Source organism: Carcharodon carcharias, chromosome 2 (assembly GCF_017639515.1).
Source record: "Carcharodon carcharias isolate sCarCar2 chromosome 2, sCarCar2.pri, whole genome shotgun sequence".
NCBI lineage: Eukaryota > Metazoa > Chordata > Chondrichthyes > Lamniformes > Lamnidae > Carcharodon > Carcharodon carcharias.
The window spans coordinates 8,184,063-8,256,151 of record NC_054468.1 but is presented as its reverse complement, the minus strand read 5'-3'; the positions used below and the strand labels follow the sequence as shown (position 1 = coordinate 8,256,151).

Sequence of the window (72,089 nt, the reverse complement as noted above, 5' to 3'; positions counted from 1 at the left end):
ATTGCACAGCCTGGGAATGGGGTCTGTAATCCTGGGATCGGGACCCCCACCCGCCAATTTTAGAGGGTTCCCGAGTCAACCCAACTCAGTGAAAATCCAGCCTCAATTCCTTCACTTGTGCAGAATAAGTTATATTCCACAGACAGCCAGTAAGCTGTTATGCATGGACGCGCTGTTGCCAGGTCTTCAGTCCTTGTTATAATGGAGCCTGGGTCTTAGTGAAATGTCCTCCCATGGGCTGCAGTGGGCCTGAAAGTTATTCTAATTAAAACCAACATTAACTGAGGTTACAGCAATTTGTAGTTTGCATTTATACAGTACCTTTAATAGAGGAAAATGCACCAAGATGCTTCACAGGAGCAAAATCAGACAATATTTTACACTGAATCACATAAAGAGACATTGGGACAAGTGACCAAAAGGTTGACCAGAAAGTGGGTTTTAAGGTGCATCTTAAAGGAAGAGTAAGTTAAGTGTGGAGCTCTGGGATAGTTTGTACAAATCGCATTGTGGTTCCTTTGTGTGAATCTGTAAACAGCTACTTGCTGTGCTGACTTGCCTTTTTCAGTTTGAAGGTGATGGTGATAAATATTTTTCTTCCTTATAACATTTGGCTCTGTAATTGGCCTATCATTTCCACCCTGCCTTGTGTGGGGTACAGTTCCATGTGTCCCATCTACCCTCTGTTACCTCCAGCATTCTTCACCTGTGTCCATGGAAGTGAGTGTCGGCAGCTTAGTCGGTAATGGGGAGAGGAAGGTGAGAGACACACTGCTTGAATGATCTCTTACTGTGCTGAAGTTTCCATTTTTTTACATTTGTCTTTGAGCTCTCTCCAGTCCTTTCCCATTAGGTCTCTATAAAGACTTCCAGCAACAACCATGGGGCAGCAGTGATGTGAGAATGACTGGCCTTGTAGCTTGATTGTGTGGCATTGTTACCCAGTGAAGAATTGAGTGAGAGCCTTGCATTGCAATGATAAGACAATGATGAAGACACTGGAGGAACAGCACCTCATCTTCCGACTAGGCACTTTACAGCCTTCCGGACTGAATATTGAGTTCAACAATTTTAGATCATGAACTCTCTCCTCCATCCCCACCCCCTTTCTGTTTTTCCCCCTCCTTTTTGCTTTTTCCAATAATTTACATAGATTTTTCTTTTCCCACCTACTTCCAATATTTTTAAGTGTATTTCCATCCATCGTTTTATCTCTACCTTTTAGCCTATTTTGATCCCTTCCCCCCACCCCACCACACCCCCCACTAGGGCTATCTGTACCTTGCTTGTCCTGCTTTCTACCCTTAATTAGCACATTCCTTTAGATAATATCACCACCTTCAACACCTTTCTGTCCTTTTGTCTGTGACATCTTTTGGTTATCTCCACCTATCACTGGCCCTCTATCCAGCTCTTCTTGTCCCACCCCTACCCTCCCCCTTAAACCAGATTATATTTCACCTCTCTTCTATTTTTACTTAGTTCTGTTGAAGGGTCATGCGGATTCGAAATGCTAACTGTGTTCCTCTCTGCAGATGCTGCAGGACCTGCTGAGTTTTTCCAGGTATTTTTGTTTTTGTGATGAAGAGACCCTGTCTGATTGGAAGCAGCTTTTGGGAAAAATACCTTTTCTTCCCATTTGTTAGTGGGGAAGGAGTTAGCAATTAGTGTTTTTTTTTAATATGATCATGTCATGTCCCCATATCTGATTTTACACAATTGTGTATTTTCTTTTGTAAACAAAACCAATAGAAGTCTCAAATTGGCTCAGTTGTAACAAGTGGTGTGCCACAGGGATCAGTGCTGGGGCCTCAACTCTTTACAATTTATATAAATGACTTGGATGAAGGGACAGATAGTGTGGTTGCTGAATTTGTTGATGACAAAGATAGGTAGGAAAGTAAGTTGGTGAGGAGGGGAATGGTCAGGTTGTCTAATGAGGAAATGCTGGGCAGTTTAGGCTTGTATCCATTGGAGATTAGAAGAGTAAGAGGTGACTTGATCAAATCCTTCAAGATCTTGCGGGGTCCTGACAGGGTGGATATTGCGAGGATGTTTTCTCTTGTGGGATAGTTTTCTCTAGGGGTGATGGTTTAAAAATAAGGGGTCGCTCATTTAAGACAGAGATGAGGAGAATTTTTTTCTCTAAGAGGGTCATGAGTCTTTGGAACTCTTCCTCAAAATGTAGTGGAAGCAACGTCTTTGAATACTTTTAAAGCAAAGCTTGGGAGATTCTTGATTAACAAAGGGGTGAAAGGTTATCGGAGGTAGGCGAGAGGTTAGAATCAGAACAGCCATAATCTTATTGAATGGTAGAGTAGGCTTGAAGGGCCGAGTGGCCTACTCCTGCTCCTAGTTCATATGGTCATATGTTCGTATGTACTCTCATCTCAGATTCAGAAACTTGTGGGTTCAAGCTCCACTCATGTACTTGGACACAATATCCAGGCTGACATTGCTAGTTCCAGTACTGAGGGAGTGCCACACTTGTGGAGGTGCTGTTTTTCAGATAAGGGATTAAACATTTGCACACTTCACCACTGGCACACAGTGGCTGCAATGTGTACTACCTATAGGATGCACTAGAGTAGCTTGCCAAGGCTCCTTCAACAGCTCCTTCCAAACCCATGATCCCGACTCCCTAGAGGAACAAGTACAGCAGACTCATGGGAACACCATCACCTGCGAACTCTCCTCCAATTCACGTGTCCTCCTGGCTTGGAAATATATTGATTGTTCCTTAACTGTTGCTTGGACAAAATCTTGGAACTCCCTCCCTAACAGCAGCTCTGGGTGTACCTACACCACACGGACTGCAGCAGTTCAAGAAGGCAGCTCACCACCACCTTCTCAAGGGGCACTTAAAGATGGGCAATAAATGCCAGCCATGCCAGTAATGCCCACATCCGATGAATGAATATAAAAAATAGAATGAGGCTCTGTCTGCCCTCTGAAGTAGACTCAAAAGTTCCCATGGCCACTACTTGATGAAGACGAATCCCGGAATCAACATTATAAAATCAGATCACCAGGCAATTACCTCACTGCTGTTTGTGGCTCATTGGCCTGATTGAAATGGCTCCCACACTAGCCAATAAAATAACACGGACTGCACTTCTAAATAATTTATTGAGCATGCAGCAGTTTGGGACACCCTGATATACAATAATTTGCAATATATTAAAAAATATGGTAAAGAGGTTCCAGTAAACACCCATGATGAAAATGGAGTGATCTGGAAATTGAATCTTTATTGCTTTGAGACTCCTGGGGCAGGATTTTGAGGTCGTTGGGCTGGCACTGAGCAGTTCAGCGCTGCCGGGGAGGGGGTGCGGGAGGAGTGCGCCTGCGTAGGGGGAGCACACACTGAAATCTCTCTGAAGGCACAGAGCTGACTCAGGGAGCTGAGCAATTCTAAGTTCAAAAATAAAGATTTTTAAAATCTGAAAAAAATGTCCCGACATAGGACTCACACACACTAACATAAACAGAATAAAAATTGTCAAATTTAAAAAAAAAATAATGGCGGAAGCTCATCCCGCCCGTGGATGAGGTTTCCTAAAAAAATCCAAAGGCCGCCTGGCCGATTCACCTGCCCGCCAACCGTAAGGTTGGACAGGCAGCATAAACCAGCTTTCAGTTAACTGATTAATGGCCTCAATAGGCCTCTTTGTGCGCGCTGCTGATTCCCGCGTGCGCCCGCTGACTGAAATATCAGGCAAGTATGCGATGATGTCGAGATGCTCGCCTGACATCATCATGCACTATTTTACATCCAATTGGGTCAGGCGTGCGCCCGACTGCAGGATGTAAACTTCTGCCCATGTGCTACAGCTTAGAGCTTTGCACCAGAAACAGCTTTCCTTTCTCTCTGTTCTGCACCTGTTCAATATTTAAGCCGCACCTAAAGCCTTCCTGTTCAAGTCACTCTTGTAGGAAAAATGACATCTAAATTGTGCAAGGAAACATCCCACAAACAGTGATGAGATGAATGGTCAGATAGTCTGGCGTTGTGTTGTTGAGGGATAAATATTGGCCATGACAAAGGCTAGAAGTCCTTGGCTTTCCTATTGCATTAGTGCCATAGGATCTTTCCTATCTTGCTGAACAGGTAGACAGGGCCTCAGTTTAATGTTTCCTCCTAAAGGTGGCAATCCTGACAGTGTAACGCTCCCTCAATTTTGTACTGGGAATGTCAGCCTAGGTGATGGGCTCAAGTTTCTGGAGGGAACTTGAACTCACAAGCTTCTGACATGACAGATGAATATTTTATCCTCAGAGCCAAGGTTGTTTAAAAGCAAGCTCTTTGCATTTGTTTGAACACTGGACTCTGCAGGCAGTGGTGGGATGCTGATTGGCATTGGCTACTTTTAGGAATTTGGTGTGTACCAATCTGTAGGAGGCAGTGGGGGAAGGACAAGGGCTTCCCCCAGAGGAGTTATGGAGAAATATATTAAGGCAGTAAGTTGCTGTGATCTGGAATGTGCTGCCTGAAAGAGGTGGTGGAAGGTGGATTCACAAATAACTTCCAAAACGGAGCTGGAGAAATACTTGAAAGTGGAAACTTTGCAGGGGTCCAAGTAAAAGTCAGGGAGAGTGGCTCTATTTGGATGGCTTTTTCAGGGAGCCAGCATATATGCAAGATGGGCTGAATGGTCTGCTTTGTTGCTGCATCATTTTATGATGCTAAGTGAAGAACACATTCTTGTCATTTTGTAAGTTAAAGAGTGTCTGTCTTAATAAATGAAGGCGCTTGGCATTTCTAAAGTCTCCAATGAAAATCGTATAGCCCAATGACCCCAATCTGTTTCAGTCTCCATCTTTCTGAGCTTGGACCATTCACTGGATAAATTAGTTTTAGCATGTGTTATACTCCAAAGTTCTGCATTGTATATTTCTGCTTTACTTTACAATTTAATTGAAATTGCATCTGTCAATTTGGAATGAACGGATGACTTTTTTTGTAGTTCTCCACTGGTACTTCAGATCAATGTATTCATTCCCTGGGCATCATCAACAGCTACATAATAGCCTTGAGTGGATTGAATAATGGCATTCATTTCACAGCTTGAGAACACCCCTGGGAATCAGTAATGAAAGAGGCAGCAGATGCAGAATGCAGTTGTAATTACATTTCCTTCTTTATAAGTGATCGCATAAGCACCTTGAGCTGTGAAAATGAACTAATTAGTGTTGCTGTTTTAACAAGCTGAAAGTAAAGGATGATGGGGAATAGTGCAAGTGCATGGCCATCAGTGTTATTATTTGCAGTTAGTTGGGGAACATTTGAAGATCTCACTGGAACCACAAGAGCATGGGGCGGTAATCTGATTAGTGAAATTGGGGCCTTCATGCCCATCTTTTGCTGGTAATACTTTTATCTATATGAATGCTGTGTTGGAATTTTAAAGGATAGAAAGTAAGGTAATGAAAGGCTTAACTGAACCCTTATCCATGACTTAGTTACCTCTAGACTTCACGATTCCAGGCTGGTATCCCACTTTAAACCCTTTGTACACTTGACATCATCCAAAACTCTGCAGCTTGTGACTTTACTTCCATCAAGTCCCACTCACCCATCATCCCTTTACTCATTGACCTACAATGGCTCCCGGTTGAGCAGCACCTCAATTTTAAAACTCTCATCCTTGTTATCAAATCCCTCCATAGCCTTGTCCCACACTTTGGCCTGAATTTTACCTTTGGTGGGTGTGTGCGATTGGCAGGCCCAGGAGAGGGTCGAGAAATGGGCCTCCAACCGCGATCGAGCCCCTGACCGCGATTTTGCACTAGCTGGCCAATTAATGGCCAACCGACATGAAACACACGCTGAAAAGCTCAGCACTGCTGGGGTGGGGGTGGGAAGATTGTGGGTGACGATGTCACCGCGGGTGGGGGTGAGCGCTGTGAGAGAGCTGCCTCAGGGAGCTGCAGACCTTCAAATGATGAAATAACGGTTTTAAAAGCTGCAAAAAATGTCCATGCATCGCAGTCAATCACCTGAAAATATAACTGATAAAAATGCTGTCCACATATATTTATTTATATTCTATTTCATGACAGAAATTTCATCCCGCCCTTGGGAGAGGTTTGATGAAAAATGCAAAGTCCGCTTGGCCGATGCGTCCGTCCGCCAGCCTTAAGGTTGGATGGGCCATGAGAAACCGAAGACAATTGCGCCATTAATGGGCTTAGTCGCCCTCTTAATTGTTGGTGGGCATGCTTCCAACTTTTGCGTTCGCCGAGCGAAATATCGCACAAGTGTGCGGTGATGTCAGTGTACTCGCCCGACGTCTTCTGGCGTGATTTTGTGCCCGTTGGGGTCAGGCCTGTACCCGCCTGCGGGGCGTAAAATTATCTCTATAACCTCTTCCAACCCCTCCAACATATCCAGGTTCCTCTAATTCTGGCTTCTTAAGCACCTCAGTTTTAATTGCTCTGCCTTTGGCTTTCAATTGCATGGGTAACTCTAGAGTTCCCTCTGTAAATCTCTCCATGTCTCTACATCTTTTCTCTTGAGTTTCTGACCCTGAGAGGACAGTGCTGCCCACTGATCCGCAGCATATTAATATGGAGTAAAATAAGGGCATTCACAGCATTGGAGTCATCCCTTCGACAGCACAATGTACAGTGAACATTGATGTGCACTTCTTTGATTCATTTTTTGCTTTGCAGGATCTCAAATTTCTTAGGGATCCACAGCGCTGGTTTTATTGAACTCAGGAGTTTCCAAGATTACAAGCTCCCAACATTCAACCATGCTCAATTAGTTTCTGTGGATGACATCTCCCCCCTCCCCTCCGCTGAAAAGCCCCCATGTTTGTTAGGTAAGCCCATTTCAAAAGAGTTAACTAATAACCAGTGCCTGGGTCATGTCATGTCACCCTGTAAGCTCATCCTCTCTTCATAACTCAAAATATTAAGTCCTGTGATCATTGTCTTATGGATGCTGGGAATTTTGCGCCATTGTCTCTTTCAGGCTGAAAAGATAAAAATGATACTGAAACCTCTGAACAATGCCCCACCACATACTTACACAGAGTTAACTGACCAAACAGATTTTTTTTTATTATATAATCATAGATCCGGTGAGCAGGTTTTATGTGGAAGGATGATTTGCATATTTTACTTTTTTAATATGTCACGTGGGATGTGATATCTTCAGATGCACTCTATTGACACCAAGTAAATCGTTACCTTGATTCTTACTCATTAATCTTAGTTTTGCATAATGCAAACTTTATGGAGCACTTTTCTAGACAATTACATTTCTACTTTAAAGAAGAATTGATCATCTTTCAGCTTTTAGCCAGTTGTAACTAAGTACTGTTTAGTAAACTAGTAAAGGATCTCTCTTCAATCAAATTATCACTACAAGGTCTTATCCGTTTGTACTCATTCATCTGTACTCGACATGGTCAATCTTGTGTTTTCATTTATTTACAATACATTTGTTGCTAACAGTGATCCCACAGATCATAACTTTCCCACCTCCCCACCCTTCTCTCATCCAAAGAAGTGGATATGTGGAACAATCTCCTTGGAAATGCAATATTTCAAAACTTGATTGGGAACAAGATCAAAGATCACATTGACTAGTGGTTCTTTTGTGATGTTGGACGCAGGGAGTCAATTGGTATGAGGTTAGAGGACAGTGCTTAATTGTACCTTGGAATGTAAATATAATTCAAGTCATGCACTCTGGCTTAATTTATTTATTCTTATTTAAATTCCTGTGTCCATACATATAATGAAAACTACATATATGCGGTAGGCTATATGTGGACTATATTTTTTTTGTTCACAGGAGACCATTCAGCCCATCATGCTTCTACTGGGTCTTTAGTTAGTCCCAGTCCCCTGCTCTTTCCCTAGAGCCTTGCTTTTTTTTCTATTCAAGTATTTATCCAATTCTCTTTTGAAAATTACTATTGGATCTGCTTCACCATCCATCAGGCAGAGCATTCTAATCATCATAACTCACTGTTCATAAATAATTAGCCTCATTTCACCTTCATTTCTTTTGCCAATTATCTTAAATCTGTGTCATCTGATTACTGATCTTCCTGCTGGTGGAAGCAGTGATTTTTATTTTAAACTCCTTATAGTTTTGAATGCCCCACTTATATCTTCCCTTAACCTGCTCATTTAGAGGATAATAAACCCACCTTCTCTAGTCTCTCCAGATTACTGATGTCTCTCATCCCTGCTAACATTTCCTGGCCCTCTCCAAGGCCTTAACATCCTTCCTAAAGTTTGGAGACTAGAATTGAACACAATATTATAGACAATGATTTTTAATCCAATTTTGTTATATATTTGTGTGAAAATGCACCAGATATGTAAAAATATGACATACCTTTCTGCTAATCAGTAAAGAGGTCTATTAAAAAGTCCCAAACCTGGTCAACGATTGATGTTGTCTCCATGGGCATGTTTCACCCTTAAAGTTCTGGGGAACATGGGCTTACCACCACCTTCTCAAGGGCAATGAAGGATGTGAAATAAATTCTGGCCTATCCAGCAGCACTCACATCCCATGAAAGAATAAAATAAAATATATTGCAGCCGTAGTCTATTCTGGGCCAGTAGGCAAATTAGGCAATTGCCTAGACATCAAAATTTGGGGATTTGAGGTGGAGGTCAGGGGGTGGAGGTCAGGGGGTGGGGTGGTGCAGCAAAAAAACTCAATGCTCTATTCCTGAAACTACATAAGTAAACAAGCAGGCTTCAGCAGTGGGAATGAACGACCTACATCTACTTATATATATCCATTTATACTGACATACATTTAGACTTCCATTGCTGTCTTTCCCAAAATTTCATACTATTCCGTATTCTGTTTATGCTATGGTTTTACAAATTTGTACATGTACATGACTATTCCAAAACTGTGAACCAATAAAATAACATCAAAGAACATAATCTAATCTAGCCCACTCTATCATAATGATAATTGATTGTGTAAATTGCACATAAAGTCTCATCTAGTAACTGTTGCAGGAACAAACAGTATTACATCATGTGAGCCATATTACACATTATAATGTGTATTTCTTCTAGCACATAGCCTGTGAAAAGTGTACAACAATGAGAATATACAATTAGTGTCATAATATTCTTTTTCATGTAAAATAAATCTGTAATTATAAATGCAGGATTTTTATTTATGCTAATGTACAACGTTCATTTTTGCAAGTTAGTTGTGTGGGATGGGGTGGTGGCGGATGGGGTCACGGTGGGTGGGCGCGGTGGTGGGGGAGTCATAAAGCTGAATGTTCGCCAAGAGTGCCTAAGACTCTTGACTGGCCCTGAGTATATTCTCCTCTTTATGCTGTCACTTCACTGAAACAAGATACACGAACTTTCAAATCTGGGGGAGATTAGTCTTAATCTAAACACGACAAAGTTATTGGTTTCAGGGTTTCTGTTCCTATCATCCAACAGGGTGGCAGCAGAAACATGGGCCAAATTGTTGACTTCACTCTCTCTTAAAGTGGATAACTCTCCATTTTCAACCAGCTGAAAATCTGACACATTCTATAAAGAATGGGTTATCCCCTCCACCAGGTCATCACTCAAGATCACCTCCCCTTTGATTTCAATCGATTTCTTTATCATATAGCAAAAACTGAGGAACTATTTTTATGTTTGGTGCATTTTCACACAATAATCTCTGGATTTTACCTGAGCCACATGCAAATTAGCATAGGGCAAGTAAGATTAGAGAGACAAATGTGTGGCTCTAAGACCAGTGAGGGAGAAGTGGGTTCTGGTTTGTGGGGCACTGGCTTCAGTACTGGGGAAAGTGGGGGCTGTACCTTTGGGACAGTTTACACCTGAATCGTGCTGGAACGAGTGACTTGGCAAATCGCATAACTAGGGAAGTAGAGAGAGCTTTAAACTAAACAAGAGGGCTGAGGGGTCAAGCTTGGATAGAGGTAGCAATTCAAGGTGTAGAATTGAGACAGGACTGCAAAATAGCAATATGAGAAATGAGGGTCAGAGGATGGCAGGAAAGGGCAGGGAGAAAAAAACCTAAGAATACATCAGTCAAGACCAGGTGCAGAATTTTGCCCTTGGCAGGGTTGATCAGCGGGAGTGAGTGGTACAGTCAGGAAGCCGAACATGCCCGCTATCGGCACTGCATCACAATTTTACGCGGGTAGGCCAATTAAGGCCCTCCTGTGTGATCCGTGAGTGGCAGCGCTCAGCGCTACCTGTGCAGGCAGGGGGAGGAGTGCGAGCGGGTCTAGTACGAACTTCACGCATGTGCGTGAAAGAGTGCTTCAATCTCCCTGAGGCACGGAGCTGCCTCAGGGAGATGAAATGTTGTTTTAAAGAACTAATGCACAAAATAAAAATGTCATAAAATATATCCCCTCATGTGACTCAGTCACGTGAACAGGGACATGTTTTTAATTCAAGCCTTAAATTTTTATTTCATTTTTATTTGCTTTAGGAAACCTCATCCCGCCCATGGATGAGGTTTCCTAAAAATGCAAAGGCCGCTTGGCCTTTTTGCCTGCCAGTCAACTGTTATGTTGAATGGGTAGTGAAAAATTCAGGATAATTGTTAACTTAATGGCCTTAATAGGCCTTTTAATTGTCGGTGGGTGTGCTGCCTGCTCCGGTGTGTGCCCACCGATCTAACTATTGTGAGAGTATGTTTTAAGGTTGGGGCGCTCCTCCAACGTCAACACACTTTATTTCACGCATGGGCATGACGGGCACATGCCCGCAAGCTAAGGGTAAAATTCTGCCCTAGATGTTACAAAGGTAACAGAAAGACAAAACTGAAGGCTTTGCATCTGAATGCGTGTGCCCTTGATAACAATGTAAATGAATTGATGGCCCCACAATTAAGTAAATAAATATGATCTGATAGCAATTACAGAGATGTGGCTGCAGGATGACAAGGATTGGGTCCTGAATATTGAGAGGGGTACATGACATTCATGAAGAATAGGAAGCTAGGTAAAGGTCGAGAGATAGCACTGTTAATGAAAGAGGACATTGGTGCAATCATTAGAGATGATCTGGGTTCAGGAGGTCAGGATGTAGAATCAATTTGGGTGGAGATGAGGAAGAGTAGGGGAGAAAAAGTCATTAGTGGGAGTGACCTACAGGCTCCCTAACAGTAGTCACAGTGTAAGACAAAGTATTCAAGAGAAAATATTGTGTACTTATGATAAAGAGATGGCAATAATCATGGGTGATTTTAATCTACATATAAATCAGAAAAATCGGATTGGGTGAGGAGTTAATAGAATGCTTTTGAGATAGATTATTAGAGCAGCACCTTCTGGAACCAACCAGGGAGCAGGTTATATTATATTTGGTATTGTGGAATGTGACAGGATTAATTAATGACCTCAGATTAAAACCACCCGAGGTCCCGATGGACTACATCCTAGGGTCTTAAAAGAGGTGGCTAATGAGGTAGTCGATGCACTGGTATTAATTTTACAAAATTCTCTAGACTCTGGAAAGGTTCCATCAGATTGGAAAGTAGCAAATATAACCCCTTTATTCAAGAAGGGAGGGAGGCAGAAAACAGGAAACTATAGGCCAGTTAGCTTGACATCTGTCATGGGGAAGTTGTTAGAATCGATCATTAAGGAGGTTATAGCTGGGCACTTAGAAAAACTGAAGGTAACCAGGAAGACCCAATAGGGTTTTGTGAAAGGGAAATCATGTTTAACCAATTTATTGGAGGTTTTTTTGAAGGAGTAACGTGTGCTGTGGATAAAGATGAGCCAGTAGACGTGCTGTACTTGGATTTCCAGAAGGTATTTGATAAGGTGCCACATCAAAGATTATTATGGAAAATAAAGGCTCATGGTGTGGGGGTAACATATTAGCCTGGATAGAAGATTGGCTGGCTGACAGAAAGCAGAGAGTATGCATAAATAGGTCTTTTTCTGATTGGCAGGATGTGATGAGTGGAGTCCACAGGGGACTGTGTTGGGGCGTCAACTTTTTACAATTTACATCAATGAGTTAGATGGGGGGAGCGATGGCATGGTAGCTAAATTTGCAGATGACACAAAGGTAGGTAGGGAAAGTCCATTGTGAAGAGGACATGAGGAGGTTGCAGATGAATATAGATTGATTAAGTGGGTGAAGATCTGGAACATGGAGTTTAATGTGGAAAGATGTGAAGTTGTTCACTTTGGCAGGAAGAACAAAAAAGCAGAGTATTACTTAAATGTTAGAATCAGTCATACAGGAGGTTATAGCTGGGCATTTAGGAAAACTGAAGGTAACCGGGAAGAGTCAACAGGGTTTTGTGAATGGGAAATCATGTTTAACCAATTTATTGGAGGTTTTTTTAAAGGACTAAGATGTGCTGTGGATAAAGGGGAGCCTGTAGATGTGCTGTACTTGGATTTCCAGAAGGCATTTGATAAGGTGCCATAATGCTGAGGTGCGGAGGGATCTAGGTGTTCTAGTACGAGTCACAAAAAGTTAATATGCAGGTACAGCAAGTAGTTAAGAAGGCTAATGGAATGCTATTCTTTATTACAAGAGGAGTTGAACATAAAAATAAGGATGTCATGCTTCAGTTGTACAGGTAATTGGTAAGACTTCATGTGTGCAGTTTTGGGCTCCTTATTTAAGGAAGGATGTAAATGCATTGGAGGCAGTTCAGAGGAGGTTTACTCAGTTGATACCTGGAATGAGTGGATTCTCTTATGAGGAAAGGTTGGACAGACTGGGCTTGTTTCCACCGGAGTTCAGAAGAGTGAGGGGTGATTTGATTGAGGTATACAAGATCCTGAACGGCCTTGACAAGGTGGATGTGGGAAGGATGTTTCCTCCTGTGGGTGAGTCTAGAATTAGGGGGCACTGTTTTAAAATTAGGAGTCGCCCTTTTAGGACAGAGATGAGGAGAATTTTTTTCTCTCAGGGGGTTGTGCGCCTTTGGAATTCTCTGCCTCAGAAGGTAATGGGGATGGAGTCACTGAATATTTTTAAGGCAGAGGTAGATAGATTCTTGTAAGGCAAGGGAATCAAAGGTTATCGGGGTTAGATAAGAATTCGAAACACAGGCAGATCAGCCATGATCTTATTAAACGGTGAAGCAGGCTCGAGGGGCCAAATGGCCCACTCCTGCTCCTATTTCTTGTGTTTTTTATGCTTATGTTCCTTATTAAATATATACAACAAAACACGGGGCAGAATTCTATGTCCCATAGGAGGGCCCACGCCCGACCTGATCAGGTGTAAAATAGCGCATGATGACGTTGGGTGAGTATCCTGACATCACCGCACACTCGCGAGATATTTGTCGGTGCGCATGCGCGATACTGACAATCAAGAGGCCCATTAAGACCATTAATCAACTAATTAAATGTTATTTTCCGCTGCAGACGAATCGGCCAGTCGGCCTTTGCATTTTTGAGGAAACCTCATCGGGTTTCTGACATTAATTTAACAGTTTTGACATAGTTTTTGTCATATTTCTGTTCGTGTGAGAGAGTCCTATGTCGGGACTTTTTTTTTCCCAATTTTTCTTTAATTTTGATTTTAAAATCCTTCAGCTGCCTGAGGCAGCTCTGTGCTGCTACCCCACGCAGGCGCTCGCCCTCCTCCTGCACCCCCCCAACTCCCGCAGCGCCGAGATTCTCAGCGCGCCTTTCAAACTGGCTGCCCGTTAACTGGCCAACCAGAGTGAGATCACGTTCGGGGGGGGAGGGTGGTGGGGGGTGGGGGGGCCATTTCCCGGCCACTCCTGGGCTTGCCCACTGCACCCAAAATTCCTGCCTATGAACTTTGAAAGAAAGAAAATCTTATAGCCTTAATGGGAAAAGGTGTGTGATATCAAAAGATTGGTAGGAAGCCATGTAATAGACCCACCCCATCTACCCCATTCTCACCATATCTCTCAATTTATCCAATTCCCTTGACCCAATTTACATCGTTCAGTTCAACATCCACCCCATGTAACTTTTTCAAAAAAACTCAATTTCCCCTTGGATGAATAAGTTCTACTTGGCTACCCTTCTTACTCCTAACATTCTAGAATATATCTACCAATCTTTTAAATTTGTCCCTCTCGCAGTTTGGGTTTGAGGCTTCCGGCCACTGCTTCCTCTCCTCGTGGGCCCATCGATCCTCATTGTTGCCTTGCTCAGTTTTGATGCTCCACGGTAATTAAAAATCCTGTGTAAATTAGCTGGCACAGAACAAGGCCTGTGGCCCACAGGGAACTAACACTACATAAAGATCAGCAGAATATTTGCAGATTTTTAATTTAGCTTTGAAGATTAGTCTCAATTTTGATGGAGATCAAGAGACTACATAACCATATTTGAGTCACTAACCTGCTCTCTGCCTGTACTCTGCTTGTAAATTCAACTTAAATCAGGAACCAATCAATAACTATTTACCTTTGCTCTGCCTCAAACCCATAACCCGGAACATCTAAGCAGATCCAGACTGGCTGTTGCTTCTGCAGATTTGATGCACATAATATTGGACCTTAATTTTGTCATTTTTTTTCTCTCACTGAGGCAAGAGTTGATGAGTTTCATAACTTAACATGAACATGATTCATGAGAAGATCAACAATAAAAATCACAAAAGAGAGTTTATTTTTCTGACCAACATGAAGTACAACTTCAATCTTCATTTGCCTTCAAGCCAGCAGAGAGTCGATCTTAAGGTGAACATTTGTCATGAGTCTTACTAGCCCCTTGATGCAAGATCTGTTGGGGCTTCTCCAGGTTACATACTTGTTCCTTAGACGTGTGCACTCTTGGCATGTGTTGGGTTTGTTACGGAGGAGGAGCCTTGTGAAGCATAGTAATACCGGTTTTCCTGGTGCTGCGATGAAGGACCAGCGCAGCAGATGATTACTGCACCCCCGAACAGGCACAGTATGGTGCCTATCCAACCCAGGAAAAGCGAGTAACCAAAATTGAAGAGGCGTGCATCCTGGTGAACTCCCACCGGGAACCAGATTGTGGCAACTGCAGCACAGAGCGCTGTAAGATACAAACACAAGGAAGAGCTTGCACTTAGATAGCATCTTTCACCGCTTCTTTCAGATGGCCATTCATAAATCCATCTCCTGCTTTCCATGTCCAACAGGGGCCTTATATAAAAATAGCAAAGCAATTTGCATTTCAATAGCACATTTCATGACCGCAGGATGTTCCAAAATCCCTTGCGGCCAATTAATTCTGATCTTGAAGTTTAGCCCCTGATGTAATGAAGGAAAGATGGCAGCCAATTTTTGCACAGCAAGATCCCACCCACAGCAATGAGATAATGACAGGATAATCTGTTTTAGTGATGTTGGTTGGGAGGTAAATGTTGTCAGGGCACCAAGGAGAACTTCCCTGCTCTTCTACAAAATAATGCCACAGGATCTAATACATCCACCTGAGAGAGCAAAGTAGGGATTGGCTTAAAATCTCATCTGAAAAATAGCGCCTCTACAGTGTAGCTTACACTGTACTGCACTGGATTATCTGTCTACATTTTGTGCTCAAGTCTCTGGCCAGGGCTGGGATTGACTGACTTAGAGACAAGAGTGTTGCCACTGAGTCACAGCTGACACCAGGTCACCTGAATTTCATGGTCGCCTGGGGGGGGTTTAGGTGGGAGAGGAGCATGAAAAAGCATTAGTCGGCTTCCTGCTGGGTTTCTGCCCGCCCCAACCTTTCAGTGCTTTTACACTTGGGTAGGCAAGGCCCACCCTGGCCCCAGTTGAGTCCCTTTAAGTGGCCGATTGTTGGCCATTTAAGAGCCGTTTCCCACCCAGCCTCAGTTTTTAAGTTGGCGGGAGGAATTCCCAGGTATGAGGGAAGTCTGAAAATGATCGGGTTTAGTCCTCGGGCTAGAAGCGGTGGGGTGGAGGGAGTTCCTCCATCGGAAGCACCCACCGCTGGACCTCCTCCCCCCCCACCCCCCCACGACCTCTCCCTCAATATCACACTCCCGCATTATGCACCACCCCCACCCAGGCCTTCCCTACCCTTCCAGCCCTGAGAACACCTTTCCATGCACTCCTGGAACTTAGGCCATGTGGACTTCATGACCTTCCTCCTCTGTCCACTGCTGCTTCTGTCACTGCAGGGACCAGAGAGCTGTCACTTAATCCATTGGGATTTCCACCCAAGTGAGTGGCAGAAGTCCCATCAGCTGCCAATTATTTTTTTATTCTTTCATGGGATATGGGCATCGCTGGCCAGGCCAACATTTATTACACATCCCTAGTTGCTCTTGTTCAGAGGGCATTTAAGAGTCAACCACATTGCTGTGGGTTTGGAGTCACATGTAGGCCAGACCAGGTAAGGATGGCAGGCTTCAAGGGCATAAATGAACAACAATCAGCAATGGTTTCATGATCATCATTAGACTTCTAATTCCAGATTTTTATTGGATTCAAATTCCACCATCTGTCATAGCAGGATTCAAACCTGGCCCCCAGAGCAATACCCTGGGTCTCTGGACTACTAGTCCAGCAACAATACCACTACACCATCGCCTCCTCATTGGTGCTCCCCAAGTTAATGCTCATTCGAGTGTGAAATGGCTGTGGGGCTGGCCGTGTTGGCGGGGATGGGTTCCCTGCCAACCCTTCAGCTGGCAGGATGAGAAACCCCACCATCTGAAATAACCTGGCCAGTGTTAGTCAAATGGGGACCGATTAAAGGGAACACCCATCTCATGCCAAAGTCTAAAGCGCCTCTAACCCAGGGCTTCCCAGCTGTCAGTCACGGCGCTTGGTGGGGTCATGAGGTGAGATTTCGGGGTCACAAAATTAGAGTCAGAAGTGGCAGCCATGGAGCCCCAACTGATTCCTGACAGCGGTGAGGGCAATTGTTAAATCCCTGTGTTATGTTGCTGGTGGGCGTGGCCTAATGGACTACTCTCTGAGGCTCAATCACTGCTACAAAAAAAACCTGTACAAAGGTAGGAATGTTCTTTTGGTAAAATGCGTGCCTTCTCATCAACGCTGAACTTTTGCTCCCCCACCCTCATGGTCACTAAAGCCCAACCCCTCCCCGCACTCAACACCCAAAGCCTACTCCCCCCATCCACCCCTCCCTCCATCCCCCCGCTCAAAAGCTCTCACCTCTCACACTGGAGTCTCACAAAGTCTGAGGCATTCAAATGGGGTCACACCCAGGAGAGTATTTGGGAAGCATTGCTCCCTAACCACTGGCAGACAAGGTACCAGCATCTCTCACCAGAGGGAAGATACATGTAAGAAACTGCTTGTTAGGGTATGGGATTAGGATACTTCTCCCTGAATCAAGGCCAATCCTGATTTCTGCCCCAGGTCTTTCTGAGCGAGGCTGTGAATGACAGTTTTATGTCCTGGGCTGCCGGCTACATGGAATTGGACTGAGAGTGCTCCTCATTGATTTCATGAGGGAGCTACAGAGAATTGGGCCTTCACCCTCTCATTCTGCTCTGGGTTCAAATCCAGATTTCAGAGAAGACATTGGGCCTGGCTATTAACTCACACTGAAACTCAACCTCTTTCTCACTGAGATGTTGGGGTGACTGAGAGTGGTGATATTGGGGGGGTGGGGTGACGGGTCTTTGCTGGTAGGTGACACTCAACTTTAGTGAACCAGCTATCCATTTTACAACCATCTTCTTTTCCAATCAAAATTCCAACAGACCATAACTGCGAGTTTAGCCACAAAGAGCAACTGAACCCTTCTGTTCCCTTTCTCCCTTGGATAAGACATGGCTTTGTCCATTAACCAGACACGATTGGGGTGTGAAAGGGTTAGCACCATCACTGTCTACGAGTGATGGTTACCAACCATGAGGATACAAACCAACTGCACTGACCGTCTGGTGACCCGTTACTTACCTAACAATATGTGGAGAATGGCGCCCAGCAAGGATCGCCTGTGCTTGGAAGAATGGTTTTCGGTTCCGAGGCGCATGCAGGGTAATGCTGTGAGTATGAGGAGAGTTGCCGGCAATCCCAGGATGGAGGCTGTGATCATCAAGGCTCGGCTGGTCTGCAGGTAGGCTGCGAGAGGGAAAAGGAGCCATTATTTAACTGCCCGTTTCAGAAGTAGTGGAGATCATTGATTCCAGAATAACACAGATGACTATTTTAGGCTGCTGATGATTTGAAGAGAGGTTGACGAAGCTGAATTTATTCTTAATGGCAAATAAGAATGTAATGGATAGAATTATGGAATCATAAAATTTTACTGTACCAAAGGTGGTCATTCAGCCTGATCCAACTCTCTGAAAAGCTGCAGGAAAATGTGACGTTAAAAAAGTATATGGGATTTCTGGCTTTATAAATAGAGACATAGAGTACAAAAAGGGATGTTATAATACATCTTTATAAATCACTGGTTATGGCTCAGCTGGAGTATTGTGTCCCATTCTGAGCTCCACACTTTCAGATGGATGTCAAGGCCTTGGAGAGGGTGCAGAAGAGATTTACTAGAATGGTTCCAGAGAAGAGGGCCTAGAGGGACTGGAGAAGCTAGGATTGTTCTCCTCAGAGCAGAGAAGGTTAAGAAAAAAATTAACAGAAATGTTCAAAATTATGAAGGCTCTTAAGAGAGAAAGTAGGCAGAAATTGTTTCCACTGTTAGGAGGAACGGTACCCAAAAATCATGGGTGATTGGCAAAATATTCATGAGGGCAGTGAGGAGAATTTTTTTATGCAGCGAGTTGTTAAGGTCTGGAATGCAATGATTGAAAGGGCAATGGAAGCAGATACAATAGTAATTTCTGAAGGAAATTGGTTTTATTCTTGAAAAGAGAAATTTGCTGAGCTATCGGGAAAGAACAGGGGAGCAGGACTAATTGGATAGCACTTTCAAAGAGCCAGCACAGACATGATGTTTGAATGGTCTCCTTCTGTGCTACATCATTCCATGATTTTAATTTGCCATTAATCCAATTCCCATGAGCTTTCCAGGCCTTTAATCTTATAGATTTTTCTTTTTCAATTATTTATTTGCTTTCCTGTTAAAATCTAGGTTCTGCTTCCACCTCTGTTTGTTGTTGGGCATTCAGAGAGTAGTTAAGGGCCCACCATATTGATGTGGACCTGGCGACACATATATTCCTAATTGAGATAAGGATGACGGGCGTTCTTCCCTAAAGGGACATTGTTGAGCAAGTTGGGTTCTCACAACAGCTTCTTGCTTGGCCCTGAAATGTTTTTCAAAAGGGTCAGAAAGAGAGGGAAGTAGAGAATCAGAAGGGTTTAAAGAGGGAGCAAAGGGCCTTGGGTGGCTGAATGTGCAGCCAACAATGGTCGGGTGAAGGAGGCAAAGCAGGCCAGATTCAAAGTTTTGGCAAATTCAGGGGTGGTTGGTGGAGGGGAAGGGTGGGGGATGGTGAGGTGGGTTGGGGGGTGGGTGGTGGCTGTGTGGTGCAATGGTGCTGTGTGTTGCTCCTGATGTTAGATGTCACCCCCGCTGCCCTTTCTCCCCGCAGTTTCCAGTGCAGTAAGCGTCTGTGCATTTTGGATAAATAACATGTCCTGGGTTTCCATGCTCAAGCAATAGCTTTTACTGGAAAACTAGCAGAGACCTGCAAAATCTTTGCAGTGAAATTAGTATCATTGTTATAATTGTACTTCTTTAAATCCCCAACCCATGCCACTCCATCCTTCGAATGACATCCCTCTCATGCCATACCCGTCCCATTCCTTCAGTCCTCCCATACCATCACCATCATACCCATCCTCCCCAGGGAGTGGCAGAGGCAGGGGCATTGAATATTCTTAAGGCAGAGATAGATAGATTCTTGACTAACAAGGGAATCAAAGGGTATCGGGGGTAGGCAGGATAATGGCTTTGAGGCCAAGATCAGGTCAGCAATGATCTTATTCAAAGGCTGAGGAGGCTCAAAGGGACTTCTCCTGCTCCTAATTTGGGTTTTCGTATGTTCTTTGCTCTGTGTTTTTCACTGGAAAATGAAAGTGTTGGTTGAGAAAGAGATTGGATTTGAGTGTGTTATCTCTTCATGCAAAAATAGCCTAATCTTACATGGCCTGACAATCCCAGCTCAGACAAGAATAATCGTTACTAGGCTATGGTAGTCAGTGGGGTTGCAAGGGAGCTTAACCACTGGTTGTGGCTCTGGACCCCAGAAAATATCAGTACCTTCACTGTAAAAGACGAGCAAAGTACAGGGAAAGAGATGAAATGCATCCCTCAAACTACTAAGCATTTGTACAGCTGGGTTCTTCCAGCCAGCGTGACCATTGTTCAACTTGGTGGAGGTAGGTTCAATTGAGGCATTCAAGAGGGAATTAGATGATTATTTGAAAAGAAACAATGTGCAGGGTTATAAGGAGAAGGCAGGAGAATGTCATTAGGTGATTGCTCATTTGGAAAGCTGGTGCAGACATGATGGGCCGAATGGCTTCCTTCTGCACTGTAACAATTCCGCTGTCCTGTGAGCTAAAACCCAGTGCTTCACCCGCCAGGGACTGACTGCTGTTTAACTCTTTTTGACGTAAGTGTTTGAGGATTGTCAGTCTTGTCCTGTGTGTACAGAAGAAAGACATTCGAGGCCAGGAAAGGAAATCCCAGGATTGTCTGATTCATTCAGTTCCAGCACACTTCCTGTTAGATCATTGGGCAGAAACAGGATGTGACTATGGAAGTTTCAGGGTTTAAAACGTTGCTTGTGATTGTGTGGTAAATATATCATAGACTTGTCATTTATATTGAGGGGGAGGTCGTGGGAGGAGCTTTAAAGCTGAATTGGAAAGACGCTGAGGTATTGAAAGAGCTTTGGATCAATGGGTTTGTGCTTTAGAGTGGGCCAGACATGCCTTTTCATAATATCAGATAGGTTAATAAGACCATTAAAGAAACTAACCAAGTACTTGGGTTTATCTCGAGAAGATAGAATTGAAAATAGGGAGATTATGCTAAACTTGTATTGAACCTTGGTTAGACCACACTGAGAGTACTGAGTGCAGCTCTGGTCTCCATATTATAAAAAGGATATAGAGGCACTGAAGAAGGTGCAAACGAGATTTGCAACAATGATCCCACAACTGTGAGGTTATACCTATCATGAAAGGGTGAACAGGGTCTCTTTTCTCTTAAAAAGAGAACGCTGAGGGGTGACCTAAACAAGATCTTCAAAATTCTGATAAGAGTACAGAGTGAGAGAGAGAGAGAGAGAGAGTGTTTCTCCACAATGGAGAAGAACAAAACTTGAGGCCATCAATATAAAGATAGTCACAAAGGAATCAAATAGGGAATTCAAAAGAAAAGTCTTTACCAAGAGTGTGGTGAGAATGTCAAACTTTGTGACCATTAAGTGAATCATAGAATCGTACATATGACACAGAAGGAGGCCATTTGGCTTGTAGTGTCCCTGCTAACTCTCTGTAAGAGCTACTCTATGAGTCACACTACACTGCCTTTACCTGTAGCCTTGCAAAAATGTTCTTATTTGTTATAATCCAATTCCCTTTTTGAAAGCCATGTTATAATCTTCCTGCACCGCACTGCATTCTAGTTCCTACCCACTCACTGTGTAAAACAGTTTCTCCTCATGCTGTTGTTGATTCTTTTGCCAACACCTTTGATCTGTGCACTCTGGTTCTTGATCCATCTGTCAATGGAACAGTTTCTCCCTGTCTACTCTATCTAAACCGATCATGATTTTAAACACTTCTGTCAAGCTCCTCTCAACCTTCACTTCTCCAGTGAGAACAATTTCTGATTAATCTTTTCTGCAGCACGTGGAGTATTGGTGTTGAATAATGCAGGCTACAGAGGAAACAAAATAAGCATATGAAGGAGAAAGGACTAGCAACTAATGCTCATACAATGGGATGAGGATAGATGGAAGGAGGCTGGAATGGAACAAACACAGGAATGGAATCAAAAACAAAAATAGCTGGAAAAGCTCAGTAGGTCTGACAGCATCTGCGGAGAGGAACACAGATAACGTTTCAAGTCCACACGACTCTTCATCAGAACTAAGGAAATATAGAAATGTGGTGAAATATAATTACATAGTGGGCCACCCACTGTCCTTTCACACTCTGGGACAGTGGGTCACACGCTGTCCTTTCACACTCTGGGACAGTGGGTCACACGCTGTCCTTTCACACACTGGGACAGTGGGTCACACGCTGTCCTTTCACACTCTGGGACAGTGGGTCACACGCTGTCCTTTCACACACTGGGACAGTGGGTCACACGCTGTCCTTTCACACACTGGGACAGTGGGTCACACGCTGTCCTTTCACACACTGGGACAGTGGGCCACCCACTGTCCTTTCACACTCTGGGACAGTGGGTATCATGCTGTCCTTTCACACACTGGGACAGTGGGTCACACGCTGTCCTTTCACACTCTGGGACAGTGGGTATCACGCTGTCCTTTCACACTCTGGGACAGTGGGTATCACGCTGTCCTTTCACACTCTGGGACAGTGGGTATCACGCTGTCCTTTCACACTCTGGGACAGTGGGTATCACGCTGTCCTTTCACACTCTGGGACAGTGGGTATCACGCTGTCCTTTCACACTCTGGGACAGTGGGTATCACGCTGTCCTTTCACACTCTGGGACAGTGGGTATCACGCTGTCCTTTCACACTCTGGGACAGTGGGTATCACGCTGTCCTTTCACACTCTGGGAAAGTGGGTATCACGCAGTCCTTTCATTCTCTGGGACAGTGGATCACATGCTGGGGGAGGGGGGGAGGCGGGGGAGGGGGAGGAGGAGGAGGAGGGTGAGGGGGGAGGGGAGGGGAGGGAATGGGAGGGGTGAGGGGAGGGGGTGGGGGAGGGTAGGGAGTGGGGGGAGGGGAGGGGGATGGAGGGGGAGGAGGAGGAGGGGAGGGAAGAGGGAGGGTGAGGGGGAGGGGGAGGGAGGGGGAGGAGGAGGAGAGGGAAGGGGAGGGGGAGGGTGGCATGGGGAGGGGGAGGTTGAGGGGAGGGGGCGGGAGATGGGGCAGGAGGCGGATGGAGGGGGAGGGGGAGAGGGCAGGAGGGGGTGAGGGCGGGAGGGGTAGAGAACAGTTGGGGGCTCGGGGCTGGAATGGACAAAGCAAAGGAAGGTTGGAACACAAGGGCTGGGTTTTACAGCCCCATCCCCCAACCCCCAACCCAATTCTATGTGTGGGAGGAAAAGATTAGTGTCAAAATAATTAAAGAAAATAATTGAGGCAGGCCCTCAACAAAACACTGAGCTTAAACATGGGCAGGTAGGGGGGGGGGTGCATGGGGGTTGGGGTGGGACATGTGGGTAGGATTGGCCTTTTTTTTTCAGCTTTGTTTCACTCTGTTCTCAGTAGGAGGGACATCATGGTCAAGTTTGAAAATATTCAACATCAGCAACGAGAATTCTGCTGGGCAGGTTATGGAGAGAGCAGGAAGCAAAATAAATTTGTTTCTTACCTTTCATTATCATCTTAGGATATTCCAATGCACTTTAAAGGCAATGGAATGCTTTTGTTATAATGAAGGGAGAGAGGGGCAGAGAGAGAGAGAATCCAAAAGAAAAAGACAGAGAATGGAATTAGAGAAGCGCAAAAGATGAAAATAGTAACAGGCAGAGGAAGACAGAAAGAGAGGCAGAGAGAGAGGAAAAGGGACAGAGAGAAAACAAAGATAGAATGACAGGGTTAGAAAGAATGAAAAGGAGAGGGAGAGGAAGTGAGAAAAATAGAGATAGAGAAAGAGCAGGCTAGAGAAACAAGCTACTGTAGTAAAGAGGGACAAAGGATGGGACAGAGAGATAGCAAGAGGGAAGGAGGGAGAAAAAGAGAGGGATATAGAGACCAGGAGAGAGAAAAAGAAAGAGTCAGAGGATCAAATAAACAAGAAAGAGAGAGACAGTGAAATGAAGAGAAAGGCAGCCAGATGGACAGATGGGGAACATGTTTTAGCCACACAGAGTGATTATAAAACCAATGACATTACTAAAGGAAACCTGATCTTCACATTGTTCCTGCCTGGATTGGACTGACAGCTGATACAATGGTCATGTTTAAAGGGACATTGTGTTTGCCAAATTATTTATCTTGTTGGAGGGGGAGGATTGGCGAGCATTTTCACCTGTCATGCCAATAACATAACGTCACAATAGCATAATTGTTTACTTGCAAAGAAACAAGCAACAAATGAAAAGATTTGCTGAATATGCTTTTGTTTTGCCAAGGTATTGTCCCTTTAAGCGGCTTCTGCTGGCCTCATTTCCTCCGTTTGTACGTTACACAAACCAGCTGTTACCAGACTTTCATGGATTAAACAGCAGCAGCTGCAAAAACATTGAATTGAGCTGCAATCCTCACTCACATGGTGCCATCGTTACCTTGAACCATAGACACAACCCTTGGAATAATAACTGGCAACTGCAACGAATCAAAAGGGTCGTGAGTCATTATTTTATTTTGACAGAATTGTGGTTGGGGAGGTTTGTTGAAAGCAGCGATAGGGCATTCCGCATGTGGCTTGTGAAAAGCATTGTTTTTAGTTGCAAAATAATAGAAGTCAGAGAGCGACAGGTACTTAGTGAATCATGGTCCAGTGAGTCAGAAAGACGTGGGTTCAATTCCTACTCAAATGATTTGAGCCCATAATCCAGCCTGACACTCCCAGTTCAGTACTGAGGGAATGCTGCACTGTCAGAGGTCTTTCAGATGTGATGTTAAACCAAGGCCCTGTTCGCCGCACCCCTGCCCCTCCCCTGACCCTGACCCACCCCGGCCCTCTAGATCTAAAGGATCCCATGTTACTATTTCAACAAAACACACCAGGCCCCCAAAGCATTAGCCTGGGGTTTAGGATTATGAGTCTGTGACATTACCACTAGGCCCCTTTGGGAGGAATTTTATGTTCCCCTGATGATGGGTTTGTATTTGGCAGAAGGTGGGGTGGGGGCGGGGGGGTTGACTAAAATTTATTGGATGGCCTTCCCACAGGGCTCCTGTCTACCCCAACCTCTCCGCAATTATGTTGAGGCCTAGGCTGGCCTGCCCACCCTTACTCCAGATTTTTAAAATTGAATTCAGATTGCACCATCTGCTATGGTGGGATTCAAACCCAGGTCCCCGGATGTTACCCTAGGTCACTAGTTCAGTAAAAATACCATGACACTGCTGCCTCCCTGCAAGACTCTACCCCCATCACCACCCACCCTGCCCCCTAGAATGTCCAGCCCCTGCACGTCCTCCGTCCCTCCCTGGTGTCTCCGCCAACACCCCCACCCCTCTCTGCCCACCCCCTTGGGCCCCACCTCCTCTCCCTGCCCTGAGGCCCTCAAAACTTACCTGGTCCTGGAATCTCAGGACTTAGGCTCTGGGGACAGTCATGTCCACTGCAGCGTCTGGCACTGCAGGGACCAGAGAACCACTGCAGCTCTCTAAGGCATGTCTTCCTTCTGAGTGGGGGGGTGGAATGCTCACCTCCAACCAATTAATGCTTGTTGGAGGATTAAATGACTGCAGAGCAGGCAGTATCAACAAGGATGTGTTCTCTGCCAGCTCCTAGGATAGCAGGCAGGGAAATGCCACCATCCTACAAACCCTGGTCTATACTTCACAAGGTGGAATTAAAAAAAAACATAAAAGAGAAGCAAAGAGAGAGTATGGAAAGAGACTGGCAGCTAATGAAATAGGAATCCGAAAGTCCTCTATAGGCAAATAAATAGTAAAAGGGTAACTAAAGGAGGAGTGGGAAAATTAGGGACCAAAAATAAGATTTACACCTGGAGGCAAAGGGCATGGTTGAGGTATTAAATGAATATTTTGCATCTATGTTTACCAAAGAACAAGTTGCTGCACAGGTTATGGTGAATGAAGAGGTAATTCAGACACTTGAAGGCTTAAAATTGATAAGGAGGAGGTATTGGATAGTCTGTCTGTGCTTCAGAGTGGATAAGGAATCAGGACCTGTCGGGATGCATCCAAGGATAGTGAGGGAAGCAAGAGTGGAAATTGCAGAGGCACTGCCATAATTTTCCAGACTTCCTTAGAGTTGGGTGGGGCCAGAGGACTGGAGAATTGCAAGTGTTACATTCTTGTTCAGAAAAGGGTGTAAAGATAAGCCCAGCAATTACAGGCCAGTCAGCACCTTGCTGATGGATAATTCATGACAAAATGAATACAGGTACACTCCCTCAAAACTGACAGCCACGGGACCGATGCCAAGTTGGGTTTTGGATCTTGCTGGATTTTAGGTTGGGTGTGCTTTGGGCAGTGTGCACTTCAGGCCAGTTTGAGTTGGGTGGAATCAAGGGTCACTTGGAGCATGGAAATAGACTAGTGCACAAGGAGCAAAACAGATAACAGGTCTGGTGCCTGCAGCACCTAGCTGAATTGTCCAGGTAAGTTAACTGAGTGAATTTTTAAAATGATGTATGGTGCTGTTATGATCCAAGCTGAGGTTACCTCTGGATAAGTCAGATCCCAGAGCGGAACCCAGCTTGATAGATCCTAACTTTTATTTTTTGTTTGTTTAGATACATGGAGAGTAGTTACTGAACAAAGGCATAGGAGTCAGCTGATGAACTTTTAACAAAAGAATAAAACATTTATTCAACAAGAAAAGATGAACTATATTACAATACTCCTTCACCCACAACTATACCTTTACAAATGTATACAGATTTGTAAGGATAACACAAGTTACAAAAGCTATCCTATACTCTAAGGTTCACAATAAGTACACAGTCCATGTAAACCTATGGCACCCAGTGGTCAGACACACCACACTCTGAAACCAAGTGACAGATGACACATCAAACAGACGCTATTGGTCTCTCCTCAACTCCCCCCCCCACCCCCCCCCCCCAGATGCTTGTCACACTGTGAGCCAACCAGTCTCACTAAATTCTGTCCTTCATACGAGGGATTCCAATCTGCAACCTCCAGGACCTCACCTTGGAATCCTCTCCCAAATTAATGCTTTCTCTCAGACACCTTCCACAAGGGTTCACCTCCAGGGTTTCAAACTCTCCCTCTCCCCTGGGTCACCACATGCACTCAAGCTGTCTTTCATGCACTCTCTCTCACCAACTCAGCCTTAACAGGACACCACTGCTTCACATGTCCATAGCAAAGAGTTACAGACCTTCAGTTGTCTCTTTGAACCTTCTTGCTTCTTGCAAGCTGTTCTCACTCTAAACCTGCAGCTAGGAGCCTTTATCTCTGCCCCTCACTCTTAACCTCACTTAACAGGAACTTTTCCCAGGTTCCTGTCCTTCAACTAGAAAGTCTTCTTTGGACTTTTTCTTCTTCCACTCCCCTGGAGTTTTGGGGTTTTTTTTTAGCTTGGGTCTTGCTATCTGTCCCCTCTTAGGCTGCTTCTGCTCAATAGCTACCTTCAAACCAACTGAACTCAAACAGCTTCTAAAACAACCTGCTGTCTCTCTTCTGTGTGTGTGTCTGGGAAGAACATGTCTATCTGTGCTCCCCTCCCTTCTCCATTGCTAGGCAACAGCACTATTCTTCCTACTCTTGTGTGTTTACTTTCACTTTATAAGGGTCGTAAACGTCTCATTAGAAATGCAAGCAGCCTTTTAAAGTGAAACAAAAACTCCATTTGACCTTTCTTAATACAGATACAGAAATACAAATCAAACTTAAACTTTAAAGCTAAAACTCATTCCTAACACCCACAAATACAAATATAACTTACTTAAACTATCTCTATTTCCTAACAGGTGCATTCTAAAAATGTCTGGTTTTCAGAAAACTCCGGTTTTTAGACAGTCAGTTTTGAGAGTGTGTACCGGTAGGCACTTGGACATATGTGGGTTAATTAATGAAAGCTAGCACAGATTTGCTAAGGGCAAATTGTGTTTAACTAACTTGCTGGAATGTTTTGATATGGCAACAGAGAAGGTTGATGAGGGTACGCTGTTGATTGTGTACATGGACTTCCAAAAGGCGTATGATAAAGTGCTGCACCACAGACTTGTGGGTAAAATTATAGCTCATGGAATAAAAGAGACAGTAGCAACATGATATGAAATTGGCTGAGTGACAGGAAATGGGAGTAATGGTTAATGGGTGTTTTTTGAACTGGAGAAGGACCTGTAGATAGACAGGAACATCTAAAAGATGGGAGAGAGAAGGACTCGGAGACAGACAGCAGCACCTAAAAGAGCTATCGAGTCCAGTCCAGTCCATGGCTCCAGAGCGGATTGACCACGTTCTGAGTAAAATTAAAGTGTGATGTCACAGGAGAACAAGTTATGACTGATCATGTTGTGACCTCAACCTCACTATCCTGCCTATGCCTGATCACCTGTGGTTCCCTTGTTAGTCAAGAATCGATTGACCTTTGCCTTAAAAATATTCAATGACTCTGCCCTCACCACTCTCTGGGGAAGAGAGCTCCACAGACTCATGACTCTCTGACAGAAAAAAAATTCCCCTCATCTCTGTCTTGAATGGGGGATCCCTTATTTTTTAACTGCATCTCCTAGTTCTAGTTTCCCTAGCAAAGGGAGACATCCTTTCAGCAACCACCCTGTGAAGCCCCTTCTTATGCTTTTCAATAAGCTCACTTCTCATTCTTCTGTATTCTGATAGATACGGTCTCAGCCTGTCCAACCTTTCCTCATGGAATAACACCCCCACACCTCCACCCTCACCCCTGGAATCAACCGAGTGAACTATTCATCTTGACTGGGGAGTTTTAATTCAGGTAAGTGGAGCATTAATTGAAATAATAAGTATATAACCACAGGCAGGACCAGAGGTATTAACATTTAATCAGTACAAGAATTAACAGGTGCTGTGTGGTGACTTTAGAATGTGGGACCATGGACCCCTGTGTTATCCAAGGCAAACATGTCTGTGGCAAGTGTTTGTGGCTGGAGGAACTTCGACTCAGAGTTATTGAGCTGGAGGTTGAGCTGCGGACACTGCGACATATCAGGGAGCAGGGAAGTTACCTGGACACTTTGTTCCAGGAGATAGTCCCACTACTTAGGATAGGGTTGTCTGATTTGGCCCATGGTCAGGAACATGAGGGTCTGACTGCTAATGAGGCAAGTATGGGGATCGAGAAAGTAGAAGTGGAGGAGCTTCAGCCCCTGCAATGGTCCAACAGGTTTGAGGTTTTTTCAGCCTGCATGGACAAAAGTAGGGGCTGCAGGGTGGATGAACAAACTGACCATGGCACCATGGCACATGAAGCCATTCAAGAGGGTCGAGTTAATATGGATGTAGTGGTAGTCAGGATAGTATAGTCAGGGGGATAGACACAGTTTTCCGAAGTCTAGAGCAAGCGTACAGACAGCCCAATGCCAGGGTACAGGACTTCTGCCCTGGGCTGGAAAGGAACTTGCAGTGGGAGGAGGAAGGTTCAGCTGTTGTGGTTCATGTAAGTACTGATGAAATATATAGTACTAGGAAAGAGGTTCTGCTTATAGAGCATGAGCAGTTAGAGGTTAAATTAAAAAGCAGAAGTCAAAGATATTGCCTGGATCATGAGCAAATCGGAATAAGTTAAATAAGATTAGAGAGTTAAACATGTGGCTCAATGGTTGGTGTGGGAGAAATGGGTTTTGATTCATGGAGCACTGACACTAGAACTTGGGAAAGTGGGAGCTATAATGTTGGGATGGTTTTCGCCTGAAACATGCTGGGATCAGTATTCTGGTGAGTCATATAACTAGGGCGGTAGAGGGGGCTTTAAACTAAATAATAGAGGCAAGGGATCATGTTAGCGAAAATGTGACAAAATAGAGAGGACAAGGGAAGAGAGCTAGATAGCAATAAGCAAAATAATCAGAAGGGAAACAGCATATAAACTTAAGAGTGTGCCAGCGGATAAGGCTAGGGGCTGCAAAAATAATAAAAATACAGAAGGTACTCTACCTAAATGCACACAACATTTGCAGCAAGGTAGTTGAACTGATGGCACAAATAGAAGTAAACAAGTATGATCTAATTGCCGTTATGGAGGCAAGGCTGTAGGTGACCTGGGCTGGAAACTGAATGTTTAAGAGTATTTGACATTTAGGAAAGATAGGCAAAAAGGAAAAGGAGGTGAAGTAGTGCTGTTAATAAAGATTGAGATCATTGCATTAGTGAGAGAGGATCATAGCTTGGAAGGACAAGATGTAGAATCAGTTTGGGTGGAGCTAAGAAACAGCAAGGAGCAGCAAACATTGGCAGGAGCTGTTTATCGGCCACCATACAGTAGTGGTAATGTATGGTATGAGTCAGGAAATTATAGGTGCATGTAACAAAGGTGATACAGTAATCATGGAGGACTTCAATCTACATATAGATTGGGTAAGCCTAATTAACATTAATGCTGTGGAGTATGAGTTCCTGGAAAGCATACGAGATGGTTTTCTAGAATAGTATGTTGAGGAACCAACTAGAGAATGGGTTATTTTAGATCTAGGATTGTGCAAGGAAAACATTGGCTAATTAATGATCTGACTGTAATGGGGTCCTTGGGGAAGAGTGACCATAATATGATAGAATTTTACATTAAGTTTAAAAGTGATATAGTTCAATCCAGAACTAAGGTCTTAAATCTAAACAAAGGAAGCTATGAAGGTATGAGAGGCAAGTTGGCTGTGGTAGACTGGGAAACTATGTTAAAAGTTATGACGGTAGACAGGCAATGACTAGCATTTAAAGAATTAATACACAGTTTGCAAAAATTTACATTTGTTTGAGGCACAAAAAACAAGCAGAAAAGGTGATTCAACCAAGGTTAACAAGAGAAGTTAAAGATTGTAATAGATCAAAGGAAGAGGCTTATAAATTTGGCAAAACAGTTGTACATCTGAGGATTGAGAACATTTTAGAATTCAACAAAGGAGGACCAAGAAACTGATACAGAAAAATAAAATAGAATATAAAAGTAAACTAGTGAGAAACATAAAAATGGACTGTAAAAACCTCTACAGTTATGTAAAAATGAAAAGGTTAGTAAAGACAAATGTGGGCCCATTACAGGCAGGGACAGGAGAATTTATAATGGAGAATAAGGAAATGGCAGAGAAACTAAATAAATACTGGAGGACCAAGGGACTAGTGAGATCGAGGAACTGAAAGAAATTAGTATTAGTGAATAAGTAGTACTGGAGAAATTAATGGGATTAAAAGTTGACAAATCCCTGGATCTGATGATCTACACCCCAGAGTCAGGTGGCTGTAGAGGTAATGGATACAATGGTGGTCATTGTCCAAAATTCCATATATTCTCGAGTGGTTTCTGCAGATTGGAAGGTAGCAAATGTCACCCCACTATTTAAGAAAAGAGGGAGAGAGAAAACGGGGAACTACAGACCCGTTAGCCTGACATCAGTAGTAGGGAAAATGCTTGAATCTAGTCTAAAGGATGTGACATATGGACACTTGGATAATAATAATCTGATTGGGCATAGTCAACATGGATTTATGAATGGGAAATCATGTCCGACAAACCTTTTGGAGTTTTTTGAGGCTGTTACTACCATAATTGATAAAGGGAAGCTGGTGGATGTAGTACACTTGGATTTTCAGAAGGTTTTTGATAAAGTCCCCCACTGGTGGTTGGTTAGCAAAATTAAAGCACATGGGATGGGAGACAATATACTGGCATGGATCAAGGATTGGCTAACAGGCAGACAACATAGAATAGAAATGAACAGGTCATTCTCTGTGACTAGTGAGATGCCACAAGGATCAGTACTTGTGCACCAGCTGTTCACAATATATATCAATTATTTGGATGTGGGAGCGAAATGTAATAGTCCCAAGTTTGTGGATGACACAAAGCTAGGTGGAAATGCGTGTCATGAGGAAGATGCAAAGCTGCTTCGAGGGGATTTGCCTTAGTGAGCAGGCAAGAACATGGCAGGTGGAATATAATTGCCTGAATATTGCTGTCAGCGTGTGGAGCTGGGCCTGACACGCAGACATGCAAGATGACGCGAGAAGATGTCGGGCGTGTGTCTCAACCTCATCGCACGTCATTTTGATCTTTCGTTGGGCAAGCATGTGCCGGAGGCAGCTGCGCACTCGCCGAACGTCAACGGCCTATTAAGACCATTAAAAATACCAAATAAAGTTGTTTGCGATGCTGCCCGTCCAACCTTAATGTTGGCAGACAGGCGAAGAGCGCAAGCGGCCTTCGCATTTTTAGGAAACCACATCCATGAAGGGGATGAGATTTCCTAAAGCTTTTATTAACTAAATTATAAAATTATCCTGAATATAAAAACATGTCCCAGCTCATATGAGGAGACACGTTTAAATAATTTTGTACTTTATTCAGAGCAAAATTTTTCAAGCAGCTTAATCTCCCTGAGGTACGGAGCTGCCTCAGGGAGATTGCTGCGCAAAAGGGCGCAGGCCCTGGCTCTCCTTCCTCCCCCTGCCCACACGGGTAGAGCTGAGCACTACTGACCGTACGTCATGCTGGGCGAGCCTTAATTGTCCCCCCCCACCCCCATGTAAAATGGCAGTGTGCAGTCGTCCAGCCCAGCCGACATAGGTAAGTTTCTGGCCAATGTGGAAAAATGTGAGGTTGTCCACTTTGGTAGGGGCAACAAATGCACAGGGTATACCTTAAATGATAAGAGATTAGAAACTGTAGATGAACAAAGGGACCTGAGTGTCCTTGTCAATAAGTCACTGAAACCTAACATGCAGGTGCAGTAAACAATTAGGAATGCTAATGGTATGTCAACTTTTTTCGGAAGAGGATCTGAGTACAGGAGAAGCGAAGTCTTGCTTAACTTGTATAGAACCCTGATTTTGGTCCCCTTATCTTAGAAAGGATATTATTGCCATAGAGGGAGCGCAACAAAGATTCTTGTACCCAGGATGGCAGGGCTGTTGTATGGAGAGAGATTTTGGCAACTGGGCCTATATTCTCCAGAGTTTTGAAGAATGAGTGGTGACCATAAGACATGGGAGCAGAAGTAGGCCATTCGGCCCATCGCGTCTGCTCCACCACTCAGCGAGCTCATGGCTGATCTGATAGTCCTGAACTCCACTTTCCCCATAAACCTTGATTCCCTCACTGATTAAAAATCTGTCTATCTCTGCCTTGAATATACTTAACGACGCAGCCTCTACAGCCTTCTGTGGTAAAGAACTACGCAGATCTTCTGAGAGAAGAAATTCCTCCTCATCTCAGTTTTAAATGGGCGCTCCCTTACTCTGAGATTATGCTCTCTGGTCCCAGGCTCTTCCATAAGGGGAAACAACCTCTCAGCATCTACCCTGTCAAGACCCCTCAGAATCTTATATGTTTCAATAAGGTCGCCTCCCATTCTTCTAAATTCCAATGAGTATAGGCCCAACTGACTCAATCTCTCCTCATAAGAAAATCCCTCCGTACCCGGGATTAACCTAGTGAACCATCTCTGGACTTCCTCCAATACTCATGGAAACCTACAAAATACTTAAAGGGATAGATGGGGAAAATGCAAGTAAGATGATTCCCCTGGATGAAGTGCCTAGAACCAGGGGACACAATTTCAGAATAAGGGGAGAGCCAATTAGAACCAAGATGGGGAGAGTTTTTTTACTCAAGAGGGTTGTGAATCTTTGGAACTTTCTACCCCAGGGAGCTCAGTCATTAATTTTGTTTAAAGCAGAGATAGATTTCTAAATACCAATGACAAAGTGATATGGGGATAGTGTGGGGAAAAAGGCATTGAAATGGATGATCAGGCATGACCATATTGAATGGCAGAGCTGGCTCGATGGGCTGAATGGCCTACTCCTGCTCCTCTGTTTTTATGTTCTTCACATGGATTTATGAAAGGGAAATCATGTTTGACGAACACGTTGGAGTTTTTTTTTGAGGATGTTTCTAGCAGGATGGATAAGGGGGAACCAATGGGTGTGATTTATTTGGATTTTCAGAAAGCTTTCGATAAGGTCCCACACGAGAGGTTATTAAGCAAAATTAGAGAACATGGTATTAGGGGTAATATACTGGCATGGTTTGAGAATTGGTGAACCAGCAGAAAACAGAGCAGGAATAAACGGGTCACTCAGGTTGGCAGGCTGTGACTTGTGGGGCAAATCAAGGATCAGTGCTTTCCCCAAACTATTCACAATCTATATCAATGGTTTGGATGTGGGGACTAAATGTAATATTTCCAAGTTTGCCGATGATGCAAAACTAAGAGGGGGTGAGAGTTATGAGGAGGATGCAAAGAGGCTTCAAGGAGATTTAGACAGCCTGTGTGAGTGGGCAAGAACATGACAGGTGATTATAATGTGGAAAAATGTGAAGTTAATCACTGTGGTAGGAAAAACAGAACTGCAGAGCATTTCTTAAATAGTAAGAGATTGGGAGGGGTTGAGATCCAAAGGGACCTGGGAGTCCTTGTTCATAAGTTTACAAAGCTAACATGCAGGTGCAGTGAGCAATGTTTTTCTTTTATTCATTCATAAGATGTGGGCATTGCTGGCCATGCCAGCATTTATTGCCCATCCCTGATTTCCCTTGAGAAGGTGGTGGTGAGCTGCCTCCTTGAACCGCTGCAGTCCCTGTGGTGTAGGTACACCCACAGTGCTGTTAGGGAGGGAGTTCCAGGATTTTGAGCCAGAGACAGTGAAGGAACGGCGATATATTTCCAAGTCAGGATGGTAAGTGACTTGGAAGGGAACTTCCAAGTGGTGATGCTCCCATTTATCTTCTGCCCTTGTCCTTCCAGGTTAAGAAGGCAAATGGTACATTGGCCTTTAATGCAAGAGGATTTGAGTACAGGATTAAAGATGTCTTGCTGCAATTGTATAGAGCCTTGGTGAGACTGCACCTGGAGTATAGTGCACAGTTTTGGTCTCTTTACCTAAGACAGGATATACTTGGCACAGGGGGAGTGCACTGAAGGTTCACCAGATTGATTTCTGAGAGTGCGGGATTGTCCTATGAGGAGAGTTTGAAGAGACTGGGCCTGTATTCTCTAGAGTTTAGAAGAATGTGGGGTGATTTCATTGATGTGTACCAAATTCTTACAGGACTCAACAGGGTAGATGCAGGAAGGATATTTCCCCTGGCTGGGGAAGGTGGGGGTCTAGAACTGGGGGACACAATTACAGAATAAGAGGTAGGCCAGGTAGGACTAAGATGAGGAGGAATTTCTTCACTCAGAAGGTTGTGATCTTTGGAATTCCCTACCCTCAAGCATTGTGGAAGCTTAGTCTTTCAGTGTGTTCAAGACTGAGATTGATAGATTTCTAAATATTAAAGATATAAAGGGATATGGAGATAGCGCAAGAAAATGGCATTGAGCTGGAGAGCCTTGATCAAGTTGAATTCAGGCTTGAGGGACTGAAGGGCCTACCCTGCTCCTATTACCTTTGTTCCTATGTTCATATGAAGCTTCTGAGCAGTAGCAATGATGAATAGTTTCTCACTGTGCTTGAAGTTCCACTGACTCGACACTGCTGTGCATTTCTTCCAGGATCTTTTGATCTTGGCTGAAGAAGGAATATGCAGTGCAGTGTCACTCGGAGAACTCCCTTGGATCGTAGTAGAGATGAGGAAAACAAAACATGCCCTGCTTTTACAGAACTACCTGCCGTTTGGTAAGTTTAAAGACCCAGTCTTTAAATATGAATGAATGGGTGAGTGGATAAATGAGTGAATCGTTAGGTGGGTAGGTGGGTGAGTGGGTTGGGTACGTAGTGTGGGTATTTGGGTTGCAGGATAGTCAGGTTGGGTTGGGGTTGGCCTGGTGGTCGGTGGTTGGTCAGGTCAGGGGTTAGTCAGGTGTTTGGGGGGGTAGTCGGGATGGTTGGGTGGTGAGTATGGGCATAGTTGGATGGTTGGGAAGTAGTCAGTTTGGGTTGTAAGATAGCTGCGGCAGATTGGGGAGTAGTCGGGGTGTGGTTGTTGGGTCAGGTTGGTTAGTTGGTTGGCTGGGGAGGTAGTTGTGTGATCGGGTGGTAGTCGCGCGATCGGTTGGTAGTTCAGTCGTGGGGTAGTCAGGTTGGGAGATGGTTGGGGTTAGTCGGTTTGGGTCAAAGGTGTAGCTGGGTAATCGGTTAGGGTAGTCAGATGGGGGAGGGGTAACGAGGGTGGGATGTCAGGTCAGGGATGAGATTGGGGGTCAGTTATGGAGACACCCAGGTATCAAGATTTTAGTCGGTCTAAAATTTGCTGGGTAATTATTCAGGTGAGTACTGCAGAACTGTCCAAAGTCTCTGACTCTAACTCAGAATTGGAGACGTTCGCAGAGGGTTCTGGGAGCAGGGGAAATTTGCATTGGAAGTTTAAACTTCCTGGGCAATTTCCACATAGGTCCACATATCAGGACTTCCACAGAGTCCTGATGTGCAGCTTCTGGTCTGGAGACCAGAAGATTTGGCCCTTTGTTTAAATAGGACTAGGGTTCCTTTTTTAAAAAAAAAAATGTATTGCTTTGTACAGTTTAAATAAAAGATGTATGGTTTTATTTCGAATCTACTTGAACAATTTGCTGATGACGTGAAGATAGGCAGCATTGTAGCAGTATAGATGGAAGCATAGAATTCTAAAGAGATATTGATAGATTAAGTAAACAGGCAAAACTGTGGCAAATGGATTCCAATGTCGGCAAAGTGAGGTCTATCCATATTGAACCTAAGAAAGATAGAGCAGAGTACTTTCTAAATGCTGAAAAACTAGAAGTGGTGTAGAGCTAAAGATACTGGGGAGTCCGGGTACATAGATCATCCAAGTGTCCTGGTCAGTTACACAAAATAATCAAAAACATATTGGAATGCTGGGTTTTATATATAGGCAGGACAAAATAATACACAGGGGTAGAAGTCACCCCTCAGCTCTACAAAACTCTAGTTAGACCACACCACACCACTGCCTGCAAGTTCCCCTCCAAGCCACTCATCATCCTGACTTGGAACTATATCAGCATTCCTTCAGTGTTGCTGGGTCAAAATCCCTGGAACTCCCTCCCTAACAGCACTGTGGGTGTACCTACACCACATGGACTGCAGCGGTTCAAGAAGGCAGCTCACCACCACCTTCTCAAGGGCAATTAGGGATGTTCATTCAATGTTGGCCTAGTCATTGATGCCCACACCCTGTGAATGAATAAATAAAACAAAAGCACCTGAGTAATGTGAACAGCACTGGGAACCACACCCTAGATCAGATGCATTGGTCTTGAAGAGTTGACTAAAATTCTAGCTGGACTCCAAGGGTTAAACTACCAAGAATGAGAAAAGAAATTGAGTTGCATTGCCTGTAGTTTACAAGGTTAAGGAGTGATTTGATCAAAGATTTCAAGATATTAAGGGAAGCCAGCAGGCTAGATTGGGAGAAATTTGCAGGTTGAGTATGGTAGCTTATTTCATAGGATTCAGAAAGGTAATCAGTATGTCTGGGTTATAATTGGTCATCTTCCAATTCAGGTTAAGTAGCAAACATCAGGGGAAGAATTTTCCTGTCAGTGAGCGAGGCAGGGGCTCACTTGCCGACGTGTGAAATGGTGCGGGATGATGTTGGGTGCAAACTTCTGACGTCACCCCGCGTCATTTTCATTTTCAGGTTGGCGGGGATGCAGCTGAGACAGCTGTGCGCCCGCCGACTTGTCATCGGCCTGTTGAGGCCGCTGAGAAACTAATTAAAATCATCAATGGACCTCGGCGGGCTTCAGAAAAAGCATGAAACCTCATCCGTGGGGGCGGAATGAGGTTTCATAAGGGTATTTAAATTTTGAATAAAGGTTTCAAAGAAATGTTATGGACATGTCCCAACCCTTGTGACAGTGTCACATGAGGGGACGTGTCAGGGAAACCTTTCTACCGTTCGTATTACAATTTTTAATTCGGGAGCCGATCTCCCTGAGGCAGCACTTAGCAGGGAGTTCAGAGCGCACTCCCAGCTGAGGAAATTTGCCCCTGCCACTCCCACACCGCTTCCTGGCGGACGTCACGCTGGGTGGGTCTTAACTGGCCCGGCCACATAAAATGGCGGCGCACCAGAGGTGCATCTGCTTCCGTACTTCCAACCCCCACAATGGGGAGAAAATGTTTCCTCGGGAATTTTTTTTACAAAAGAGGATAAATTAATCTGGAATAGGATAAATGTGAAAAAGAAAGATTTTATCTCTTTTCTTCTGTTAAAGCTGCAAGGTTGCAGTTTTACTGCTGTGGTGCCAAAGGCTGTGGCTCTACCCTCTCTTCTGTTTTGTGTAATATAGTTTTGCTTAACTGTGAAAGCTAAACTATTCAACGCTTACTTCACATCATTTGGAATGGCAAATGAGGAACGAAAAGGAAAGGCGGCCTAATTTACTTTTTTTGTAAGCTTGTACCATCTTGTTTTATTTTATCTGTTCTATATTGTGTTTAGTTAGTAAAAGATTAGTCTGAATTATTGAGGCTCACAAACATATTGAATTGTGGAAAGCAGAACTCATGTTGTAATCACAGAAAATTATAGTTGTAAATTGTGTGAAATCTAGTTTCAAACATGAGATTGTCACATAAATAATTGGCCAAAGTATCATCCTGGTATGAGACAATGGGAAATACTACTGCTATTGGGCAGCATGATAATAATTTGAAAAAAAGTTCACACTGATGCCCCTAACAATGGTGTTGCAATCTTAACTTGCTGTAATTTATAAGGATGGATAAAAATTTGATCATATTTTTGTGTATTCATAGCTCACGTTTGAGAATTGGAAATAAAAGCAAAGCTGAAATTTATGTTAAATTGTGCAAGTTTTAAAGATAACATGACTGTACAAAAGGCAAAATGGTGTTTGGTTTTATTAATTGAGTAAGTTTTCTTAAATTTATGTGAACGGCATTTGAAAATGTTTCAACAATTTAAAAAAAAAATCACCAGGCAACTCCCTTGGCATTGCTGGATGTAAATTTATACATTGGTTAGTATTAAGTTTCTCAATTTAAGTGGATATTTCCCCATGGTGAAATTGAGAACTGAAAAAATAACCCTTTGACCTCCCAAACAGAGCCTCTGTTATTCTTTCCCTATAAAGAGGGGACCATGTTTTCCCAGACCACACGCATGTATGTGGTGTAGCAAGAGACCCTTCAATTTTAAGAACTTAATAATTTTACCTGTGAACATGTTGCAGCATGGTAATGATTTGGACTAAAGTGTTTGTGTTTCAAAAAAATTGGCCTTAACCCATTCAGGGTCATTTGTTATCTTCTGGGACAGAGTGCTCAAGAAGGGGAGAGATGGAAGTTAACTCCCAAACCAATTACAATCACTTCTGTCTCTAATATAAACCACCAAGCCTGGTCAATTTTTTCTGAAATTGGAATTGATAGAAATAAAATTGATATGAATTGCAGTTGCAGTACTCAGAAGGAAAATTTACCTGAAGATTAAGGAGATCAGGGGAATAAAATTGAACATTAAAATGTCCTGTCAGCTTAGTAAAGCAACTATGATAAATGAACTAAGGTACAATCTGTTGGGAAATCAAAGGTCACCAGTGGCTTCATAGGCAGCACTCTCTCACAGGGTGTAAAACTCAGGCAGGTGTAAGCTGGACAGATGGGATGGAAAGCAAGTGGGGTATAGATTAGGATTGTGTGTGTGTGTGTGTGTGTGTGTGTGTGCACGAGAGGGCAGGTGTGTATGTGCGTGCGCGAGCGAGAGGGCAGGTGTGTGCACGCGCGCTCGAGAGGGCGGGTGTGTGCATGTTTGCACGTAAGTGTGTGTGCGCGCATGAGTGGGTGGGGGTGTGTGTGTGTGCGCGTGTGAGGGCGTGTGTGTGTACGCGGATGTGTGCGCTTGTGAGAGGGCATGTGTGTGTACGCGGGTGTATGTACGTGGGTGCGTGTTCTCGCGCGTTTGCACGTGTGAGGGTGGGTGGGTGTGTGACTGTGTAAGAGTTGTGTATATTGGATTTGCACCTGCTTGATTTGTCTTATTTTCATTTCTGATGATGTAAGAGATCTGCTAATATCCGTTGTTCACCATCTACTAAATTTGAGCATTTAGCCCCAGCGAGTACAAGAATGATGAGTGAGCGGATCTTAGTGGGGATAGTAGCATATTGGTATGGGCTAGGTTTATAGAAGGTCAGAAGAGGCATTGTAATATTTGACCTGAAGGTAAAAAAGGCATGGAGGAGGGTTTTATCAGCAGATGGGCTGAAGCAGTTGCAGGGATGGGTGGTTATGGAAGTGAAAATAGGTGGTATTTGTGGTGGCACAGATATGAGGTGGGAAGCTCATTTCAGGACTGAACAGGATGCATCAAATGACGAAAGACAGTGACTGTGGCCAGGAGGTAAATTGTGGCTCATCCAGGACTGAAAGCCGAACACTCAGTCTGACAGCAGAAGGCAGCTGAGAATGTTGATAGAAGTGATTGGGAGATAAGAGGTGGGTGTTACCATTCTTGTGGGTTATTTGCCACGGTGCATCATTTAGATGAGGAAGAAGAGAGATCGGAGGATAGGTCCCATTATGGGCTCCAGCAATAACTGAATAGGAACAGGAAGAGAAGCCATGGTTGGAGATCCGCTGACTAAAATCATTTCAGCAAGAGGGGAATCAAGCAAGGGCAGGCCCACTGACCTGGACAATGGATAAGAGGCATGGGAGGGAGATGGTGAAGTCAACCATATCATAGGCTGCAGAGAGGACATAGTGAACACATTATCACCAAAATGGTCATACATGACAGTGATCTTCTTGTTTGTCCTTTGAGGTGAAGGTGACCATGATCATCATCTTGGTTTTTGGTCAGGTTCTGGTGGGTATGTAGATGACATATCAGAAAGGTGATGAACATGACTTGCATGTGAATTGGAGTATAGTGAGGGAGACTTGCGCATCATCAGCCTCACCCTCTCAGTGGTAAGATGAGTCCAGTGAGTGACCAGGACATCTTCCATGTTTTTTTGAGCTCCATGTATTCCACAACAGAGTGCTAACCTACCTTCAAGACAGTTAAACTTTAGATTACTCTCACCCAGCCAGTATGCCAGAATCTGTCTTTGCATGCCAAATCCCTAAGTCATCAAGGGGAGATCCAGGATTTGACCTGCCTGTCGAAGTGATTTACCAAGGTGCGGCCGCTATTGCAAGCTAACAACTATTTGGAGCCAAAGGTGACAGCTGGGTGATGGTGAGGAATAATACAGGATGAGCCATTCTAAATAATGTGACCAGACTGTCTGTGAGAGATACTATCCCTGCCCTTTACAACCCTAACACCCTGGTGGTAAGTGCCATTTTGATGCTGAGAGTGGGTTGAAGCTCTGATTGGAGGGATTCAGACATGGAGTTGCAGGAAAGGTGGGCAGAGACTTGAGAAGTGACATCACATTCAAGAATTTTGATGAGGAAAGGAAAGTTAATGATGAGGAGTAAGTTTGCAAGAAAAGGAGTATGTTTTCAGAAGGCAAGTGAAAACACCAATTTTGAAAGTGAGTGGAACCATAGCTGAGGAGATGGAACCATTTGCAATGCCTGTCAGTGTCAGGAGTCAGTAAGGGACATTGAGTGGTCAGCAGTTTAATGAAAATACAATCAATGAAAGAGAAGGTGGATAAGGTGCACTCAGATACATGATGGAGGGGGATGAGCCTTATCTGGGTGAGGGATTAGGATTCAGGGCAAGGGCAGGTGCAACCCTGAGGTGGGAAATTTGGCCTGTTGGGTGAGAGAGATAAAGAATTCTTTACCTAGATTGGAGGAAATGGAGGTGGGGAGTATGCTACGAGGAGCTTTCAGGATAGGAGAGGTGAAAAGATTGCTTTCCAACAAGGGCATCAATGGCCAGAGAGTGACTGAGCAGATCAACAGATGCTCAGACTTCATGATGAATAGAGAGCCAAAGGTGGGCTCTTTGGCATTTTGAGGATACATTTTTTTCCCCAGGATTGGACACAGAAGGAAATGGGAAGTTGGAAGAGGGTAGAGGAATGTTGTTGGCGAGGAATACAAGGAATTGGTGAAGCATGGTTGTGTGTATCATAGGATTACATGAGAATAATGAAGCTGCGGGAGTGGCGAGGTGTCTCTGAGTACGAACAGAGGAGAGTTCACATGGAGGGAGAGGTTTAGGGAGGACAGTTGTGAGATCAAAGGAGAGAGGGTGAGGAGGCCTGAGATAAAGATAAGGGAGAAAAAAGAAAATGTACGTCAGATACCGAGAACTCAATACTACAGAAACCCTAAAAGAGTAGAGAAAGTGGAAGGGTGAAATCCAAAAGGAAATTAGGAAAGCAAAGAGAGAGCATGAAAGAATATTGGCGAGTAAAATCAAGGAAAACCCAAAGATGTTTTATCAATGCATTAAGAGTAAGAGGATAGCTAAGGAAAGAGTAAGGCTCCTAAAAGGCCAAAAAGTTAGCCTATGTGTGGAGGTGGGGGATGTGGATGTGGTTCTTGATGAATACTTTGAGTCTGTCTTCACAAAAGAGGGGGATGATGCAGATATTGTTGTCAAGGAGGAGGAGTGTCAAATATTGGATGTGATAAAAATAGGGAGAGAGGAAGTATGAAGGGACTAGCACCCTTGAAAGTGGATAAATCACCAGAGCAGGATGAAATGTACCCGAGGCTGTTAAAAGAAGCGAGGGATTTTAGGAAGGCTTTTGACAAGATCCCATGTAGCAGACTGGTTAAAAAAAAAAACACGAGATCCAGGGAAATGAAGCAAGCTGGATACAAATTAAAACAGAAGATGATGGAATGTCAGCACCTGTGAAGGCAAGAGGATTGGAGGACTGCTAATGTGGTACCTTTGTTTAAAAAGAGAGTGAGGGGCAGACTGAGTAATTACAGGCCAATCAGTCTGACCTCAGTAGTTGCCAAATTATTGGAATCAATCCTGAGAGACAGGATAAACTGTCATTTAGAAAGGCATGGATTAATCAAGGACAGCCAGCATGAATTTGTTAAGGGAAGATCATGTCTGACTGAGTTGGTTGAATTTTTTGAGTAGGTAGCTAGGAGGATTGATGAGGATAGTGTAGTTCATGTGCTCTATATGGATTTTAGGAAGGCTTTTGACAAAGTCCCATGTAGCAGACTGGTTACAAAAAAACCACATGGGATCCAGGGAAATGAAGCAAGCTGGATACAAACTAAAACAGAAGTTGATGGAATGTCAGCACATTTGGAGAGAGAAACAGAGTTAACGTTTTGAGTCTATGTGACTAAGAAGAATCATGCGGACTTGAAATGTTAACTGTTTGTCTCTCCACAGATGCTGCCAGACCTGCAGAGTTCTCCAGCATTTTCTGTTTTGATTTCAGATTTCCAGCATCCACAGTATTTTGCTTTTATTTAAGCTAGATACAAAATTGGCTCAGTGGCAGGAAACAGAGGTTAATGGTCTTTGCGACTGGAAGGCTGTTTCCAATGGGTTCTGCAGGGCTCAGCACTAGGTCCCCTTCTTTTGGTGGTATATATTAATGATTTGGATGCTAATGTAGGGGGAATGATCAAGAAGTTTGTAGACGACACAAAAATTGGCTGGGCGGTTGATGGTGAGGGGGATTGCTGTAGACTACAGGGAGATATCCGTGGACTGGTCATGTGGTCAGAAAAGTGGCAAATGGAATTAAACCCAGAGAAGTGTGAGGAGGTCAAAGAAGGCAAAGCAATACACAATAAACGGGAGAAAACTGAGTAGAGTAGAGAAAATGAGGGACAGTGGAATGAATGTCCACAGATCCCAGAAGGTAGCAGGACAGGTTGATAAGGTGGTTAAGAAAGCATATGGAACTTTACCTTTATTAGCCGAGGCATAGAATCTAAGAGCAGGGAGGTTATGATGGAACTGTATAAAAGGCTGATTAGGCCACAACTTGAGTACTGTGAGCAGTTCTGGTCTCCATTAGAGAAAAGATGTAATTGCACTGGAGAAGGTATGGAGGAACTGAGGGGATTTACGAGGATGTTGCCAGGACTGGATAATTGCAGCTATGAGGAAAGATTGCACAGGCCGGGGTTGTTCTCCTTGGAGCAGAGGAGGCTGAGGGGTGATCTGATTGAGATGTCCAAGGTTATGAGGGATCTGGACAGAGTGGATGGGAAGAGCCTATTTCCCATAGCAGTGAGGTCAGTGACTAGGGGGTCATAGAGTTAAAGTGATTGGCAGAAGGATTAGAGGGGCGATGAGGAATATCTTTTTTCACCCAGAGGGTGCTAGGTGCCTGGAGCTCGCTGCCTGAAAGGGTAGTACAGGCAGAAACCCTCAACTCATTAAAAGGATGTCTGGATATGCACCTGAAGTCTCATAATGGCCAGGGCTATGTACCCAATGATGGAAAGTGGGATTAGGCTGGGCAGCTTTTTGTTCTGCTGGCGCCGACACAATGGGCAGAGTGGACTCCCCCTGTTTCATAAATTTTTCTACATTTTCTGAATTTTCCAAATATCCGAATAGGAGGAATGTGCAGTGATGTGGGGAGAAGGTGGGGGAGTGACAGTACGTGAATTGTTCCTTAGGAGAGCTAGCACAGACACAAGGCACCAAATGGCCTCCTTCTGTGCTGTAACGATTCTATCATTGTTTCTAAGATTGGTATCAATGACATTGGGGAGCCACAGAGTAGAGAAATTGAGGGAAGAAAGATGTAATGGATATCTGATTAGGAATCAAAGTGGGGGATAGTAGACAATGAGAGTTTCAAAGAAGGGGCAAGAGACCTGGAACAAGTTGAGGTGTTCAAAGGAGGGGAGTGTGCCTGAGAGGTAGGAACAGGGACCAAAGTATCACTTGATGATGTCCTTCCCCACCTCCACAAATCAAGTTGCCGATTTCATTTGGAAGATTACAATATCCTGCATTTTTTTGCTCAAATCTGTTTGTGCTTCAAAATCACGTTACAATCAGTAAGGATGAATCTCAGGGAGCAGTGAGAATTACACAACAGTACATTTAGTTTCTGGATCAAATTCTTCATCATCAGGGAGGCGGTGGCATAGTGGTATTGTTACTGGACTAGTATTCCAGAGACTCAGGGTAATGCCTGGGGTCTTGGCAGAGACAGTGAAATTTGAATTCAATAAAAATCTGGAATTAAAAGTCTGATGATGACCATGAAACCATTGCTGATTGTTGTAAAAACCCATCTGGTTCACTAATGGAAATCTGCTGTCCTTACCTGGTTGGCTCTTAAAAATATATCCAATGAATTAAAATAAAGAAAAGCTGACCATGGGCAGAGTAGAGGCAAGACAGGGATTGGACCAGGGCTTTGTGGTGTTTGCTATTGCTGGGAAAACTTGATATCTGCAATGTTTATATCTAAAACAGAAGCTGGCTCTTCTGTTTGAGAAACCATTTGAACTTATATTTATATTTTTTTAGAATCCCCAGAGTTCATGCCTGAAAGCACAGAACAGAGACATATCCAAGTCAACAGAAGGTGGATTGTAAAGGAAAGAATAAACTTACATTTTTAAAAAAATCTTGCATGACTTCAGGATCTCCCAAAATGCTTTACAACCAGTGAAATGTAGTCATTGTTCTAATGTAGCAAATGCAACAACAAATTTGTGCGCAGCAAGATCCCACAAACGACAATGTGCAAATGGCCATATACCGAATCAAGGAATTGTTACGCTGCAGAAGGACGCCATTCAGCCCATCGTGCCTGCACCAGCTCAATGAGCATTTTAACTTAGTGCCAATCTCCTCCCTTTTCCCCATAACCCTGCATATTGTTCTATTTAAATAATCATCTAATGCCCTCTTGAACCTGCCTCCAACACACTTCCAGGCAGTGCATTCCAAACTCCAACTACTCGCTATGTGAAAAAGTTTTTTCTCACCTCGCATTTGCTTCTTCTGCAAAACACTTTAAAACCGTGCTCTCTGGTTCTCAATTTGTTTACAAGCGGGAACAGCTTCTCCCTATCTACTCTGCCCAGACCCCTCATGATTTTGAAAACTTCTATCAAGTCTCCTCTTAGCCTTCTCCTCTCCAAGAAAACAGTCCCAACTTCTCCAATCTTTCCTCATAGCTGAAGTTTCTCATCCATGAAACCATTCCTGTAAACCGAGGGATAAATATTGATTTGTACACCTCAGGTGAACTCCTCTTATTCCAGTAGTGCCATTTAATCTTTTATGTCTGCCTGATGAGGCAGACTTGGCTTCGGTTTAACATCCCATCAGAAAGCCAGCACCTCACACTACAGCACTTCCACAGCACTGCACTGGAGTGTCAGCCTGGATTATGGGCACAAGCCTCTGGAATGGGACCTAAGTCCACTACCTTCTGACTCAGAGGCACAAGTGCTACCCACTGAGCCATGGGCTGACACTTAGAGTGAGAATAATCACAGGAGCTGAATGGTGGGAAGTGATGATGAATATTTTGAAAGAAAGTTTGGTAAATTGCTGTCAGTTCTGAATTAGTGATCACAAAGGTGCTTGTGGCTTCACTTTAGCCAATGCCAGTTGCTGAAACTTCACACTCTCAGTACATGGCTTCAAATCGAGATTCAAATAGAGAATAATGATCCTAATTAGTACTCCATGGGTGGATTAGAACCGGAAAGATTAAGGGACATAAACACATTAAATTCTGCACCCAGTATTTAAGCCATCTGAAGTTAAATGGGTTAATACGTCAGGTAAACTCATGGAATATCAGCCAGAGGCATTAGTTAGCTTCTCAATCTGTAGGTTTAAAGAATGTGATGATTGTCTGAAAGCAGTTGGGGAAAGTAGAGCACCAGATGTTAGGGGCATAACATGAAATTAAAGTTAGAACAAAGTAAAGGAGAAACAAAAGGAGGGAGAGGGGCGATGTGATACAAAGTAAGAATGACTCAAACAACAAAAGAGATTAGATAAAAGGAAGAGAAAGAAATGGAGACAGATTGGGAGAATTTTATTTTTTTAAACACGGAATTAAAGTGAAGGGATTCAGGTCTAAAAATTAAAATACATTGGGGAATTAGAGGAAAAAAACATCAGGGGGGTTGTGGGGGGGTGGGGGGGGAGGGCGGTGGTGGGAATTGTTGGTAATGTCAGACTAACAGTGATGTAGAGGTTACCTGGCAATCTCAGGATGTCAGACAGTGTCTTGCAGTGATAGGCGCCAGTTGATCGGTAACATTCGGTCCACAGCCCCTGCAGTTTCAATTCATCAAAGAGAAGGCAGTCCGTCACTCCTGTTGAGCAGCTTTGAACCCATTCCTTGGTACCGGTTGCGATCAGAATAGCAATCCAGCCCAGGGAGCTCAGCACAAAGCCCAGTGAATGCTGACACGCAGGCGACATCCTGTCTTCAATCAACTGAGCAATTCACCAGCACAAAAATGTGAAAATATTTCACACAGGTTCTGTTTCTCCTGTGAAATATCCTTCCGAAACATAAAGAACTTGACACTGTTTCTAAGGGCTCTTAGGAAACATAAGGTGCCCAAAATAAAATCTTTGCATTTATCTATCCAAGATAAAACCCTTTCTTTAGTTAACTGTTTTCTTGTTAGAACAAAAATCTGTAAGCAGCACACACACACAAAGTGAGGCTGAGTCTAAAACTAAACTGTAAGAAAGTCTCAGCTGAAATTCTACAAGCCAATCAAGACAACCGAAATCATCTGGGAGTGGGGATTGGGCAGGAACTGCCTCAGCCAATCAGTAAAGAGAAAAGAAAATTGGGTTTTTTTTTCTGTTAATGTTTGTTTCCAGCTATAGAGAACAAGTGCACTAACTGGAATCACACAAGTATTTGTTAATACGAAATAATCTACAGTGTCTGATTGTACTGTAAGGAAGAACTTGCATATATCTAGCACCTTGAACAACCTCAGGATGTCCCAAAGAGTTTAGAGTCAAATAAGTGCTTTTAAGGTGTAGCCACTGTTGAAATATTAGCAATATGGCAGCCAATTTGTGCAGAGCAAGCTCTCACCAACAGTAATGCTCATGAACAGATAATATTTTTTAGTGATTTTAGCTGAGCTAGAGACATTGGCCCAGGACACTGGGGACAGTTCCCCTGATTTTCTTTCAAACAGTGCCCATGGGATCTTTTCCATGCACCTAAAACGGTAGATGGGGCCTTCTCCTTTAAAAAATGGTGGCTCTAACAGTGTGGCACTCCCACGATACTGCATTGGGGGTATCAACTTGGATTTTGTGCTCCGGCCTCTGGGGTGGGGTTTGAATCCACAACTTGCTGACTGAAACATAAGGACAAAGTCAATATGGAGTGATCAAATGTCAGCTGTGGCTCAGTAGGTAATACTTGAGTCAAAAGGTTGTAGAACGTAAAATCTCGGACTGTTGTGTGAAAGGGCTGTCCTTCAGACTGGATGTTAAGAACCCATCTAACCCTTCAGGCAGATGTTATAGATGCCATGGTGCTTATTAAAGACCAGGTTGAGTTCTCCCTGCTGTTCTGGCCAACTTTCAAATCTCAACCAACACCAATAAAATCAGATTAATCAACCTTACAACTCACTGCTATTTGTGGGATCTTTCAATGTGCTTTTCCCTGACAAGTCATCTCACTTCAAAATAATTCATTGTGCGTTTGAGGCTTAAATCTTTTTGAGATGTGGTAATGTATATCTATGAAATGTTTATTTGTAATTGGTTTAATTTTAATCTATTTTCATGTACAAACAGTAAACTGACTTCTGAGATTGTTCTGTGATATAAATTGTCAAAATACCGAAGCATCTTAGTAGTCTGTAGATGAAGAGCACGCTTGTGGCACATCTTGTCTCCAGAAGGCTTTTGTCACCCTCTAGTGCTGCATCCTGGTATTGCACCATCAACACACGTGTCAGAACAGGGAAATAATACTAAACAAAAACAGAATTACCTGGAAAAACTCAGCAGGTCTGGCAGCATCGGCGGAGAAGAGTTGACGTTTTGAGTCCTCATTACCCTTCGACAGAACTTGAGTTCGAGTCCAAGTAAGAGTTGAAATATAAACTGGTTTAAGGTGTGTGTGTGGGGGGCGGAGAGATAATACTCCTTGTATTACCTGCCAAGGGATTTCTGCCTAAGGAAGAGGTCTGTCTGTATTTCTCACACTGATATACCAAATGCTAATGATCTGTTGCATGTGATAAAGAAACTCAGTGTCTCACTGATTTTGTACTGTTAGAATCTCCTCGTCATTTTTCCCAGATTGCTCACTCTGTTTGGGTGTATTCTGGGAAGGTTCATCAAATTTTGACCTCTTCAGGAATCAAGTGATATGAGGAGCAGGCAGGAAATTGGAGTTGAGGTTGATCAGTCATGATCACATTGAATGGTGGAGTAGACTGGAGGGGCCAAGAGGTCTACTCCCGCTTCTATTTCTTATGTTCTTATGGCTTCCTGTCTCTAACCACCCCATCACTGGGCAACTGACAGAACATTCCTATAACACACCATCATCCCACATCAATTGGAACAGCAAACAGTCTAACAGTCTTTATTCCTCGACTTCAATGTTTTATAAATAAAAACAGTCGAGCTCATTCAAAGAAAATTAAAGACATATACTTACTTTTTAATGCCTTGTTGATTTTTCTCCCAGGCCGCTTGAAGCAGTGTCTTGGCAATTAATCACTAATTCCTACAGACTCTGATTCTTTCCTGGAGAATTGGTAACCCCACATTTTGCAGATTTTGAAGAGAGGGGAAATTGTTCTTATATTAAATATGAAGCTGTCCTATTATTAGAAAAGCCCAACTGGTTCACTAATGTCCTTCAGAGCAGGGACCTGCTGTCCTTACTCAGTCTGAGGTGACATGTTGGTGATTATTTTAACTTTCGATAGAGTTAGAAAGCTGGAGTTTGCAGATCAACCTTCTTTAATACAGTCTTCCCTATTTATCAACCTCCTGTAATACATTCTTCCCCATTTATATTTTTGTTGACTCTCAATCCATATGTGACAATGAAAGTTGGAGGCTTTCCCATGTCTAATGACACATGAGACAGACAAAACATGTGTCTATGTCTGTTTCCATAGCCAGTTCTTCCTGGAACAGGTCACTAGCATGACACCAGGAGGTTGAGGGGTACCACGCTACATCAAGCATGGCTGACCAGGAGACTGTCTTGCTCTGAGTGCCTGCCATAGGCATACTGGAAGTACTGCAGGTTGATAATCAACCTGCTTGGCCGTGTGATGAGCTCACTTTCCTCATGGCTATCAAGTCATGGAATGCGACTTGAACCCAGAGATTTTGTCTTGGAGACAAAGGACACTACCCACTGCATCACAGGACCTCCCACAAGATAATTAGGGTTGGACAATGAATATATGTGCTAAGAACAAGTCAAAAGAAATACAAACTGGCAGGTGGTTTATAGATATCCCAGAGAGTTAACTGAATGTTGGGATTTCTTAAAGAAGAAGGAGATAACTTGCATTTCTATAGCACCTTTCACAACCTCAAGGCATCCCAAAGTCAATGAAATGTGTTTGAAGATTAGTCATTGTTGTAATGTAGGAAATGCATCAACCAATTTGTGCACAGCAAGACCCCACAAACAGCATTGTGATAACAACCAGGTCATTAATTAAGGGCAAAAGGAATGGAATGTTCACAGCATTCACATCTGAGTCAGAAGGTTATGGGTTCAAGTCCCTCCATGACATGAGCATCAAGTGCCAGGCTGACACTCCAGTGCAGCACTGAGAGAGTGCCACACTGTCAGAAGTGCTGTCTTTTGAAAGAAACATGAAGCTGAAGCCCCAGCTGCCATCTCAAGTGAGAGGAGGGGAGTGCTCTACATTGTCCTACCCAATATTTATCCCTTAATCAACATCCTAAAGGCAGATTATTTATTTTTATTTTTTCATGAGCTGTGGGCACCCCCTACAAGGCTGGCATTAATTGCCCATCCCCAATTACCCGTGAAAAGGTGGTGAGCTGCCTTCTTGAACGACTGCAGTCCATGTGGTGCAGGTACGCCCATGGTGCTGCTCGAAAGGGAGTTCCAGGATTTTGACCCAGCAACACTGAAAGAACAATGATATAGTTCCAGGTCAGGATGGTGAGTGACACAGGCAGGAACTTGAAGGTGGTTGTCTTCCTATGCTTCCCTTGTCTCTCTAGGTGGTAAAGGTCATGGGTCTGGATAAAGGTGTTGAAGGATGCTTGAAATTTTGCTGCAGTGCATCTTGTAGATGGTACACACAGCTGCTGCAGTGTGCCTGGTGTGAAGGAAGTGAATGTTTAAGTTGGTTGATGGGATACCGATCAACAAGGCTGTTTTGCCCTGGATGGTGTTGATTTTCTTGAGTATATGCGCCCATCCAGACAAGTGGAGAATATCCAGTCACTCTCCTGACTTTGTGGAATGGAGAAGGTGGGCAGGCTTTGTAGAGTCAGGAGGTGAGCTACTCATCAGAGAATTCCCTCCTCTTGTAGCCACAGAAGAGTGACAGCGTGAGAGAGCAGCGGAGAGATCAGAACCAGCGCGAGCGTGGGGAAGCTTCAAAAAGTGATGTCAGCACAAAGGTGACAGCTGATTGGTGAGTAGTGGGTAAGTGTTTTTCACCAGTTTTTTTCTCCAGATTTTCTCCAGTTTAAAATAGATTAAGCTAAGGAAAGGTAAGGGTTCTAGTTTTTATTTAAAGTACACAATAATTTAATTATATTTTACTGCATTTAACTAAAAGGGTTTTTTTTTCAACCAGGCTGTTGAGTGAGGCAAGGGAGGAGATAGCAGGGGCGCTGGCAATAATTTTCAATACCTCTCTCGCCACAGGAGAGGTGTCAGAGGACTGGAGGACAGCTAATGTGGTACCGTTATTCAAGAAGGGAGGAAGGGATAAACCAGGGAATTACAGGCCAATCAGTCTAACCTCAGTGGTGGGGAAACTATTGGAAGCAATTCTGAGGGACAGAATTAATCTACACTTGGAGAGGCAGGGATTAATCAAGGACAGTCAGCACGGTTTTTTTAAGGGGAGGTCATGTCTGACCAATTTGATTGAGTGTTCCAAAGAGGTGACTAAGTGTGTAGATGAGGGAAATGCATTTCACTTAGTCTACTTGGACTTCAGCAAGGCTTTTGATAAGGTCCTGCATCGGAGACTAATAACGAAGGTAAGAGCCCATGGGATCCAAGGCAATTTGGCACATTGGATCTGTAATTGGCTGAGTGGCAGGAAGCAGAGGGTGATGGTTGAGGGGTGTTTTTGTGACTGGATGCCTGTGTCCAGTGGGGTTCCACAGGGATCGGTGTTGGGTCCCTTGCTGTTTGTGGTATATATACTAATGATTTAGACTTGAATGTAGAGGGGTTGATTAGTAAGTTTGTGGGTGACACGAAAATTGGTGGGGTGGTAAATAGTGAGGAGGATAGCCTTAGATTACAGGAGGATATATGTGGGCCGGTCAGATGGGCTGATCAGTGGTAAATGGAATTTAATCCAGATAAGGTGATGCACTTGGGCAGGACAAACAAGGCACGGGAATACACGATGAATGGTAAGACCCTTGGTGTGCATGTCCACTGGTCCCTTAAAGTAGCAGGACAGGTAGATAAGGCGGTTAAGAAGGCATATGAGATACTTGCCTTTATTAGTTGAGACATAGGATATAAGAGCAGGGAGGTTATGCTGGAACTATATAAAACTTTAGTTAGGCCACAGCTAGAGTGTTGCATGCAGTTCTGGAATCTGCATTATAGGAAGGATGTGATTGCACTAGAGAGATTGCAGAGGAGATTTACCAGGATGTTGCCTGGGCTGGAGAGTTTTAGTTATGAGGAAAGATTTTGATAGACTGGGGTTATTTTCCCTGGAGCAGAGGAGATTGAGAGGGGACATGACTGAAGTGTATAAAATTATGAGGAGCATAGATAAGGTAGACAGGAAGGAACATTTCCCCTTCATGGAGGGATCAACAATTTGGGGTATAGGTTTAAGGTAAGGGGTAGGAGGTTTAGAGGGGGTGTGAGGAAGAATTTTTTCACCCAGAGGGTGGTGGGAATCTGGAACTCACTGCCTGAAAGGGTGGTAGAGGCAGGAACCCTCATAACATTTAGGAAGTATTTGGATGTGCACTTGCGATGCCATGGCATACAAGGTTATGGGCCTAGTGCTGGGAAATGGGATTAGAATAGTTAGGCACTTGTTTGACTGGTGCAGACTCAATGGGCCAAAGGGCCTTTTTCTGTGCTGTAGACCTCTATGACTCTATGAGTATTTACATGGCTGGTCCAATTCAGCTTCTGGTCCATGGTAACCGTCAGGATGTTGATAGTAGGTAATTCAGTGACGGTAATGTCATTGAATGCCAAGGGGAGATGATTGGGTTATCTCTCATTGGAGCTGGTCATTACCTGGCACCCGTGTGGCATGAATGCTACTTGCCACTTATCAGCACAAGCCTGACTGTTGTCCAGGTCTTCCTGCATATAGGCACAGACTGCTTCAGTGTCTGAGGTGTTGCGAATGGTGCTGAACATCATGCAATCATCTGCAAACATCCCCGCTTCTGACCTTATGATGAAGGGAAGGTTATTGGTGAAGCAGCTGAAGCTGGCTGGGCCGAGGACACTACCTTGAGGAACTCCTGCAGCATATGAACATACAAACATAGGAGCAGAAGTAGGCCATCTGGCCCATCAAGACTGCTCTGCCATTCATTAAGATCATGGCTGATCTGTTTGTGTTTCAAGTTCCAAATTCCCATCTACCCCCGATAACCTTTGATTCCCTGGGCTAACAAGAATCTATCAACCTCCGCCTTAATAATGTTCAGTGACCATGCCTCTACCGCCTTCTGAGTCACACAATCATCTGAGACAAAAATATTTCTCCTCCTTTACTAGCGACCCCTAATTTTAAAACAATGCCCCCTTGTTCTGGACTCACCCAGAAGAGGAAACATTCTTTACACATCCACCTTATCAAGACCATTCAGGATCTTTTATGCTTCAATCAAGTCACCACTCACTCTTCTAATCTCCAGTGGAAACAAACCCAGTCTCTCCAGCCTATCCTCATTGCATAACCCGCTCATTCCAGGTATCAATCTAGTAAACCACCTCTGAACACTTCCAATGCATTTTCAACCTTCCTTAAATTAGGAGACCAATACCACATGCAATATTTGAAATGCGCTCTCACCAATGCCCTGTATAATTGAAGCATATCATCCTTACTTTTAGGTTCAATTCCTCTTGTAATAAAGAATAGCATTTCATAAACCTACTTGTTACATGCTGTACCTGCATACTAACTTTTTGTGACTCATGTACTTAGATCCCTCTGTACCTCGGCATTCTGCGGTCGTTCTCCATTTAATTAATACTCTGCTTTTTTATTCTTCCTGTCAAATAGAACATCATCACATTTTTCCACATTATACCCCATCCGCCAGATTTTTGCCCACCCACTCAACATATCTATAATGTCTAGGACCAGTGTTCTTGCAGACTGCATAACCAGTGAAGTAGAGAGGGTTTTAAACTAAATAGTGGGGACAAGGGATCAAACGTGGAAAGATGTGGTGTATCAAAGAGCAGAGACAAGGTAAGAGAGGAAAATAGTAACATGAGAAATGAGGGCCGGAGAATGGCAGGAAAGGATGGAAAGAAAAAACCTGAGAATGCACAACAAATCAAAACTTGATGTCACAAAGATAACAAATAGATTAAACTAAAGGCTCTGTATCTGAATGCGCACAGCATTCATAACAAAGTAAACAAATTGATAGCACACATTGAAGTTAACAAATATGATCTGATAGCCAGGACGGAGACCTGGCTGTAAGATGACAAGGATTGGGTCCTGAATATTAATGGTTGTATGACCTTCAAGAAGAATAAGAAGCTAGGTAAATGGGGATGGGGTAGCACTGTTAATCAAGAAAGGCATTTGTGCAATAGTTAGAAATTACCTTGGTTCAGGAGATCAGGATGTAGAATCAGTTTGGGTAGAGATGAGGAATAGTAGGGGAAATAAGTCACTAGTGGGAGTGGTCCACAGGTCCCCTAACAGTAACCACAATGTAGGACAGTGTACAAGAAGAAATATTGGGTGCTTGTGATAAAGGGACGGCAATAATTATGGGTGGCTTTAATCTATATATAAATTGGAAAAATCAGATTGGCTGCAGTAGCCTGGGTGAAGAGTTCATAGAATGTTTTCGAGATAGTTTCTTAGAGCAGCATATTCTGGAACCAACCAGAGAACAGGTTATGTTAGATTTGGTATTGTGTAACGTGACAGGATTAATTAATGACCTCAGAGTAAAGGCACCCCTAGGTAGCAGTGACCACAACATGATTGAATTTTACATCCAGTTTGAAAGGGAGAAGAGTGGGTCTAAGTCTAATATCTTAAACATAAATAAAGGCAACTATTTGGAGATGAACACTGAGCTAATTGAAGTGACTGGAATACCAGGCTAAGAGAGAGATCAACAGAGAAGCAGTGGCAGAAATTTAAGGGGATATTCCAGACTATTCAGAATATGTATCTTCCTACTATAAAGGAATATTCTAAAGGGAGGATCCACCATCCGTGGTTAACTAAAGAAGTTAAGAAAAGCATCAATATTAAAGAAAAAACATATAATTGCACAAAGATGAGATGTAGGTCAGATGATTTGTCAGAATACTAAGAGCAGAAGAAAATGACTAAAAGGTTAATCAGGAGAAAGAGATTGAAGTATGAAAGAAAGCTAGCCAGCAATATAAAAAATAGATAGCAAGAGGTTCTACAGTTAGTTAAACAGGAAAAGAGTAGCTAAAGTGAGTATTGGTCCTCCAGAGAGTGAGAATGGGGATTTAATAGTAGATAATAAGGAAATGGCAGAAGAAATTAACAAATATTTTGCTTTTGTCTTCCCTATAGAGGTTACAAAAAACATTCCAGTAATAGCTGTAATTTGGAGGGTGGAGGGGAGAGTCAGGAATTTGGTGAAATTGAAATCACTAGGGAAATAGTACTGTGTGAACTGATGGAGCTGCAGACTGACAAGTCTCCGGGTCCTGATGGACTTTATCTTAGGGTCTTAAAGGAGGTGGCTAATGAGGTAGTAGATGCTTTGGTGTTAATTTTCCAAAATTTTCTAGATTCTGGAAAGGTTCCATCAGACTGGAAAGTAGCCAATATAACCCCTCTATTCAAGAAGGGAGGGAGGCAGAAAACAAGAAACTATGGGCCAGTTAGCTTCCCGTCTGTCATGGGGAAGGTTTTAGAGTCATTCATTAAACAGGTTATAGCTGGGCACTTACAAAAGTTCAAATTAATTGGGAAGAGTCAGCATGGTTTTATGAAAGGGAAATCATGTTTACCCAATTTATTATAGTTCTTGAAGGAGTAACACGTGCGGTGGATAGAGTGGAGCCTGCAGGCAGATTGTATTTGGGATTTCCAGAAAACATTTGATAAGGTGCCACATCAAAGGTTATTGTGAAAAATAAAAACTCAAAGTGGAGGGGTAACATATTAGCCTGGATAGAAGATTGGCTGGCTGGCAGAAAACAGGGAGTATCCATAAATGGGGCTTTTTCTGATTAGGAGGATGTGAAGATTCGAGTCCCACACGGTCTGTGCTGGGGCTTCAACTTTTTACAATTTACATCAATGTTTTAGTTGAGGGGAGGGAAGACATGGTGGCTAAATTTGTAAACGACACAAAGATAGGTAAGTATGTATGTTGCGAAGAAGACATAAGGAGTTTGCAGATGGATTTGGATAAGTTGCAATGATGCCCTGGAAAAGAGATGATTGGCCTCCAACAAACACAACCTTTTTTTTGTGGTAGGTGTGACTCCAACTAGTGGAGAAATTCTCCCCCTTACTCCAGTTTTTCTAGGGCTCATTGATGCCATACTCAGTCAATTGCTGCTTTGGTGTCAAAGGCAGTCGCTCTCACCCCACCTCTACAGTTTAGTTCTTTTGTTCATGTTTGGAACAAGTGTGTGATGAGGTCAGGAGTTGAATGGCCCTAGTGCAACACAAACTGGACATCAGTGAGCAGGTTATTTCTGTGTACGTGCTGTTTGATAGCATTGTCAATGAGAGTTTGCTGATCAGCAGTAAGAGTCTGATGGGTTAGTGATTGGCCAGATTGGATTTGCCCTGCTTTCTGTCGATAGGACATGCCCGGGTAACTCTCCACATTGCTGGATTGATGTCAATGTTGTAGCTTGGCTAGGGGTGCAGCTAGTTCTGGAACACAAGTGTTCAGTACTATTGCTGGAATATTGTTTGGGCTCATAACCATTGGTCATTATCAAATTGCTGTTTGTGGGAGCTCGCACTGTACAAATTGGTGACTAGGGATGGACAATAAATGTCAACCTTGCCAGTGATTTCTACACCCTAAGAATTTATTTCAAAAATGATACTTGGCTATCAGAGGCAGCTCTCCACCATCTTCTCAAGGGCATTTAGGGATAGGCAATAAATGCTTGCCCGGCCAGTGATGCCCATATCCCAAGAATAGATTTTATAAATGACAATGGCCTGAATTTCACCTTTGGCGGGTGCTTGTGATTGGCAGGTGGTCGGGAAACAGACCGCCCACTGTGTTTGGCCACGGAGCGTGATCTCATGCTGATTGGACAATTAACAGCCAGCCATCATGAAACGCACGCTGAGGAGCTCAATGCTGCTGGGGTGGGGGGTGGGAAGATGGTGGGTGATGGCATCACTCCGGGCACAGGCGGGCGCTACGAGAGAGAGCTCCCTGAAGGCAGACAACAGCCTCAGGGAGCTGCAAACCTTCAAATGATGAAATAAAAAAGTGTTAAAAAGCTGCAAAAAAAAAAATCCATGCATCCCAATCAAGCACCTGAAAATATACCTCATAAAAACGCTGTCCACAGATATTTATTTTTGTTTTGTTTCATAACGGAAATCTCATCTCGGCCTTGAATGAGGTTTGGTGGAAAATGTAAAGGCCGCCCCGTCTGATTCGCCCCTCTGCTAACCGTAAGGTTGGATAGTCCACGAAAAATCGAAGACAATTGCACCGTTAATGGGCTTAGTTGTCCTCGTAATTGTCGGTGGGTACATTTCCGACTTTTGCACATGCTCGCTGAGTGAAATACCGTGAGATGCAGGATGACATTGGGACACCCACCTGATGTCTTCTCAAGCGATGTGACGCCCAGTTGGGTCGGGCGTGGGCCCATCCGCGGGACATAAAATTCTGCCCAATGCTTTGTTCAGTGTAAACACTGTGCTCAATGTCCCAAAATACAGCCCCTGCACTAACACAGTGGATAAGGCCTGGCGTGATATAGCACAGTGTGATTCTGAGCTCCTGTAAACTTTTCCTGTGGTTAGAGATGGGAAGCCTGTCAAAAAGTCAATAGGTATTCTTGCAGACAATGTCCATTCTAACTCTGGCAACAGTTTCAAGTAGCAGGGACGCCAGTAAGACTTTCAAACATTGAGAGAATGGAGAAAATTCAGGCAGAACTGAGTTAACTAAAAGGGGAACAGAGTTATGGAGTTCGCTGCCAGAGAAATCAATTAAATTGGACTTTGAACTGGGTTAAAGTGGCAGTGTGGTGAATTCAGTCATATAGTGGTTAATTTAAATGATAATTTCAGGGTTGAAGTTCAGATTTTAAAATTGGGAAATAAAACGGCAGTTTATTTATTTATTTATTTAGTTAGTTCATTCACGGGATTTGAGCTTCACTGGCTAGACCAGCATTTATTGCCCATCCCTTGTTGCCCTTAAGAAGGTGGTGGTGAGCTGCCTTCTTGAACTGCTGCAGTCCATGTGGTGTAGGTGCACCCACAGTGCTGTTAGGGAGGGAGTTCCAGGATTTTGACCCAGCAACAGTGAAGGAACAACGATATATTTCCAAGTCAGGATGGTGAGTGGCTTGGAAGGGAATTTCAAGCTGGTGGTGGTGTTCCCATCTATCTGCTGCCCTTGTCCTTCTAGATGGTATCAGTCGTGGGTCTGGAAGACGTTGCCTAAGGTGCCTTATTGAATTCCTGCAGTGCGTCTTGTAATGGTACAAACTGCTGCTACTGTGTGTTCGTGGTGGAGGAAATGAATGTTTGTGGATGGGGTGCCAATTAAGCGGGCTGCTTTGTCTTGGATGGTGTAAAGCTCCTTGAGTGTTGTGGGAGCTGCACTAATCCAGGCAAGTGGAGAGTATTCCATCAAACTCCTGACTTATGCCTTGTAGATGGTGAACAGGCTTTGGGGAGTCAGGAGGTGAGTTATTCACCACAGGATTCCTAGCCTCTGACCTGATCTTGTAGCCACAGTATTTATATGGCTAGTCCAGTTCAGTTTCTGGTCAGTTGTTACCCCCAGGATAACCAGTAATTAAACTGGATTGCCATTAAAGTCCAACTTGTGATTCACAGATGTCCATTAAGGATACTGTCCTTATACAGTCTGATCTATATATGACTTCAGACACAGCAATGTTGTTGAAACTCCCCTCTGGTTCCAATCCCCAAACCCCATTTTACAGTAAAAACTTTTAATTTCCACATTTTAAACGCAAAATTTATGTTCTGGGCCATGGGATCAGCACCATAAGGTAACACAGGGCCCAAACAACCACTCCCCCTCCGCCACTGAGCATCATGATCAAATATTCAAAATCAAAGATCAATTGCACTAATTTTGTGAAAGATCTGTGTAAAGCCTGCTTACTTCTGGACAGTTTCAAGAAACACTATCATGATCAACAATAAATTAAGTGAGATTCTACCTTCCGGTGTGGTGTGTGTGCATGTGTGTGTAAAGTTTCAGAACTTGATCAGAAACATTTTGAGTAAGAACTTTGACATCCTCTAGTGACAGTATTATGTAATTATCAGTGAAGTTTGCAGTACCACGGGCAGAATTTTATGTCCCGTGGGTGGACGTGCACCCGAACCAATTGGCCGTAAAATAGCGCGCGATGATGTTGGATGGAATGTCCCAGCATCAATGCGCACTCGCGAGCAGGTGCTGGATCTGTGCCCGCCGTTAATTAACAGCCATTTAAGGTGATTAACAATCTAATTGACGGAGATTTTTCATTGCCCGTGCGATTTTGCGCTCATCACATGGGCAAAACGGGCAGGTGGCCAGCTGACATTTTCAAAAACATCCACTGGCGCCATTGCCAGTGTGAGTAGTGAAGAGTTTGGTGCATTGTTTGTTGCTGGAGACTTATTGGTACTTGGCAGCTTCATCTCTGTTCGGGGCTTCAACCTTAGCATTTCCGGGCCTCATTTCAGGACTCATTGGTGTCTCCAAGGACCCCGGAGGATTCAGACCGTGTGGACCCTTCCAGGTATCAGACAACCTTCCATCACCCTGATTGGGGATTGTGGTCTGCGCTGGTGGCACCTCCTGAGGAGGAGAGGGGCAGGAGGGAGACGATGCCAGGTGTCCCTCTACAGTTTCCAGCGGAAACTCCTGTGGGAGAAGATGCACCAGCGCAAGGGGCGCAGGGGCAACAGGAAGTCCAAGGTGGAAGGAGCCGCAGAAGACGCCACTATCCTGCTGCCAAGGTTTACAGGAGGCGATGCAGCTACCTCAATATGTCCGAGGTGCAATGCTGAAGGAGGCTCCACCTCTCCAGGGAGAGAGTGACCTCCCTCTGTCAGTGATTGGCCCTGAGATCAGTTCCAGCTGTGAGGGTGGACACCCCACGCTAATGGCTCTGAAGGTCACAGTGGCCCTCACCTTCTATGCCTCTGGCTTTTTCCAGGGCTCAGTGGGGGATCTGTGTGGAGTCTCCCAATCAGCTGTCCACAGTTGCGTCCAACTGGTGACAGAGGCTCTATTCAGGTGGGCACTGACCTTTATTCTTTACCATATGGACGAGGCCAGCCAGGCCAAATGAGCCAGAGGCTTTGCAGCGATCGCTGGGTTCCCCCGTGTCACTCACCATCCTGACTTGGAAATATATCGGCCGTTCCTTCACTGTCGCTGTGTCAAAATCCTGGAACTCCCTCCCTAACAGCACTGTGGGTGTACCTACACCACATAGACTGCAGCGGTTCAAGAAGGCAGCTCACCACCACCTTCTCAAGGGCAACTAGGGATGGGCAATAAATGCTGGCCCAGCCAGCGAAGCCCACATCCCATGAATGAGTAAAAAAAATTGGACTTCACACACGTGGCCATCAAGGTGCCGGTGGGTGAGCCGAGTGCCTTTATCAACAGGAAGGGCTTCCACTCCATGAACGTGCAGATAGTGTGTGACCACAGGATGCTGATTCTATAAGTCTGTGCAAGGTACCCAGGCAGCTCCCACGACACCTACATCCTCAGAAACTCCCAGATGCTGGGGCTCTTCAGTGCTCCAGCCCGGCTGGATGGATGGCTGCTGGGTGACAAGGGCTATAATTTGAAGATATTATTCATGATGCCTCTCCACCACCCAAGAACAGAGGCAGAGAGGTGTTACAATATGAGTCTCGCTTCTACAAGGGCAGTGGTAGAGAGGACCAAAGGACTTCTCAAGATGTGCTTCCGATACCTGGACCATTCAGTGGGTGCACCACATTAACCCCCAGAGCGGGTGTCACTGACAGTGGTTGCACGCTGTGCTCTCCACAATCTGGCACTTGCAAGGGAGGAAGAGGATCTTGATGCAGCTCCACAAGGAACAGAGGATGAGTCCAGTATTGAGTCAGGAGAGGAGCACAGTGAGGAGAACGGCAAGGGTATGAAGTCAGACCTCAGTAACCTCCAGGGAGGCAGCGACACCTTGACCCAACTCTCCTTCAGCCAGGCTGCCAGAGATCAGCTTCCACCACAGCCAGGGCTGCTGCCTCCATCCCAGGTGTCTGAAAGGACATTTTCATTTCAACCCAAAGAACACTCAGTGCCTGTGCAATAAAGTCAGAGCCACTTACATCCAGCATTACAGACTGGCGTACCCTACACCAATAAAAGAAAAAGGTGAAGCATACTCAGGCCATGATGACAGAAACAAAATTTATCTCATTTTGACAATTCCAAGCTATTTACATAAACTTCTCTGGTCTTCATTCCCAGACCAGTATAGATAATGTAAACATAAATGAACATAAAATCACCCATGAACTGTCCCTCTTGTGCTCATGGTGCCTTTAACTTACTCTAGTAAGTGCTACGATTTGGTTCTGCCTCCTCTCTTTTGGCATTGGAGAAAGCCTGCTGACTCTGCTGTCTTGTTGGCCTCGATGACCTTGGCGGACGTCCTCTGGCCAGTGGAGCCTGTGCTGGCCCCGCCTGGGAGGGAGTGGCCAGGTCCACAGCTTGTATCTCCCCAGTCATCAAAGCCTCATCGGATACGATGGTCATTGGTGGAGGAGGTGCTGCCATCTTCCAGCGTGCCCTGAGAGGAGCCCGCAGAGACGACAGGCAGCTCATGTGCCAATGTGAGGTCACTCTGGATCTCCTTGCTTGAAATTGATGGACGGGCACCGAGCTGGGATACTGGGTGCCTCATCCACCTCCCACACTGAGCACCTGAGGTGAGACTTTTGGATTGTGCAACCATTCTTGTGTAGTCTCTTCACTGATGTGAGCCACAAACCTGGAGTCCCCATTGCAGGTCCGAGCGCAACCCCAGGAACCCCAATTCTGTTCCTGGAGCTACCTCTCCATGAGAGTTGCCACTCTCTCAATGGAGGAGGCAGTGTGCTCGGCCATGAGGGTCATCACAGTGCTGATGCTCCACATGGGCTCCTCCATAACGGAGACCATGGCACGCATACCCTTATGGATCTCCACCAGATTCTCCCACGTGTCTCGCCGGACATCCAGCATCTGCCGCCCAATGGATGACTCTGGAGGCTCATCATCTTCCTTCGACTGAGCTTCATCCTGGTCTCCAGCAGTCCTCCGACTGCCGGCAGCCTGGGCACTCTCTGCCTCCACCTGCGCCACAAGTGAGTGTGAAGTGCCTTCACCAATGATACTAGCCATCAATCAAATGCCCACCAAAGGTGCTGGCACCTGCGCTGTTGCCTGCTTCAGAGAGCGGATTTGACGCAGGCGCAACTGAAGCCCAGTGGTCCTCCGGTGTCAGGAGTGGCCCTTGAGAGTCTACAGATTGAACGCCTGCTGGCAAATCTAATGGAGAACAAGGACATGTCCAGAGTTAAAGCTATCACACGGTCACTGTGCATGACAGGCACCCTGGTGAGATAATGGAGATCTGCATCATGTTGCCATTGTCTTTCAATGATCAATGGAGACTCCAGGTTTGTGGCTCACATCAGTGAAGAGACTACACAAGAACGGTCACACAACCTAAGTCTCACCTCTGTGTACTGCACTCTTACCTTCGTCTGGCACCTCCGTCTCTCCATGCCCAGTTGCACACGGAACATACTGACTCTCGAGCTCCAGGGTACCTTGCTTGAATCTGCTGAGCAGCAGGAGGTTGGGTGGTCCTATGCCTCGACGTGCCCTCTCTGCCTGGTTATGGCTTGTGTTCTCCTGAAAGAACAGAGGTGCATTGATTAGTCCACTATCTACCGACAGCAACATCGCAGCCTGGCCAACCCCAGCTGAGGAACACCTCACAGGGCACATCCAAGTTGTGGCCCTCGAACCACAAGGCACTCAGTTCAAGCAGCCAGGGCTCACCCCTTGGCCAGCTCCAGAGTCATTGACAGTTGGCACTCAGACTCTAGCACCCGAGGTCCATGGGGACACACGACCACACCTTAACACTTCTGCACACTGAACCATGTCAACACGATACTCACCCTTCCTGAGTCATTGAACCGTTCCTGGCACTGCACCCATGTGTGCTGCACCACGTCACGGCCGCTCACCAGTGCTGCCATCTCCTCCCATGCCCTTTTAATGAGGTGAGGTGGCCTCCTCCTCCCACCTCTGGGGACAAGGGTGTCTCTCCTGGCATCTCCTCCAGGAGGATGGTGAGGCACTCATCGGAAAAGCGGGGGGGATGAGCATCCAGCTGACCGTCCCCCCCCAACCCCCTGCCGGCTTGCTGTGTCCAGCTGCATTCGACTCCACAACTTCGGTTTGGGGAGGCAGAGGAGATGTTCTTCTGTGGCAGCCTTCACGGGTCCGCCTGGGCCGTTTTCAAACTGGCTGCCGGGTCACCATTGGGCCCGGCCGTCAACAGGCCCCCAGCTCCCTCTCGGACCTTCCCGGCCAGTGCGGAGCTGCATTTCATGCTGGACAGGCCCAAATTGGCCCACTCGCATGAAACCGCAGTCAGGGGCCAATCACGGGAGGCGGACTGTTTCCCAGCTGCTCCCAGGCCCGCCCACCACACCTGTCCAAAGGCCTCAAAACCCTGCCTCATATTAAATGAATCTCATTCCTACAGGCTATGTCCCCCAGGGAACAAATAGGGGCTGCGTTAATGGGGCTATAAGCTCAAAGGCTGAACCAGGTACTGATACCAGTCAGAATTTAAATCGCACTCTAAAGCTCTCAGCCATGGCTCGATGGATAGCACTTTTGCCTCTGATTCAGAAATTTGTGGGTTCCAGTCCCAATCTAGCCAGTAACTTAAATACGTAATCCAGTTTGAAAATCCCTGTGCCAGTTCTGAGGGAATGCCAACTGTCAGAGATACCAGCTCTCAGGGGGCGATGTTAAACATGAGTGCAGCAGTTCAAGAAGGCAGCACACCACCATCTTCAAGAGGGCAATTAGGGATGGGCAATAAATGCCGGCGTAGCCAGTGACGCCCAAATTCCATGAACAAATAAAAAACTGAGCCCCTGTCTGTCCCCTTGTTAGGGGGTAACCATAAAACACAAGAGGAGTGGCTGAGGGGAGCAGTTGCTCAGTGATAGAGTGAAATGCTGCAAGATATTCGATACCTCAATAAGTCAGTGGGACACAAGGGATAACAGCTAAGTGTTTAATTTGTTATATATTTAAGTGCTGTTTAATTCATTACATTATTACACTAAGTATTCAATTAATTAATAAGATCTAGGGGATAGCATTAAAATGAGCTAAGTAGTGCATAATTCACATTAAAGAGTTTTAAATTTACAATTTTTAAATTTTAAAATTCCGACTTCCTCTGGAGGTCCACAGCAACACAGATGCCAGTCTTCAGCCAATTCAATTCACTCTACGTGATATCAAGAAATGGCTGAAGGCACTGGATACTGCAAAGGCTATGGGCCCTAACAACATTCTGGCAATAGTATTGAAGACTTGTGCTCCAGAAGTTGTCATGCCCCTAGCCAAGTTGTGCCAGTACAGCTATAACACTGGCATCTACCCGGCTATATGGAAAATTGACCAGATATGTCCTGTACACAAAAAGCAGGACAAATCCAACTTGGACAATTACTGCCCCATCAGTCTACTCTCCATCATCAGTAAAGTAATGGAAGGATTCATCAACAGTGCTATCAAGTGGCACTTGCTGACCAATAACCCACTCACTGATGCCCAGTTTGGGTTCCGCCAGGGCCATTCAGCTCCTGACCTCATTACAGCCTTGGTTCAAACATGGACAAAAGAGCTGAATTCCTGAGGTGAGGTGAGAGTGACTGCCCTTGACATCAAGGCATCATTTGACCGAGTGTGGCATCAAGGAGCCCTAGCAAAACTGGAGTCAATGGGAATCAGAGGGAAAACTCTCCGCTGGTTGGAGTCATACCTAGCACAAAGGAAGATGTTTGTGGTTGTTGGAGGTCAGTCATCTCAGCTCCAGGACATCACTGCAGGAGTTCCTCAGGGTAGTGTCCTAAGCCCAACCATCTTCCGCTACTTTATCAATGACTTTCCTTCCATCATTAGGTCAGTAGTGGGGATGTTCTCTGATGATTGCACAATGTTCAACATCATTTGTGACCCCTCAGATACCGAAGCAGTCCATATCCAAATGCAGCAAGACCTGGACAATATCCAGTTAAGTGGCAAGTAACATTCGCGCCACACAGAAGTGTCAGGCAATGACCGTCTCCAACAAGAGAGAATCCAACCATCGCCCTTGATGTTCAATGGCATTACCATCACTGAATCCCCCACTATCAGCATCCTGGGGGGTACCACTGACCAGAAACTGAACTGGACTAGCCATTTAAATACTTTGACTAGAAGAGCAGGTCAGAGGCTGGGAATCCTGCGGTGAGTAACTCGCCTCCTGACTCCCCAAAGCCTGTCCACCATCTACAAGGCACACGTCAGGAGTGTGATGGAATACTCCCCACCTGCCTGGATGAGTGCAACATTCAAGAAGCTCGACACCATCCAGGACAAAGCAGCTGCTTGATTGGCACCACATCCACAAACATTCATTCCCTCCACCACTGATGCACAGTAGCCTCTGACCATGTTTCTAACTCTCACTCCCATTCAAAGAAACTGAGCCAGAGTATCTCAAGCCAGAAACATTTACTGCACCTATGGCAATTCAGGGCAATCTTGCTGACCATAAACTCCCACATATTACAGCCCCAAACACACAACCTGCACTGCTATTTCTAATTGAATTAATTTATTAGATCTAATTTACATATAATACAATTACTTGAGATCTAGATTATTTTTTGAATTTAGCTTGGTTTCAGATTTGTTTGTACTTCATTAGCCGTGTTTTTTGTTTATTAATCTCTTTACTTTGTTGTTTCCTTAAGTATTATTTATTTCCACGTCAGGTTTAATATTTTTAAAAATTCATTCGTCATGGGATGTGAGCTTCGCTGGCTGGGCCAATGTTTATTGCCCATCCCTAGTGTGCACCATCTTCAAGATGGACTGCAGGGATTCACCAAGGCTCCTTAGACAGCACCTTCCAAACCCATGACAACTACCATCCAGAAGGACAAGGGCAGCAGACAGATCGGGAACACCGACACGTTGAAGTTGCTGTCCAAGTGACTCACCATCCTGACTTGGAAATATATTGCCGTTCCTTCACTGTTGCTGGGTCAAAATCCTGGAACTCACTCCCTAACAGCACTGTGGGTGTACCTACACCACATGGACTGCTGTAGTTTAAGAAGGCAGCTCACCGCTACCTTTTCAAGGGCAACTAAGGATGGGCAATAAGTGCTGGCCTAGCCAGCGAAAACCATATCCCATGGATGAATAAAACAAAATTAAATCTGACATGGAAATAAATAATACTTAAGGAAATAACAAATTAAAGAGGTTAATAAACAAAAAACAAGGCTAATGAAGTACAAATGAATTTGAAAATCAAAAAGTAATCTAGATCTCAAGTAATTGTATTATATGTAAATTAAAATAAATCTAATAAATTAATTCATTTAGAAATAGCAGTGCAGGTTGTGTGTTGGGGGCTGTAATATGTGGGAGTTTATGGTCAGCAAGATTGCCCTGAATTGCTATAGATGCAGTAAATGTTTCTGGCTTGAGATACTCTGACTCAGTTTCTTTGAGCTGGAGCATGAGTTAGAGACATGAGGGAGTGGGGGGATTTTTGGATAGTGTTTTTTTCCCCAGAGGCAGTTACACCTCAAAAGAAAATATAAATGCACAAAGGGAGGAATGTGATTGTCAGTCAGCAGGGAAAGGAAACAATATCATAAGAGATAGGAGCAGAAGTAGGCCACTTGGCTCATCAAGTCTGCTCTGCCGTTCATGGCTGATCTGATAATCCTCAACTCCACTTTCCTGCCTTTTCCCCATAACCCTTGACTCCCTTACTGATTAAAAATCTGTCTATCTCAGCCTTGAATATACTTAACAACCCAGCCCCTACAACACTCTGCAGTAAAGAATTCCACAGATTGACTACCCTCTGAGAGAAGAAATTCCTCCTCATCTCGGTTTTAAATGGGTGACCCCTTACTCTAAGGCTATACGCTGTGGTCCTAGACTCTCCCAAAAGGGGAAACAACCTCTCAGCATCTACCCGGTCAAGTATGTTTCAATAAGATCGCCTCTCATTCTTCTAAACTCCAATGAGTATGTGCCCAACTTACTCAACCTCTCCTCATAAGAAAATTCCTCCATATCTGGGATCAACCTAGTGAACCTTCTCTGGACTGCCTCCAATGCCAGTATATCTTTCCTTAGATAAGGGGACCAAAACTGTTCACAGTATTCTAGGTGTGGTCTCACTAGTGCCTTGTATAGTTCTAGCAAGACTTCCCTATTTTTATACTCCATTCCCTTTGAAATAAAGGTCAACATTCCATTTCCTTTCACCATTATCTGTTGAACTTGTATGTTAGCTTTTTGGGATTCATGCACGAGGACCCCAAATCCCTCTGTGTTGCAGCTTTCTGCAGTCTTTATCCATTTAAATAATATTCAGCTCCTCTATTCTTCCTGCCAAAGTGCATAACCTCACATTATATTCCATCAGCCAAGTTTTTTCCCACTGAGTTAACCTGTATATATCCCTCTTTAGATTCCTTGTGTCATGCTCACCACTTGCCTTTCCACCTATTTTTGTGTCATCTGCAAACTTGGTGATAGTACATTCACTTCCCTCATCTACGTCGTTAATATATATTGTAAATGATTGACGCCCCAGTACTGATCCTTGTGGCACTCCACTGGTTATAGGTTGCCATCCCTTAAATGCCGACTTATCCCAACTGTCTGTCTTTTGTTAGTTAGGCAATACTCTATCCATGCTAATATACTACCTGCAACACCACTGGCTCTTATTTTATTAAGTAGCCTTATGTGCAGTACCTTATTAAATGCCTTTCAGAAATCCAGATATGTTACGTCTACTGGGTATCCTTTATCTATCCTGCTTGTTACCTCTTCAAAGAATTCTAATACACTTGTTAGGCATGATTTCTCCTTCATGAAACAATGTTGACTCTACTTGATTAGTTTATGTATTTCTAAATGCTCTGCTATTACACCCTTTATAACAGACTCCAACATTTTCCCGATGACAGATGTTAAGCTAACTGGCCTTTGGTTCCCTGTTTTTGTCCCCCTCCCTATTTGAATAAAAGTGTTAGATTGGCTGTTCTCCAATCAGAACCTGCGGATTCTTGGAAGATTACTTACAGTGCATCTACTATCTCTGTAGCTACTTCCTTTAATAACCAAGGATGCAACCCATCAGGTCCAGAGGACTTATCAGCCTTTAGCCCCATTAGTTTCCCTAGTACTTTTTCTCTCGTGATAGTTATCGTATTTATTTCCTCCCCCTTCCCCTTTTGCCCCTTGATTATTTAATATTTTTGTAATACTATTAGTATCTTCTACTGTGAAGACTGAAGCAAAGTATTTGTGCAACTTCTCTGCCATTTCCTGGTTCCCCATTATTATTTCTCCAGCCTCATTCTCTCAGGGGTCTATGCTCGCTTTGGCCTCTCTCTTTTTTATACATTTAAAGAAGCTCTTGCTGTCTATTTTTATATGACTTTAAAGTTTATTTTCTCCCTTTTTACATTTTTGGTCATCTTTTGTTGGTTTTTAAAACCTTCCCAATCCTCTTGCTTACCATGAATCTTTGCCAAATTGTATGGTTTTTCTTTTAATTTGATACTGTCCTTAACGTCCTTGGTTAACCATGGTTGGTTTATCTCCTTCCTTGGGTCCTTCTTCCTCACTGGGATATTTCTTTATTGAGAGTCATGAACCATTTTTTTAAGCATCTGCCATTGCTCATCAACCATCTTTTCTGCTAAATTGCTTTCCCAGTCCACTCCAGCCAGTTCTGCCCCCATTCAATTTTAATTACCCTCATTTAAATTTAGCACAGCTGTTTATGACCCAAGTTTCTCACTCTCAAACTGAGCACTAAATTCTATCATATTATGGTCACTGTTTCCTAGGGGATCCTTTACTCTGAGATCATTATTAAACTTGCCTCACTACACATTACCAGATCCAAAATAGTCTGATCCCTTGTTGGATTCACAACATATTGTCCTAAGAAACTGTCCTGAATACTCTCTATGAATTGCTATTGCCAATTTGATTTTCCCAATCTACAAGATTAAAGTCACCCATGATTAATGTACTGCCTTTTTTTACATGTCCTCATTATCTCATGAGTTATTCTCCGTCCTACAGTTTTGTGACTGTCAGGTACCTATAGACTCCCACTAATGTCTTCTCCCACTTGTTATTTCTTATCTCCACTCATATGGATCTTACATCTTCCAATCCAAGATCCTTTCTTGCGATCATACTTAGTCCACCTCATACTAACAAAGCTACCCCACCACTCTTCCCTTCCTGCCCGTCCTTTCAAAAAGTCATATATACTTGAATATTTAGTTCCCAGATTTGTAACCATAACCATTAACCTCTATTTGTGCTGTTAATTCATTTATTTTGTTCTGAATACTATGTACATTTAAGTAAAGAGCCATTAATTTTACTTTTTTTGAACAATTTTCCCCCCTTTTGACCCTATTTGCTGCTTTTTAAAAATGTTTGTGTACACTCTGTCTCTTCCTGTCTCTGGGTATCATTACCTAAATAGTTGTCCTGCAAGGCTGTCATGTCCTTTTGCTTTGTAAGCCTATGTATCCCCTTTCCAGAACCCTCCCCCCAACCCCCTACTCTATTTAGTTTAAAGCCCGCTCCAAGCCCTGGTTATTCAATTCGGCAGGACACTGGTCCCAGCACTATTCAGGTGAAGCCAGTCCCTCTGGAACAGCTCCCTTCTACCCCAGTACTGGTGCCAGTGCCCCATGAACTGAAACCCATTCCTCCCACATCAATTGCTGAGGCACACATTTAACTCCTTGACTTTATTTACCCTATGCCAGTTTGCCTGTAGCTAGCAATCCTAAGATTATTACCTTGGAGGTTCTGCTTTTTAATTTAGCTCCTAACTGTTCAAATTCTTTCAGCAGAACCTCCTTTCTAGTCCTATCAATGTTGTTGGTACCAACGTGGATGACGACAACTGGGTCCCTCCCCTCCCACTCTAAGTTCCTCTCCAGCCTTGAGGAGATGTCCTTAACCCTGGCACCGGGCAGGCAACACAGCCTTCGGAACTCATGCTCATGGCTGCAGAGAACAGTATCCATCCCCCTAATTATACTGTCCCCTACCACTACTACATTCCCATTTCCTCCCCCTACTTGATTCACTGCCTGTACCATGGTGCTGTGGTCAGTTCACTCATCCTCCCTGCAGTCTCCGCTCTCGTCCACACAGCTTGCAAGAACCTTTTTAACTGTTGGACAGTTTCAGGGGCTGAGGCTCCTCGAACGCTACCCCCTGGGTCCCCACACCTGTCTCACCTGCAGTCACACCCTCCTGTCCCTGATCACAGGACAAATTGGAATTACCTAATCTGAGGGGTGTGACCACCTCCTGGAGCAAAGCGTCCAGGTAACTTTCCCCCTCCCTGATGTGACTCAATGTCTGCAGCTCAGACTCTAGCTCTTTAACTTGGATTCGAAGTTCCTCAAGCTGTAAACACTTGGTACAGATGTGTTTGCTCTGGAGCACCTTGCCCAGAAGCTTCCATGTGTTGCAGCAGCAACATGCCACTCGTCCTGTCATCGTATTTTATTCAACTTATTAATTAATTACTCTAGTATCCCCTCTCTTTATGTTTTAATATAATTCCTTTTTCATATACACCAACATCAATCTTATACTTAACAAGCTACTTTTAAGAAAAAGAGGAAGAAAAGACTAAGATCGAAACACTCTTTTCTCACTCTCTCTGTTACTGGCTCCGTTCCGCTCGAACTCACTACCTGTAAATGACCACGCTGTTTCTCTCACACTCTCTTGCTGTAAATGACATTATTCCTCTCTCACTGTCTTGGCAAGGGGAGATGGAGGAAGAGATCTCTCAGACATTGGGCAGGATTTTCCGCACCTGCCCACTGCCGGGATCTTCCGGTCCCGCCGCAAGTCAATGGACTTCTGGCTGGGACGTGCCTGACCCACGGTGGGTCCCACCCACAATGGGGCCGGAGAATCTCAGCCATTGATCCTAGCCAACTGGCTGGCCAACCATGTACTTGCTACTTGAGAGGTTAAGGATGGAGCCTTTGGAATGGGCAGCTGGATTGTTATCCCTGGTACTGTGGAGCAGGAGGCAATCACATTAGGAGGAAGAGAGGTGGGGAAGAGCAGCTTAGGAGGCTGATAGTCTAGGTGGATTTGATAATTAGAGGGATAGATAATATCCTTTGCAGTTTCGACCGAGAGCCCAGAAGAGTGTGCTACCTTCCTGGTGCAAAAGGTAAAGAATAATGCAAAACAACTGAAGCGGAAAGGAGACGGGAATATCCAGCTGTTATCGATGTTGGCAGCAATAACATAGGGAAGTAAAGAGAACAGGTCCTGCATAGGGAATGTCAGACTTTCCGAGGCAACTTTACAAAAAAAAGAGCTCATAGAT

General features: G+C 44.2%; 1 protein-coding gene across 1 annotated transcript; it reads right to left on the bottom strand.

Moving 5' to 3' along the window:
• Positions 1-14,583: 14,583 nt before the first annotated feature.
• Positions 14,584-47,424, bottom strand: LOC121273246 (claudin-11-like). Its single transcript, XM_041180280.1, has 3 exons — positions 46,930-47,424; positions 17,846-18,010; positions 14,584-14,993 (listed from the first exon to the last, which is right to left on the bottom strand). The coding sequence occupies exons 1-3, from the start codon at positions 47,153-47,155 to the stop codon at positions 14,749-14,751; spliced, it is 636 nt and encodes a 211-aa protein (XP_041036214.1). The 5' UTR covers positions 47,156-47,424; the 3' UTR covers positions 14,584-14,748.
• Positions 47,425-72,089: the final 24,665 nt, after the last annotated feature.

Coding starts and splice junctions, on each gene's coding strand:
- LOC121273246 (XM_041180280.1), bottom strand. CDS start 47,155: ATGTCGCCTGCGTGTCAGCATTCACTGGGCTTTGTGCTGAGCTCCCTG. Junction 18,011..46,929: donor TGACATCCTGAGATTGCCAG/GTAACCTCTACA, acceptor TCCCTCTCGCAG/CCTACCTGCAGACCAGCCGA. Junction 14,994..17,845: donor CATTCTCCACATATTGTTAG/GTAAGTAACGGG, acceptor TGTATCTTACAG/CGCTCTGTGCTGCAGTTGCC.